Source organism: Myotis daubentonii, chromosome 7 (assembly GCF_963259705.1).
Source record: "Myotis daubentonii chromosome 7, mMyoDau2.1, whole genome shotgun sequence".
Lineage (NCBI taxonomy): Eukaryota > Metazoa > Chordata > Mammalia > Chiroptera > Vespertilionidae > Myotis > Myotis daubentonii.
In genome coordinates this window covers 77100990-77154980 of record NC_081846.1, presented here as the reverse complement: position 1 = coordinate 77154980, position 53991 = coordinate 77100990, and the positions used below count along the sequence as shown (strand labels likewise).

Sequence of the window (53991 nt, the reverse complement as noted above, 5' to 3'; positions counted from 1 at the left end):
TCTTATATGTACCTGGCACTTTTTGAGCTGCTGCCCCTCTGCTGCAGCCCCATATTGAGTAAGTTTCTGTGCGGGTAAGTCTGTGCGTGCCCCCCACCCCTTTAAGAGGTGCGCCTAAGTCTCCAGCCACCCTCTGTCTCAGTCGGACGAAATCCTCACTGGTTTTTACAGCCAGATGTTATAGGGATTCCCCTTTTGGTACTGGTGCCTGGGGCTGGGGATACCTTTGTGGGGCTGGGACCCTCCTCAGGGGTATCTACACAGCCAAGCTATCCCTAACAATTATTTTTTGTTTGTTTGGTTTTTGTTGTTAATCCTCACTCGATATTTTTTCCATTGATTTTTAGACAGAGTGGAAGGGAGAAAGGGAGAGGATTGGGATCAAACCTGCAATCCAGTTACATGCCCTTGACCGGGAATTGAACCCCTGACCTTCTGGTGCAAGGGCTGGCACTCTGACCACTGAGCAGCACTCGCCAGGGCTCCCTCCCGATTCTTAATCACCACAGAATGGGTGTGGGACTTCCCCTTACCACCCCTCCTACTAGTCTCAACATGGCTTCTGTACATCCTTAGTTACAGGACTTTTGTTCAACTAGTCTTCAGATGGTTCTCAGTGCTGGTGGTCTGTAATTAGTTATAATTGTTATGTGGTCATGGGAAGAGGCGAGCACAGGGGAATTAATAAGAGCACATCTTCCTGTGCTCCCACCACTACTCTGGATCTATTCTGTGAATAACACCAAAGGAGCAGGTGTGCTTTCTATGCCCTGTCTCTTGCTAGAGACAGTGAGACATGGTCCTTCAGCCTCAAGAAGTAGCTAGCAGGGAAATTTGCAATTCCAGTAAAATGTGGTCATGGGGTATTTACAGCACAGTAGAAGGAGTGTCTGCCTGGGGAATTGAGGGCAGCTATAAAGAGGAAAAAGTACATATTTGAGCTGAGGCTTGAAGGCATTTTCGGAAGAAAGGGCATCCTAGGGAGAAGGAATAGTATTTGCAAGGACACAAAAGAATATGGGATAGTCAAGGGCATGCAGTTTAGAACTACCACAGATCAAGAGAGGAAAAGGGAAACAGGCTAAGTGAACCCAGGTGAGATCGTTATGCCTTGAAGGCCACGCTTGGGTCCTTACACGCCTGCCTCTACACAGGGAAGGAGGGCATAGGTGGTGACAGTGATGGGAGTAAAGGATCATTCACAGGGTATCTCTTTTTGTATGTTAGGGTTTTTATGCCAGGTTGATATAATGTAAGCAGAAGGCCTTGGTCTGGTGGGAAAGCGTAGATATCCCAAACGGCCTGTGTGACCATAAGTTCTCTGGAACCTACTTTCTCAAGGAAAATCTCTCATAGGGGATAGGACACAGGTCATGGTACCATTTTTATTTTCTGAGAAACACAAGATATGAGGCTGGAAGGGAGCTTTGAGAGAGGGCAGGAAATGACACTAGTCCATCTATGCAATGGAGTTGATTTCTTAGAAAAAGGATTGGTTTTCACTCCTGTTTCTATCTTCAAAATTTCTTCAACTTGGAACTGCCCAGTTAAGTGGCTCACAGAACCACTGGACAAGTTCAGTATCTGCACATTTGCATAAGAGCCAGTTGCAGGGTCTTCTAATGCCCAAATGAATTTCTGATACTGGGGCAAGATGCAGACATTCCCATTTTAATCAGGGACTGCAGTCCTTGAAGGTGTGTCTCTGACAGCGCAGGAGGCCTTTGTGAGGAACTCTGGTATGGGCGGGATGGAAGATCTCAGGAGTGTTGTGGGTGGTAAAGGTGTACAAAGAAACTAGGCTTGTTTCACAGAACTGGAGGAGGTGGCACGTGTGGTCAGAATGAAGAAACAGGGCTCAGTTCCTGTTGGCCTGGTTGTGTGTTCCGCTGCTTGGAGCGCTTGCAGTACTTGTAGGACAGAAATGCCACAGCGCAGGCTCCAAGAAGCATGAGAGAAAAGAGCGTGTACAACGCCGTCTGGGCTTCTGTCGCACCCAGGGCTAGGCCCAGGAACTGGACCTCCTCTTCTCTCTTGGGACTGATGGTGGGTCCAGCATCTAGGAGAGGACAACAGAGGGCAGTTCACACTAGCACCGATGTGATTACTGGACTGTGCTAACCTGTTTTAAGCCCAAGCTAGATCCCTGGCACAGGTGCCCCGAATGAGCGCCTAGCTGAGGGCACATTCCTGTCACTGACAGATGAGCCTCTGAATGAAGTAGACTTATTTTTAATCATTTCTATCAGCAATTTAGAGTATAATCCAAATTAGGTAATTGTCTCATATTTGTACTAGTGGCCTGGTACATGAAATTCGTGCACGGGGGGTGGGGGGTGTCCCTCACCTCAGCCTGCACCCTCTCCAGCCTGGGACCCCTTGGGAGATGTCTGACTGCCGGTTTAGGCCCAATCCCACAGAGATCGGGCCTAAACTGGCAGTCAGACATCCCTCTCGCAATCCGGGACTGTTGGCTCCTAACTGCTCGCCTGCCTGCCTGCCTGCCTGATTGCCCCTAACCACTCTGCCTGCTGGCCTCCAACTGCTCCCCGCCGTCAGCCTGATCACCCCCAACTGCCCCCGCCCCCTGCCAGCCTGATTGCCCCTAACTGACCCCCACTGATGGTCTGCTTGCCCCCAACTGGCCCCCCTTGCCAGCCTGCTCACCTCCTCCCCCTGCTGGCCTGATCACCACCAATGGTCCCCCCACCGGCCTGATCACCCACAACTGCCGTCCCATCCTGACCTGATCACCCACAACTGCCCTCCCCTCTTGGCCCCTAACTGCCTCTACCTCGGCCCCACCACCATGGCTTTGTCCAGAAGAACGTCCGGAAGGTCTCCTGGAAGGTCTCCCAGTCTAATTAGCATATTACCCTTTTATTAGTATAGATAGAGGCCTGGTGCACGGGTGGGGGCCGGCTAGTTTGCCCTGAAGGGTGTCCCAGATCAGGGTGGAGGTTCTCTTGGGGGGCAGGGCAGCCTGGGCAAGTGGCTTGTGGTGGTTTGCAGGCTGGCCACGCCCCCATTGGGGTGGGGTTCCCCGCTGGGGTGCCTGGCCAACCTGGGTGAGGGGCTGAGGGCCATTTGCAGGCCCCTCCCTCAGCAGCCGGCCCAGGTGACCCAAGTCTCCTGTGCGCTCAGGCCGGCTCCGTGGCCACCGCCCACAGGCCTCTCCTTCCGGGGCCAGCCTATGCAGGTGGGAAGCTTGGCTTCCTCCATCGCCGGGGGTGACCCAAGCCTCCCGCCCGCTCCGGCTGGCTCCGTGGCTGCTGCCATCTTTGTCCTGCTTAAGTTGCATATTCCCTCTTGATTGGCTGTGGGGCATCATGGAGGTATGGTCAATTTACATATTTGTCTATTATTAGTGTAGGTAGTAATCCATATTTTTTCAGTCATTCACAAATCCTGTCATCTTACACTATGTCAGGCACTGTGTTTGATCCTGTATCAGCCCAGACATTCGCCTCATTTCCTGCCTAAGGTCACACAACAGGTTAATAGCAGGGCTAGGATGAGACTCTAAACCTGCTATTTATTCCCAGAGCAAGGCCTAGTTTCTAGATGTAACAGTGCCTTGTTCCATCCTAAGAACATTCAAAGAAAATAAATACTGGCATATGATGAAGGGAATGGAAAGGCCGAGAGGAGGGTAATAAACTAGAAGAAAATAGACTGGAAAAGGCCCCTCATCCTTCTCCCTCTGGCTTTAGTTGCTCTCAGAGCTGCATCTCACCTTCTGGCTGGAGACAAGGGTGTGGGCCTGCGGCTGGGTCAGGGAAGCCATTGCACCGGGTTATAGAGGCGTAGAACTTGGCTGACGCTTTGGGAATCCTTGGCAGAGAAGGGTCAGTGTAGTTCACAAAATGCAGACCAAACCTCTCTGCGAAGCCCGTGGCCCACTCAAAGTTGTCCATCACACTCCAAACAGTGTATCCTCGAAGGTCCACCTTATCCCGCACAGCTGTCCAAAGAGAGGCCGGCATGAGCTTCCTGCACAAGACACCCTTCCCCCAGGCCTGCAGAGGCCCTGCTGCCCAGAGCTCTGCCACAGTCCCCATGTGCGTCCAGGCCAGCTTTTCTTTAGCTCTTTGGGACGCTCCGTTCTCTGTGACAGAGATCTGCCCAGCCACTGCATGCAGTGTTTGTTATCTGCAGAGCCATCAGCATTTTTCTAGAAAGGCTCAACCCTGAAGGGCGTCGGGAACGTGGGTAGACCAGTGCTCCTCTCTATAGAAAATACTAGTGAGTGGCCCTTGGGAAGGATTTTAGCTGGAATCGGATTTCCTGATCTTTTGTTTTCACAGCTGCATTACTTATTCTCTTTCACCAGTGTTACTGTTTCCTTGTCATAGTCTCCTCCCAAGTTCTGCTGAGCTGGGGATCTCAAACTTTTGCTTCAGGAACAAAAGACCCTTCAGACAGTCCCCTAAGCCCGAATGGTTCCTCCTAGCCCTGCCCAAACCGTCCTCCGGAGGGCACTGCTGTTCAGGGGCCTCAGGCATCAATGAGGATACGGAGAGCTCAGGTCTGGCTGATTCAGGCAACTGGTCTGCCTGCTGAGCTTAAGTCTAGGAAGGAAAAAAAGCAGTGCAGCTAACCCAACAGGAGTAAGAAGCCTCATCTTTCTCATTATGGGGTTCATGGGTACAAAGCCCCCCTGAATGCAGATGTTCCCGCAGTGCGGGGTGCACGTGAGGAAGGGGGGGCCTGCCATACCTTTGAGTGCCTCGTTGATGTAACTGCGGAGGTAGTAGATCCGTGCAGTGTCATTGAGGCTTGTCTCTCCCCGTTGGGACACTCCGTTCTCTGTGACGTAGATCGGAGGGTTGTTGTACTCCTCCTTTAACCAGTTCAGGATCCTCCTGAAGCCAAAGGGTGTCATCTTCAGCCAGAAGGAGCCCGAGTCTGGCCAAGAGCGATCTGTGATGGAGGCAACTCCCCTGCCCGTTCAAACACAAGGTTAGGTCTGTCTTATAATTCCCAGAGGCCCTTTGCACAAAAGACAAAGCAGGATTTATACTAGGAAAAACCTTGGGTTTTGTCTAGTCGTGAGAGTCATAAATGAACCCAGAATAGTTAAATGACCCCAATTCTCTCTCCGTAAGTTCTAGGTTCACTGCTTAGTGCTGGTGTAACCAGACAAGCCACGCTAGCGCTCTGCTCCAGCTCTCCACGTGTGCAGGGGGAGGGTCTCACTCCCGGACCGAACCCTCCACAGGCTCAACACCGCACACTGGCTGTGAAAGGGCTCTGGGTTTCCCACGTCTCCAGTGGGTGCAGCTGTCACGGGCTTCCCTGAGTCACCTGCGTCGGGTCAGTGCCACAGGCACCAACCCCTTTGTGTGAGGACGGGGTTTTGGGCTGGGACCTGCTTCAAGTGCCCAAGACCCTGCCCCTCTATCCAGTGACAGATAAGAGAGGGCAACAGGTTGTGCCAAAGGAGCGCCTGCTGTGAGAGGCACAGAAACTCAACTGTCTTGAGAGTCAAGCATTTCAAATACAGTTATTTAACTTAATCCAAATTTTTGAAAAAAAATAACCCAACCGTTTAGTTTTACCAACAACTGGATTTATCTTGCTCAGCTGAAAGTGGATGGGGGGCATTTCTTAGCTGAGCACCGGTCCCTGTGGAGGCGTCCAGAGACCAGTGAGGCAGCGAGAGTCCAGTGGGTGCCTGACTGGGGACCAGCAGGGGTCCTCTCAGTCCCCCTTGCCAAGCCTGAATGGTGGGTTCAGGACACAGTGGGGTGTACGCATTTGTTTTCAAAATAAGAACCTTGACAAGATTTCACACTACTGGGATGGAAGGATGCTTGATAGAAAAGGAATGAAACAGCCCTGCGTGATTAGTCGGTTAGAGTGTCGTCTGAATACACCAAGGTTGCCGCTTTGATCCCCTGTCAGCACATACAAGCAGCAACCAGTGAATGTATAAATAAGTGGAGCCCAGCCAGTGTGGCTCAGTGGTTGAGTGTTGACCTATGAACCAGGAGGTCACAGTTCGGTTCCTGGTCAGGGCACATGCCCAGGTTGCAGCTTGATCCCCAGTGTGGGGCGTGCAGGAGGCAGCCAACCGATGATTGTGTCTCATCATTGATATTTCTTTCTATCTCTCCCTCTCCCTTCCTCTCTGAAATCAATAAAAATATTTTTTTAAAAATAAGTGGAACAAATCGTTCTCTCTCTCCCTTCCCTCCCCCTTCCTCTAAGTTTAATTCCTATATAATAAAGAGCTAATATGCGAATTAGACTGAGCAGCCAAACAACCATCCAGATGACATTCTGGACAACCGTCCGGACAACCTGCTGGATGAAGCCGGGGCTGCGAGGGCTGGCCAGGGCTGTGAGGGCCCAAGCCCCTTGCACAACTTTTGTGCATCAGGCCTCTAGTAATAGTAATAATAATAGTAGTAGTAATAGTAATAAAAGAACTTAAAAAACAAAAGGAACAGCCCTGCCGGTGTGGCTCATTGTCCCATACTCCGAGAGGTCGCTGGTTCAATTCCTGATCAGGACACATGCCCAGGTTTGCAGGAGGGGGCATGCAGGAGGCAGTTGATCCATGTTTCTCTCCCTGTTCCTTCCTCTCTCTAAAATCAATAAAAACATTTTTTAGAAAGTTGAAATGAAACAAAATAGTATGTATACATACACTGAGTGGCCAGATTATTATGACCACCCCATCAGTACTTCATTGACACTTCCAAAAATACTGAATATTGAAAACTTCCTAAGCAAATACTCCCAAGGTTTTATTATTATTTGCATAACTAATTCACTTCATTGTATTGATGGGGTGGTCATAATAATTTGGCTGGTCATAATAATCTGGCCACTCAGTGTATAATCTGGTTTTTAAATATATACATATATATATATTTTTATTTTAGAGAGGAAGGGAAAGGGAGAGAGAAATAGAAACATCAGTGATGAGAGAGAATCATCGATTAGCTGCCTCCTGTACGCCCCCCTTGCGGACTGGGGATTGAGCCCGCAAGCCAGGCATGTGCCTTGATCAGGAATTGAACTGTGACCTCCTGGTTCATAGGTCAATGCTCAACCACTGAGCACACTGGCTGGGCTAATCCTGTTGTTTTTTTTGTAACAAAGACATGTACAAATATACTGTATAAACTGTGTGTAATGTGAATATACATATACACACACACGCTTCTGAAATGACACATAAGAATTTCCTATCCGCCTTAGCAGGTTTGGCTCAATGGATAGGTTCGGTTCCCATCAAGGGCACATATTTCAGTTGCAGGCTTGATCCCCGGCCCTGGGTAGGCGAGTGCGGAGGCACCTAATCAATGTTTCTCTCTCTGTCTCTCCCTCTCCCTTTTACTCTCTCTAAAAATCAATGGAAATATATCCTTGGGTGAGGATTAAAACTAAAGAATTTCCTATTCTTGCTTTCTAACCACTGTGAACACATATTATTGGTATAATACAAAAATAATACTTTGACCTTTACTCCGAAAAGGGAAAAAAAAGTCCTTATTGTTATTTTAGCTGAAATACATCATCTAATAAGTAAAACAAATATGACCAAAAAAAAGGAGGCGTCTTGGAAATCCCGTGTATTACTGTCAGGCTGGTGGGGTTTGCTTAGGAGTCTCAGGAGACAGGACTCATCTCAGAAACCCCAGGACCTACGGCATCAGGAGGCGGTTCTCCAGGCCACGCGGGCCTTCAAGCAAGAGGTGGGCAGAGGGGCCACTGTCTTTTCCAAAGACTGTTCTTGGAGGCCCTGCTGGATGCCTTACCTGTCTGCATCAAAGGAAGAGATCCAAGAGGCATAGTCAAGATTGTAGGCCAGGACAGTGGTGTAGTGATTGAACCCAAAATAGTCGTAGGTGCCATTGATCCTCCTCTTCTCACTCTCCGTGAACTCCGGGAGCCTGGGGGACGGAGCCGTGAAGGGCGGGGTTTCAGGAGCAGCCATGCTCTGGGAGGAGAATGTTCTGGGGCCGAGACAGGGCGCTGTAAACTACTGGTGACAGGGTGGCGATGGTGCAGGGGCGAGGAGAGGCCCTGCCACTGCTGCGGGAGGTACGGAGGCTCTGCCTACCACCCTGCAACCTCACTGCCCCCTGTTACAAATGAAACTGAAAGCTACTCTTTTATAAACCTCCCAGTTGGACAGATACACATTTTTTTATTTTCTTCAAAAATTAACATGCAACTTCTGATATTACCATCTGTGGTAGATTTTGAAATCAAGGACATGTCTGAGGCATATACCTTAAGGCTAACCCTTAAGGTTTTACCTTTTATAATTTGTATTTCCATCATCTGCCCTTTCTAAGGCACCGTTTTTGTTGTGGTTTCTTTAGGTTTGCCTCTTTTCTCCAAAGTCTATTCTTATTAGTAGGGGAAATGTTTTTACAGATTAAATTTTTTGAACTTTGGAGATTGGAACCTTTCTGCTCACATGACCTCGCTACACTTTTGTAAAATAAGCATTTGCTGGAGCATTTTTCATGTTCTCTGAGACTTTCCTATAAAATCGGATTAGCATGTGCTTGCGTACAACACATACAGGTTCCTCTCAGCCCCATCTGCCTGCAGGTGCCTCTGGCAGGCAGACTCGGTGCTGCTGGTTTAGGGTTGCCTGGGGATTGCCTTTAGGCGTCTGACACCTTCATCTTGACCTTCCTGCTGTCATTAACCTGGGGGAGCAAAACGCTCCCTCCCTGAGGTTCTGAGACTGCTGGGAGAACACTGGAGCCCTGCCCAGGAGCCAGCAGTGGCGCCTCAGGGCCCATGGCATCAAAGCTGAGCCCCTCTACCAGGCCTCCAGGCCCTTCTCCGTGTGGCCTTGGCCCCTCCCCCGGTCGCCAGGCCAGTACCCCTCCCCCCATTAACTGCACATGCCCCACTCATTCCTACTGCTGGGTTGGTGCTCACACCGTTCCTCTTGGATGGAATGCCCTGTCCTCCCAAATGCTATTCACTGCCAAGGCCCAGCTCAGCTGGTGCCCTGCCTTGTCAGGATCTCATCTTCTGAGCTTTTGCTGGATGAACAAATTGGGGAATAGAATTCCCTGGAGTGATGAGGGTGACTGACTTCCCAGCTGGTGTGTCGGCCACGTGAGGAGCCTGACAGAGGCTCCTCTTTACACAGACTCTGACCTGGCACTCAGCAAAGCTATGCTGATGGACAGGAGTGCTCACTTGCTTCTCTGAGACCAGATTGGCTGACCAGACCAGGAGGCACAGCCTGCTTAGCAGGACTTGCCCTAACCAGTCCAGGATGTGTTGTAAGGGTGGGGACTGGATTACTTAATCCTTCCAGCTGGGCTCTATGGGGTAGTTTGTGGGAAAGACTCAAAGGCCTTTTGAGCTACGGTAACAACATGCACTACCTTGGAGCTTGTGGGTATGTTTCCATAAGGCCAGGCCATTCCGTCCTCATCCACATCCCGTATCGCTAATCCCAGCTGGGTGACTCAAACCCAGTGTGGGCCCTGGAATCAGACAGCCCGATTTCATATCCCAGCTCCATCATTTAATAGCTGGATGATCTTGCTTCAATATTTGTGCCTCATCTTTAAATAGGAATAGAAGTACCAATAGAAGATGAATACATGTTAGCTGTTGGTGTTGCTATTACTTTTTTGACAGGAAGTAGGACTGCTTTGTGCTCACCATCGCCACCTACTGGCCAAACAACAGACACGCTGACCATCACCCATTGCTACCCATTCACTTATAGGTGATGGAATGGGGTAGGATGAGCTGGGGAATTTGTCTTTAGAGGGAGGTGGTGGGTTGATAAGAAGTGGGTGCCCTTGAAGAGAGATTTCCAGGCTGTTCTGAAGGATAACAACAATAATAGCAACTGCCTTTCGTCAAACACATAGCAGGGCCAGGACCTCGGCTGAGAGCTTCACATACACAATCATGTTTAATCTTCCCAGCAAGCAGGAAGCCCAGACACACCTCTCTGACCCAACAGCCATGCTCTCGCCACTGTGCTGTCCACCCAGGAGCTTCATTTCAGTCCCACAGACCAGACTCCCTCCTGACCCTCTCTCGGCTGAGTGTGTGGGCACCAGGACCTACCGAGACTTGTTGAGGCCTGCGGCCAGGCTCCTGTCACGGATCCGAGTCTTCATCACTTCATTGTAATCTCCATTCTTGAAAATTGGATGTGCAAACCAGCCTCCCATGAACTGCAGGTGGGGGTGGGGGACATTAGCCTCCGCATTAGCAGGTACGCCCCTGGACACTTCCCCCCACTCCCCACATTCTTTCCATATCCCATTCTTTTAAAAATATATATTTTTTTATTGAATTCAGAGATGAAGGGAGAGAGAGAAAGAAACATCAATGATGAGAGAGAATCATTGTCCTGACACCCCGCACTTGGGATCAGTCCACAATCCAGGCTTGTTCTCTGACTGGGTATTGAACCGTGACCTAGTTCATGGGTTGACACTGAACCACTGAGCAACACGGACTGGGCCATCCTTTTTCTTTTCTTTTTAGGTATTTAGTAGTTGCTATTTTTTTATTTAAAAAACACACACAACATTTTAGCTTGGCTGGTGTGGTTCAGTGGTTGAGTGTCAACTAGGACAGTGGTCGGCAAACTGTGGGCCCTTAAGTGTGGCTCTTCCACAAAATACCACGTGTGGGCATGCATGTACAGTGCAATTGAAACTTCGTGGCCACACTCAAGGGGCCAAAGAGCCGCATGTGGCTCGCAAGCCGCAGTTTGCCGACCACTGAACTAGGAGGTCACATGTCAGGGCACATGCCTGTATTGTGGGCTCAGTCCCCAATAGGGGTCATGCAGGAGGTAGCCCATCAATGATTCTCTCTCATTGATGTTTTTACCCACCCTCTCCCTTACTCTCTGAAATCAATTTCAAAAGAAAAAAAATTAAAATTTTTTTTCAGTTACAGTTGATGTACAGTGTTTCAGGTGTACAACTCTGTGATTAGACATTTATTTAACTTATGAAGTGATCACTTCGATAAATCTAATACCCATCTGACACCATTCTTCGTTATTAGAATATTATTGGCTATATTCCCTAAGCTGTACTTTACATCCCATGACTATTCTGTAATTACCAATTTGTACTTCTAAATCCCTTCACATTTTCCACCCATTCCCCAAGCCCCCTCCCATCTGGCAGCCACCAAAATATTCTCTATGAGTCTGCTTCTGTTCTGCTTGTTTGTTCCAAATCCGATGCTTAAACCCTCATCTCTGCGGCTGTTTGCATGTTGCAGTTCAAGTGCCCAAAGCCCTCTTCTCCTCTGGTTTGTCAGCTGCCATCCCGCGTAGGGCAGCTAGAGGGGAGATGCACTGAGCTGGGATGCCCTCGAAAGGTCCGCGGGAGAGGGGGAGACTACGCCTCCAGGCTGCGGTCCCCACCACCACAGAGCGGCTCTTTCCCCATCATTGCACCTCAGGCTCACACACAACTTCCTGGGGAGGGCTGAGCTGCAAGGCTGTCCCGGTGCCCAGGCAGAGGATGGCGTCTCATGGGCACTGGATCCACAGTCCTTGAGTGGGAGCCTTCCTGTCTGTTTTCCTGAATGAGGCCTCGAGGCTGGGGTCCCGAGAGCCTTCTGGTCTCCCACATCCTCCCCTCACCTGCAGCTGAGGTGACCTGGGGCCCTTAGAAGCTGATTTTACCAGAGGGCGTGTCCCAGTTCTGGGCTGCAGTTCCACAGTCCGCCAGCAGGCGTCTCAATCTAACGAGACTAACATTTCCCGAGGTTTGGGCTTTTGGATTTCAGAAGACGACGACTGCTCTAATTCAATATATCTGGAATGAGGGATGCACTAATTCCGTTCTAATACTTTCCCCCAGGCTGGCTAGCAAACAGGAAAATTAAACTGCTATTTTCATTTACTAATTTGACCGCATTTGTCAAATTTTCTTGTGAAGAGTTTGACAGACAAGGCCCGTGGTGTCCCTGCCCAGAGCTGCCGTCGGAGGCTCCTCCTCAGAGCCAAAATGCTTCCTGAGGCGAAGCCTGGGAGAGGGTGCCCTCCCACCCCTTCGGAGACATTACCAGGAGCCAGAGAAAAACTTGGCGATGCGGCCACCCTTTTCTATCTCCTCTTGTCAGGGCTCAGGCTGAAACACGGGTGGGTCATGTTGTTGGCACCTGCCCGCTAGTCCCTCTACTTCCTAGGAGCAAAATTCCACGACCAAGAGATGCGTGTCCTTATGTTAAACTCCTGGAATTGGGGGCACTCGTGAGTTTCACAGAGTCTGAAGTTCCCAATTGACGGAAGCCTGAGGCTGAGGAAGTAAGGTTATATGGTGACACCTGGAGGTTGTATGTGGCATTGCGGCCTGGTTCTATTAACTGTAGTGAAACCAGACTCTGGAGAGAATTTCTTTCCATTTGTTAGCTTCAAGCCAACGTTACACCCAGCAAGGACTACATGTACAGATCACTTGTAAGGCTTAAAAGATAACCCCAAAGAGCTTTCATCACAGCCAACCTCTGAGGTAGGTCGGTCCTCTCCACTGCACAGATGAGAAAACGAAGGTCCAACAAGGTTAGGGGATATTACCAAGTTCACAAAGTCAGATAAGAGCAGAACAAGGCCTGCACCCTAACGCGTTGTTCTGCGATCTAATTCTACTCCCATGAGATCATGACAGGAGAGGAGACAGGGAAGGGTAAACACAACGCCCGAGGGAAAACAGACCTGCACGTATCTCCTGGCGGCCTCCACGTCCTCCTGGTTGGAGGGGTCTCTGGGCTCAGCCCAGTCGCTGCTGATGGTGATGGAGATGAGGCCGCCTTGCCGGGCGCGGTACACGTCGTTGTACAGGTGCCAGGCCTCAGCATGGGCCTTGATTAGGTTGTGGCCGGCAATGTAGGGGGCAGTGCCGGGCCTGAAGGAGATGCCTGGAAGCACACATGGGTGTCAGCCAAGGGGGAATGTGGCCAAGAGTGGCACTCTCTGCCTAGAGACATCGCTATGTGTTTGGGGGGAGAATGGAACTTAAATCCTGGCTCCACTTCCTACCAGCGGCCGTGTAACTCTGGGCGAGGATTTCGGCCTTCCAGCCTCTTCCTCTGGGAGTCGCTGGGAGAAGGAAGTGGAATAGTGCGTGTGGAGCCCGGCAGCCGGTCTGCACGGACAAGGCGCTGGATGGATGTTGGGTTCTGCCCCTCCCCCACAGGGTGCTCACATGCCTCAGGCAAAGCGCCCAGAGGAGCCCCGCGGGCGGGCGCTGACACCCGGGCACTCTGGGGAGCCCACGGTGGGAGCAGAGGTTGGAGAGGACAGCCGACGGAAGCAGCTGACAGAGTCCTTGGGAGCCGATGGTCTGGGGCCACCTCTCCGGCCGAAGGAATGGAAAACCAAAGCGCCAACCAAGGACCCATGGAGCTGCATCTGGTAATGACTCCAGGGTCTCCCTGTGACTTCCCAGCTTTCACACGTGACGACGAAGAGCACAGAGATGAGCACAGATTTACTCCTCAGCTCAGAACTAGAGGAAGGGAAGGCGGGATGGCTCTGAAGGGGCAGGACAGGCCCACAATCCCCATCAGAGCTTTTGGGGTCAAATGTGTTTTGGAACAAAAAGGTTTTTTGTCTTAGAAAAGTAACGAATCGCCTACATGGGATTTACATATGGCCCTGCAGGGCCCGGAGCAGCTCTCCGCAGGGGACCGGCCTGCCTGCAGCAGAACTCGGGCAGGAAGGCCTCCAGCAGACTCATGTTGGGTCAGGGCAGGCTGAGCAGAGCAGCCAAATCAGTTACCCCAAACTGGGGGATCTGGGAGTCGCAGGAAACAGACTGTGGGCCTGTACAGCCTCAGGGGTCGCCCCCTCCCACACCAATTAGTCCACGTCCCGACTCGGTAGCTTCCCGTCTGAGGAAAGGCAGAGCCTCAGAGCCAAGAAGCCCTGGGCGGCGCCGACGTGAAATTCAGGTTGAGCCCAAGTGGTGCAGACGGGAAACTGCGGCAGGAGCAGGAGGCTGAGCGGTGGGCATTCTGAGGCCCTGCCCCCGGCTCTCCTGGCCCCTCCTCCAAAGCTCCCCGATTTCAGGCTCCCGGGGGCTAAAAATGCCACACGCAGCTGACAGCTGGGCCGGGCCTACCTGGAGCGGCTGTCCCGTAGCCGTAGCCCTGCAGGGCAATGACGAAGGGCTCGTTCAGCGTGATCCAAAACTTCACCCTGTCGCCCAGCCTCTGGAAGAGCACGTCCGCGTAGTCTCTGAAGCGCTGCACGATGGTCTCGTTCTCCCAGCCTCCGACATCCTGGAGGGCCTGGGGCAGGTCCCAGTGGTAAAGGGTCACCTGGGAGAGAGCGAGATCAGCCAGACCATCCCCCTGCTTTGCACGGGCAGCCGCTGGTGCCGGCCATGCCCCAGCACACGTGTGCTGCGGACACAGAACCAATCATCAGGCCAAAGAGGCGCCATGGTTCTTCGGCGGCAGGGGGCGGGCACAGTGCTGAAGAGGAGCGGAGAAGCCTGGGTGTGAGTCGCAGCAGTGCACCCACTGTTCTGGGCTCAGGCGCTAAGACCTCCACTTCATGACGCTATTGTGAGGCCCAGGGCATGAGGCCCACATGTCTTCAGTGTGAGCCGTGGTTGTTCTCAGATCAGAACCTGCCTGGACCGACTGCTGAGGGTCCCAGGGGGACGGAGCATTTTACTGTAAAGGGACATCACCCATGTGTCCGGAGCGTCTGCCCGTGGAGCGGGGAACCCTTGGCTGGGGAAGGAGCAGCCTGGCCGTGCTTACGGGGTGGCCTTTCTCTCGGCCTTCCCCTCGATGCCCCTGACACGCCCCATCTTGGCCAAGCTGTGGTCTCCACTGCCCTCAGCCTGCACTGGGCCACGACCCATCGTCAGTCCAGACCCTTCCCTCTGCCTGAAATGCCTTTCCCTGCATGCCCACCTGGCCACCCACTCCTCTTTATCTGACACCCGCACCTCCCTGGAGTTCCCGGCCATGCTGCTCCCTCCCCCACCCACAGGGTCTCAGTGCCCTCGAGTGGGACAGAATCGCGTGGCTCTAAGGTGTGTGCTCTCTGATCTTGTTCCGAATTGTTGTAGGTGATGAATCTTGTTGTCCACCCAGATCAGGGGGTCCTGCAGGAGAGCCACTCGGCCACCGTCTCCCCCACCCGCCCTGCACGCACCATAACAAGCGCTGCACGGCTGGCTTGTCCCTGCAGTGTGATCAGGGAGGGGAGAGTCCAGATGACAGTGGGTGGGGAGAGGGGCTGTCCTGTGGGACTGTGCTCCGGCCGCGGCGCATAATCCCCAACCATGCAACAGAGGAGCCCCTGGGCTTTCCAGGATGGGCGCTCTCCCGCGCGTTACCATAAATGGCCAGGAAAGGAAAGTGCTCTGAGGCCTCAAGTTTGAAAATTTTGGTGATGGCAGAGTCAGCCCACACATGAGCTCCTGCGTTATTCATAATAACTCATGGCTTATGAATACACACACTTTTGTCCCAGTTCTGCCCCTGGGACCAGATCCTACAGATAAACTACCCATATGGGGGCTGTATGTCTAAGGTTACTCATCATAGCAGTGGTTATAGTGGCAAAAGAGTGGAAATGCCATATAGGAGAGTGCCCATTAGCAGGGAAGTTATTAGAGAGATAAGATGCAAACAATTCCACATAACAAAAATAAAATAGGAAACTATCTGTGGATATGAAAATATCTGTAAGAAATATATATATATATGTATATATATATATATACATGGCTAATATACAAAGTGTCCCCTCAGGAGTTCGACCAGAAGATTGGTCGCTATCACATGCGTTGACCACCAGGGGGCAGCGCGGAATGAAGGAAGGCCCCAGCAGGCAGCCCGAAGGCAGGCCCTGGCTGGCAGCTGGAAAGCCCCAATTGGCCCTGGTTGCCAGCCAGGCCTAGGGACCCTACCCATGCAAGAATTTTGTGCACTGGGCCTCCAGTTGTTAAATAAAAGCAAGTATCTTGCCTGGCTGGTGTGGCTCAGTGGTGGAACATCGTCCCATGCATCAGGTTCAATTCCCAGTCAGGGCACATGCCCTGGTTGTGGGCTCAATCCCCAGTAGGGGACATGCAGGAGGCAGCCAATTGATGTTTCTCTCTCATTGATGTTTTCATGTTTTTGTCTCTCTCCCTCTCCCTTCCTCTCTCTGAAATCAATACAAACATTTTTTTTCCTAAGAAGCAAGTATCTTACCATTATGAGAAAAGAGGGGAAAAGGAATATACACACACAGACATATCTACTGGCTTCTACCCACAAAAGGACATGAGAACCTAGCAAACTTGGGCCCACAGAAAGAGGAATTGAAGGAAGGAAAATCTACACTGCAGACCCCTTTATGCTTTTTGACCTCTTCTCACGTGACTTTGTTAACAATTCAAAAATTAAATTTGAAAACAGCTTTTGTTTACACGATGAGCAAGCTTCCTGGCCCAGCTGGCTCCCCCACCTGGGCAGGCCTCCCGGGCCCTACCTCACCTGGGGCTTGATGTTGGCAGCCAGCAGCGCGTCGATGAGCTGCACGTAGTAGCTCAGGCCCGCTTCATTGATGTACTTGGTGGTTCCATCCGGGAGGACACGAGGCCAAGAGATGGAGAAGCGGTAGTGGGACACCCCCAGGTTCCGCAGGGCGGCCACGTCCTCGGCGATCTTGTGGTAACTGTCACAGGCCACGTCGCCCGTGTCGTCGTTGCTAACCTTCAGTGGTATGTGGGAAAACGTGTCCCAAATACTGAGTCCTTTGCCATCTGCTCTCCACGCACCTTCGATCTCAAGATGACAAGACACAACCTAATTAAGTCCTGCAGTCACGCCCTCACAGGTTCCTTTGTGTCAGCAGGAACGTCCCGAGAGAGGAGGTAAGTCCTCTGGAGCCTTCGATGGCCTCCCTCTGATTTCTAAACTCCTGCAGCTTCCCGTACATACTTTCTGTCACTGTCACCCGCATCCCCACAGACTGTATGGCCTGGGCACTGATTCTGTCATCCTTGTGTCCCAGTAGCTACCATAACAGCATCTGTTCACTAACAGTCCGAATGAACAATTCCACGTGCCCCAGCCCCAATGATGGCCAAACAAATCCCAGCGACGCCGGGCGTGGGGGCAGGGTTTCTGGTCAGGACGTGTGTCTGCTTCGGTGCTTCCTTTTGGTCCTCCTGCCCATCTTAACGGGAAACTGACCGCAAGCCCCTGGGCAAACACCTACCTGCAGGCTCAGGCAGTCTGACAGGTAGGATTTCCGTCATTTACTTAGAACACTTCCGCATATACGGTGTGATATTATGTGACTGGGAAGGTAGTGTGGTGTTTAACCAAGGGTACGACCGGCACAGCCCCTGTCAGAGTGGCAGGAGCGCACCCTGCATGGGCTATGGGTGGAGGAGGTGGCCTTGGTGGCTGGGAGATCAGTGAATGCGGGGGGACTGAGCAAACAAGTGACTACATTGAGGATATCAGAACTAGATTCCTCACCACTGGAGAAAGGAGCACTCATACAGAAAATGGGAAAGCTAGCAGGGACCTGTGGAGGTATCAGTGTGAACTCATGGCCCTGAATATACATGGAGATGTAGGTGGATGCAGAAGCATATACAACTGTGTGTCTGTGTGCATGTGTGTGCGTGCATGTGTGTGTGCGTGCATGTGTGTGTGTGCGTGTGTGTGCGCACGTGCACACGGACTTCCTAGCTCTGTCCACTGAGGACCTAAAGGTGATGACACCCGGCAGCAGTGAGCACCCCGAGCACCCACATCTTGGTTTCTAAGTGCCCTTGTCCAATACAAGGAACTAGGGCCCATGAGAGAAATAGCTGATGACAGGGCTGGGCAGGAGAGGTACAAGAGGAACCTGGAACACCTTGTGCCGGAAAGAATTGGGGAAGAGCTCAGAGAAGGATGGGCCATGTTCCGAAGGCACCATTCCAGGCAAAATGTGGGGCGATCGGAGCATCTAAATACACAATGACAGCAAAAGTGCCGCTCACTAAATACAACAGGACTCCGTAAGACCAAACTGATGCCATATATCAAAACACATTTAGGTATAAATAAAATATAAGTAAGTAGGAGAAAAGGCAAAGCTCAACACATTATGTGTTGAATGCCACATAATAAATAATGTAAAGGAATGATGAAATTAGAAAATCACCATTTGTCCACTATCATAGCAGTAACTGATTCAGGCAAAAATTACCAACAGTTGCTAAAGCTAGTGGGTGAAACTTAATGAGAAACAGGCTATTTGTATAGTCTCCAGTAGCTCCCCCTAAATCACTTATAACTACAAAATACGTCTTAATTTTATGGTAGAGAAACCTGGTAAACACCTGCTCATTCAGGTGTAAAGTCTGTTTCACATACATATAAAATGTGCATACACACACACACACACACACATACACACACACAATTGTGCACATAGAGAGAGAAAATGAAGCAAATGGTAAAATGGTAACAGTTGAGGAGCATGGGAAAGGGTACATGGGAGTCCTCTACTGTTTTTGCAACTTTTCTCTGTTTAAACAGATTTCCAAAGGGAAGGTTTGAAAAAAGAATCCAGTCAGATGGCATCTAATCTACATTGTAGGCACGTCTCATCCATTCTCGATTCACACCCCACATTTTGCTCATTAAATATTCAATGTCACAAATGGGGAGAACGTGCCTGCTGGCTGCTCCCTGACACCAACTTAATCATTCAAGACGTGGTTACCAAAATGTTTCCAAGACTGTCCCGCCCGTGCACGGACAGGGTTAAGAACCCAGCAGGCCTGCCTGTGTCCCTTCCTGTGTCAGCTGCAAACCGGGAGCGCGGGTCTCACCCAGCCACTGGGTTGTCCCCGCAGGGACATTGATCAATGTCTGGAGACAGCGCTGGTTGTTACAACTGGGGGAGAAATCTACTGGCATCTGTGGGCAGGCCCAGGGAAGCTGCTGAACACCCCACAGCGCACAGGACAGCACACAACAGAACTGTGCATCCAAACCGTCCGCCAGGCCACGCTGGGGTCCTCCCAGAGGAGTCTGTGCCTGAAAGAAGAGCCACAGAAGCCTGTCTCGGAAACCTCGGCACTTCCTCATGTGAAGTGTTGGCCAGAGCACCTGGCGGGACCAAGAACGGGGCTTCCTCCGGCCACACAAGAGGCTACATGAGCGGTTCTGTGTGTTTGGCTAACACAGGTCTGGGTGTGGCAGAACTTGCCCGGAGACGTCATTCATAACCCGGTGGTGCGGTCATCTGGGGCTGCTAACACTCGTCTACCTCGAACGTATTTTCAGCAGCTATAGTCGTCCAGAAAAACCCGAGGGCGGGGCACTCCCAGCCAGGCCAGCTCATACCCCTGACCCTGCCAGGCCTCACCCTGAGCACACAGAGCCCCTCCTGTCGCAGAGAAAATAAAAAAGATGTAAAGCAGGGGCCCGCAACTAAAGGCCTGAGCAAGTCACTCTTGGCTTGTTATCTTTTATTTCTCTGGGAAAAAGGCAAACCCTCATATTTTCTGTATGAGGAAGCTCCCCTGGCACGTATAAGGTGATGGTAGGATGTTAGGTCATCAGGAAAGAAACCCGTCTCTAATAACCTCGGGCCGATCGCACGCCCCCTCCCACCGCCCCTCCGTGGCACATACAACAAGTGACTAGAAAAAGAAACCGTGACAGCCATGTTTCCCACTTGGAGGAAAGCAGGCGAGAAAAGCACCCAGCAGAGAGTCTTCATGTTCACGGCTCTGCCTAAGTGTGTCTGCCCAGGCTCCACCTGCTCCTCCTCGCCTGCGAACACCCATCTCAGCACTGCCCTTGTAACTGTGCTGGTCTGCCTGTACTGGGGGGTGGGGGGGTGAAGAACCAGGGCTATCGGGGAAGAGGTCCTCCAAGATTCCCTGATGGCGTCTCTCACTTCCCTCCCACAGTCTATGAAAAGCCCCTGCTCACCCTGCCCTTCCCAGCCCTGAGCCCAGAGCCCGGCGCATAGTAGGTGTGCAGCAGATGTTGCTGAACTGCCCTGCACTCCTCACCTGATACGCAGCGGAAGCCGCGCTCCAGATGAAGCCCTCGGGAAACTGGCCGTAGAGAAACTCGTCTTCCCGGGGCAGCGGCATGCCGTTGCTGGTGATGACCTCTGTGTAGTACCTGGCGGAGGCTCTTGCTGTGCGAGGCCTGTTCGCATTGTTGAAATCAACATGGTACAGTCCAAACTTGACTGTGTAACCATTCAGCCACTCAAAGTTGTCCATCAGAGACCACGCGGAATACCCTCGGAGGTCTACGCCATCGAGCCTGTAGGCTGGGAACATTGCAAGGGAAAGAGAAGAGCTTTAACCCAGTCGGGCAGGGACCCCAAGAAGCCCAGCCAAGTACTGGTCTCTCAACTCAAGGCAGGAGTCCTGAACCACCAACTTGTACACACAGGTAATGTGTCCCCGATAGATAGATCATCTTGTGTGTCTTTGTTCTTTTGCCCACACTCATGCCCCCAAACAAGTATTAATGACTGATCTTTGCAAAATCAAATTCTTTTGTTGGGGTAAAGGGATGTGCTTCAAATTCAAGAGTCTCGGCCCCCTTTAGATATGAAACACAAATGTGAATGTGAGAACAATTTCTTGCTCTGGGGTTGCATGGAACCCATCTATACTAATAAAAGGGTAATATGCTAATTAGACCAGATGTCTTCCGGACGTCCTTCCAGACGAAGCCACAGTGGTGGGGGCTGAGGCAGAGGCAGTTAGGGGTGGTAAGGCTGGCAGGGGAGCAGTTAGGGGGTGATCAGGCTGGCAGGGGAGGGCAGTTAGGGGGCAATCAAGCAGGCATGCAGAGTGGTTAGAGGCAATCAGGCAGGCAGGCAAAAGGGTTAGGGGTGATAAGGCAGGTAGGCAGAGTGGTTAGGGGTGATCAGGCAGGCAGGCAGGTGAGCGGTTAGGAGCCAGTGGTCCTGGATTGCGAGAGGGATGTCTGACTGCTGGTTTAGATCCAATTCCTACAGGGAGTTGGACATCCCCCGAGTAGTCCCGGATTGGAGAGGGTGCATGCCGGGCTGATGTACACCCCCCCCCCACACACAAATTTTGTGCACCGGGCCTCTAGTCTATATATATAAAAGGCTAAGAGATCATCTGACCATTAGCTATGATGCACACTGACCACCAGGGGAAGACGCTTCAATGCAGGAGCTGCCAAGCTGCGGTAACTTGGCAGTAGCAGTTCTCAGGTGACACACCCCAGAACCAGAGAGGAGGGAGCCTGATTCCAGGGTACATCGCCCAAGAACCTCCCACTTGCAATCCGGGACCCCTCAGGGGATGTCGGAGAGCCAGATTTGGCCCAATCCCCGCAGGCCAGGCCGAGGGACCCCACCTGCTGGAGGCACCCTGCAGATGCCCTTCGAGCCACAGTGCTGCCCCAGGTGTGGCCCATCTCTCCCAGTCCCGTCCTGCTGGCCACCTTCTAATTAATTTCCTTTCAATGTGCATGAATCCATGCATCGGACCACTAGTCAGAATATAAACTCCATGTCAGCAGAAAGTTATCTGTTTTGTTCACTACTGTTTCCCTATGATTTAGAGTAAAACTTATCCAACAGTAGTTGCTCAATAATAGATGAATGGACCCATAAAAATGTTCTTATGGGGATTGTGTGTGTGTGTGTACATCTGGGGAGATGACCATAGCTTTTTTTCAGAGGGAAATGTAACTCCAGACAGGGAAAGAATAATGGAGTTAGCACATAAGACAGAGACTTGCTGATGGTTTGTAATCTACTCTGCCAATCATTTCAGGCACATGACATGTGGATGTTGGGAGATTTTGTAAGGGGGGCATGAACCCTCACATACCTTTCAAAGCTTCATTGATGTAGGTTTTGTGGTAGAATATCCGATCGGTATCTTCCACCTTCGGATTTTCCAGCCCCACCCCATTTTCGGTGACGTAAATGGGGATGTCACCATACTCTTCTTTGATCCAGTTGAGCAGTCTCCGCATCCCCCAGGGTGCAGCTCTGTTCAGTGCCGTGGACGGCCATGAAGGGCCCTCCTCCTCAATCGTCTCCTGGTCATCTTGGTAGGAGGGTGGGTTTAACCTCGGTGTTGTGTACCGCACAATTCTGGAGGAGTAGGTGTTGAGGCAGAACACATCGGCCGTAGCCCGGACGTACCTCTTCTCTTCCTCAGTGAAACTGGGCAGGCGGGACGTGGCCAAGTGTTGCAGTTCACTCCTGTTCCCCACTTTCCACTTCATGGCCTCGGGATAGTCCCCATTTCGGAAAATGGGGTGGGCGAACCAGCCCAGTGAGAACTGCAGCATTCGGTCAGCTGCCTCCACATCCCGTGGGACCTCGGGCGACTTGGGCTCTGCCCAGTGTGCACTGAGGCTCAAGGAGATGACCCCCTTCTGCTTTTGCCGGTATTTCTCATCGTAAGTGTGGTAGACTCTGGCATGAGCTTTGATGAGTGCATGGCCAATCCTGTAAGGTGCCCAGCCTGGGTCCTTCACATTTGGGGGAAACTCCCCTGAGCCATAGCCCAACCATGCCTGGTACATGGGCTCATTAAAGGTCATCCAGAACTTGACCCTGTCACCAAAGGTCTGGAAACAAAAGTCTGCATAGCTGTTAAACAACTCAATCAAGGAAGCATCCTCCCAGCCTCCGATATCTTGCAGGGCCTGGGGCAGGTCCCAGTGGAACAGTGTCACCATCGGAAAGATGTTGCTTTCCACCAAGCCATCAATCAGCCTGTTGTAATAATCAACACCACGGCTATTGATAGAACTGTTTCTCCCAGTTGGGAAAATCCGAGACCAGGAGATAGAGAAGCGATAGGCCTTCACCTTCAAAGCTCGAAGCATGTTCAGATCGGCATCCAGTTGGTTGTAGCTGTCACAGGCTATGTCTCCAGTGGCATTGCCTTTCACGTTGCTGCCTGGTGTGTGGGTAAAGTTATCCCAGATGCTGGGGCCTTTGCCGTCAGCATTCCAAGCTCCTTCGATCTGATAGGCTGATGAGGACACGCCCCACAGAAAGTCATCCCGGAACGTGCCGTGGTAAAACAGATCGCGTTCAAACTTGGGCTGGTTGGAGAACTTTTCCCAAACGACCTTGGCCTTGGAGGGCACCTCAGATGGAAAAGGGAAGGCTCTGACTTTAGGGGGGAACGTTGCTGTGCTGGGTGGTGGCAGTCTTTTCACTTCTTTGGTGAGGAAACCATTCTTTTCAATGATGCTGGTGAAAAAATAGGCAGATTTCCTGGGAGTCCTTGGCCGGCTGCTGTCGTTGAAGTTGACGTGGTGCAGCCCAAACCTCTGGCTGTAACCAGAGGGCCCTTCGAAGCCATCGATGAGGGAACGGGCAATGTAAGATCGAACATCCACTGAGTCCTCCTTGACAGCTGTGGGGAAAAACAAAAATACAGCAGTGTTATTTTAAAGTCTCTGTTAGTTTGCTTTTTAAAAAAATATATTTTATTGATTTTTTACAGAGAGGAAGGGAGAGGGATAGAGAGGTAGAAACATCGATGAGAGAGAAACATCGATCAGCTGCCTCCTGCGCACCTCCCACTGGGGATGTGCTCGCAACCAAGGCACATGCCCTTGACCGGAATCGAACCTGGGACCCTTGAGTCCTCAGGCCGACGCTCTATCCACTGAGCAAAACCGGCCAGGGCTGTTAGTTTGCTTTTAAAGGTTTTCCTTTTGACATGAAAGTTTTGGAGGTGATTTGGGTTACTCCAAAAACATGAACCTCTTTTCTCCCTCATAATGGATAAGGAAAACTCACAAGACCCCATGAAGCATCCGGCCACATCCATGGCCATCACTCAGTCCAAAGGAGCAGCCTTGTCTTAAAATGAATAATGGCGAGCATGTGCCCCATCTGCTAGCGTAGAGACCTAGAGGAGCCGTGTGAAGATGGAGGCAGAGATTGGGGCGACACAGCCACATGCCAAGGAATGTCTGGAGCCACCGGAAGATGGAAGAGCAAGGAGGGGTGCTCCCCTGGAACCTCTGGAGGCAGAGCATTTCTACTGGCATCTTGATTTCAGACTTCTGGACTCCAGGACTGTGAGAAAATAACGATGGTCTAGCAGGTCAACCAACAACCAGAGCCAAAGTAAGGCAATGGCTGTGGGCTCCAACGGGGAGTCAGCAAAGTATTAAGCCTCGTTTCTATCAAATCGCACCTATTGCATATGTGGCAGGAAAAGTTGCTCACTCACTCAGTAATTCAGTAAGCACCTGCTTTGTCTCCAGGCTGGGCCAGGCTCTGGGAACATAAAGATGAATAAAAGCCTCATAGGTCAGTGGGAAGAGTGAAGAGCTGAGCCAGAAATAGGCCTCTGGTTCCACTCACAGCATGTTTGGGCACACCATTCAACATCTCAGAGCATCCGCTCCACAGTTGTCACAGGAGGAAAGTATCTGTCGATTGACTGCATACAGCTGTGTCAACGATCACTTGAGGCAATGTCTTAAATGGGTTCCAAGATTATGCACATTATAGAATGTAACCTTGATGCTGAGAGGAGTACACGTGAAGAACAGAGAGGGGGGTCTGACCTCCCTCTGTGGATGTGGGTCTCCATTCCTCACTGCAATGCCCAGGGCAAGTATCACTTATCAATTCTTTCTCTTTGAACCTAGACAAAGCCTTGAAATCTTCTCATCACAGCCCTCTAGGCAGACAGCTAGCCACTCTCAACTGAGTAGGACTGGCCTGTGAGGTGAAACCTATTTGCCATTCCTTTTTACTTGGAATAAAAAGACATGTGGAACAGTATGTTATGTAAGAGTGAAACTGTAGATGTGATGAATTGAATCAAAGTAAATAATGAGCTATATATTTTTACAGCCAGTTAAAGGAGATGAGGATCAATGTGGCTGGAGCACTGAAGGAAGAGTTAATGGGTTGGAGTCCCATCTTAAGTGTCCTCATGCCATCCTGTAATGCCATTATCACCCTATGTTGCAATTTTCTGTCTGTGTCTCTGTAGACCGTGAATATCCTATGTGAAAAGATAATTTTTGTTTAATATTTTACCTCTACTGTATTGCACAATGTCTGGAACATAATAGTCAGCTAATAAATATTTGTTAAATAAGTGCATTAAAAATGATGAGGCTTGATTAATGGACAGGGTTCAGATGGGCAGAATTTAGAAAGGACTAAGAATATGAGAGCAAAAAGTTGAGGCCTTGAGGGGGAGAGTTAGGAGGCTGATGTGAAGGACTCATGCTCTTACTACCAATACTACTTTTTGGCTTCATTTACTTGAGAGACGGTCTTGGTCCCATAACACAAAACTGTGACGACTTGAAGAAGGACCACCCACCTTCCGATCACCAGCATATCCACTGCTCTTACCCTTGAGCACCTCGTTGATATATTGATTGAAGTAGTCTACTCTCAAGGAATCATCAAGGAGATTTTCCCTTTCCCCGATGGGCATGCCGTTCCCAGCCAGGTAGATGGGAACCTTTCCTCTTGTGTACTCCAAGGATATAAACCGCAACAGCCTCCTTATGCCCCAGGGCACCACACGAATCCAAGGGGATGAGGTCTGGGGCCAGGCAGGGTCCACGTGCTGTGAGAAGCCTCCAATGGTATCATAGCTGGGGATGCAGGTGTCTTGCTGGGCCTTGCTAATGAGGCGGGAAGTGTAGTGGGACAGACCCAGGAAATCAGCTGAGCCTTTCAGGAGCTGCTTCTCTGCTTCAGTGAATTCGGGGAGCTGGGCCACGGGACTGGGGCACCGCTTGTTTATCTGTTGAATCTGGGCCCTCAGGGCAGCTGGGTAGTCTCCATCCACAAAGATAGGGTGTGCAAACCAGCCCAGCATGAAGTGCAAGAAGCGCTCAGAGGCTCTCAGGTCCTCGGGACTCTCTGGGGAGAGGGGTTCTGCCCAGTCTGAGTTCAGCACGATGCCCACACGGCCCTGCTGCTGCGGGCGATGGTGGCTGTTGTAGAGGTGCCAAGCTCTGGCATGAGCCTTGAGGACCAAGTGAGCCACCTTGTGAAGAGGAAAGAAGGTACAGTGTCAACAACAGCACCAACAAGCCAACAGCAAGTCAACAACGTCAACAACTTAACACCAGTGTCAATAATACCAGCAAGTTAATAACAACAGCAACACTGAAAATGTCAACATAAATAACATCAACACTAATGCCAACACTGTCATTAAAATATCAACAATGTCAACAAGAAGTTAAGACCAATGCTAACAATGTCAACAAGTCAAGACAGTGCTGATGGCAACAATATCAATGCCAATGCCCCCAATATCAACAATGTGGATGACAATGTCAACAAGTCAGCACCACCCCTGAGAGGTTAATAGCAACAGCATTGACAACCATATTAATAATTACAACTGCTAACGAATTTGTTCATGTAATCCCCACAATAACCTATGTGGCAAGTTATTATTACTGCTATACAGGTGAGGAAAACAAGATCCAGAGAGGGTAAAATGCAGGCATTCTGACTCCAGGCCTGTATTGTCACCCACAATGTTAGTTTGCCTCCATTCTCAATAAGTAGTTATTGACTTATTAGTCAACAACTAATGGGGAGTGGAGATCATTTTAGTTACCACACAAAGGAGGGGACAATTCTTTCTAGATTACTTGTTCTCCTTTCCACTTAATAAAATCTAGGGAGAAACATCACCACAAAGAATCTCTCTGTAGACTTAACTGATAGTCTTACAAAGATCAACAGCTCTCCTTGGTGGAGCGCTATGAAAAGACGGGCAAAAGCAGGCTATCTGGAGTATAACACACCTAGATTTAAGTCCTGACTCTGTCACTAACTTGCTCCTTAAGCTCGACCAATCTTCTAACTTCAGGTCCCTAGTCTGTTAAGAAGCAGGTACTTACGGATCCACAGAGGAGAATTAAGTGAGACTGTACATATAAAGCACAAGCAGAAACTCGGGAGTGCAGAGGAGAGCTTGCTACCGATCAGCTCCCCTTCCTTTTTATCATCTGAAGATGATGACACTTACTTTTGAAGAATTTCACATCAAAACTAGAGGCCCGGTGCACGGATTCGTGCACCAGTAGGGTCCCTTGGCCTGGCATGCCAATTTGATTCTCAGTCAGGACACATGCCTGGGGTGCGGGTTCAGTCCTTGATCAGGGTGTGTGCAGGAGGCAACTGATCAATGTTTCTCTCTCACATCAATGTTTCTCTCTCTCCTTTCCCTTCCTCTTTCTAAAATCAATAAAAACATATACACTTTTTAAAGTATGCTTAGGGAAAAAAAAGAAGAAGAAGCCTAAGGAGGAAAGGTATGGGTGACACGCAGGAGACATGCAGAAAGGTCCAAACCTTCCATCTTCAGAAGCGTAGTTTCTCTTCCTGGTGTACTTGCTGAACAAGAGCAGGATGGAAACCTTGACAAAGTGCTGTGGTTTTGGCATTTTATTGAGGCATTCATTCATTTCCAGCTCATGCTAATCGCAGACATTTTGAATTGTTTTCCAGTTTTCTTATGTGTGTTAACATCATTTCCCGCAAAGGTTTTAAGACCTCACGGACATGGGCTGTGTGTCCTCCTTAAGACCTCGCATGGGACACAGTAAATGCCCCCTTTAGAACAAACCCCGAAGGGTGGCAGGGGTCACCCAGGCTAACATGTCCCTCCTGGAGAATGCTGCCAGGGAAAGCTGGTGGGTTTTCTGGGAGATTTTGAAGAAAAAGGAAAAGATGGAAGGAAGCCATTTTATATTTTGTCTCTATTATATACATCTCCTTCTTGTTGAACTAATACCCTGTCTGCTCTCTGGAAAGCCAATCCATGCCACTCCCCAGCTCCCCACCTCTCAACCACTGTGCTGGGGGGTAGAGCTGGGACCTGGACCCAACCTGTCAGCGCCCCATGTGACTCACACAGAGACCAGAAACACAGGGAGACTTGCTGCGAATGACAGACAAGGGCACGCTTGCTTCCCACTGGTCCTGACAGATGAGAGAGGGCTGCTGCCACCTGGCCACCCGGCAGCCCAGGAATAAAACCAACAAGGGGGCAAGAGCAGAAGCAAAACTGGGTCCTGGTAGCATTGTCTGTGGTCTGATCACCTAAACCAAGACTTTCCAGTTTCCTGAGCTTATATATCTCCCACCTGCTGGATTGAAGTTGGGTTTTCTGTCAATTGAGAGTCCTGGGTGACTCAGAAAACTTGCTTTGGAGTCAGGCAGACTTGGGCTCAAATTTTGGCTTCTAACGAACCCACTAGTGATGTCATCATGACCAAATGGTTTCTCCTCCTGAGCCCCAGCTTTCTCACCCATCAGGTGTCCTGAGGATATAGTCACACCCATCAGTGCTGCCCTGAGGATGTAGTCACACCCATCAAGTGTCCTGAAGATGTAGTCACACCCATCAGTGCTGCCCTGAGGATGTAGTCACACCCATCAGTGCTGCCCTGAGGATGTAGTCACACCCATCAGTGCTGCCCTGAGGATGTAGTCACACCCATCAGTGATGCCCTGAGGATGTAGTCACACCCATCAGTGCTGCCCTGAAGATGTAGTCACACCCATCAGTGCTGCCCTGAGGATGTAGTCACACCCATCAGTGCTGCCCTGAGGATGTAGTCACACCCATCAGTGATGCCCTGAGGATGTAGTCACACCCATCAGTGATGCCCTGAGGATGTAGTCACACCCATCAGTGATGCCCTGAGGATGTCATGACTATTTGTAAAGAGCCAGCACTGTGCTTGGACAAAATAAGGTGATTAACACTTTATGGTTCCTTCCCTCCCTCTGATTTCCTTTAAAAAACAAAAAGTAAACACTTGCTGGTAGGAAGATAAAATGACTTTTTCCCACCAAACGTCCTATCTCTTCTAATGAGTAGGAGCTGCAAAGAAGAGAAGTACCTTAAAGGAGGCCACTCCTGGGTCGGAGATGCCGGGCGGGTGTTGGCCAGTGCCATAGCCCGCATAGCTCATGACCCACGGCTCATGGAAGGTCACCCACAGCTTCACACGGTCCCCAAAGGTGGAGAAGCAGAAGGCTGCATAGTCCAGGAAAGCGTCCACCACACTCTCGTTCTGCCACCCGCCTCGGTCCTGCAGGGCCTGTGGCAGGTCCCAGTGGAACAGCGTGGCCATGGGCTGGATGTGCGAGTCCAGCAGGCTGTCGATCAGCTTGTTGTAGTAGGCGACACCCCGGAGGTTGGGGCTGCGCCCGTGCCCCGTGGGGAAGATGCGGGACCAGGAGATGGAGAACTTGTAGACCTGAGCGCGGAGGCCACGAAGCAGGGAGACGTCGGAGTCCACCTTGTGGTAACTGTCGCTGGCCACGCCGGGGGTGGCCTGGCCCGTGGCGGCCTTCTGGGGTCCGAGTCGGTCCCACACGCTTGCCCCTCTTCCGTCCTCAGCCCAGCCTCCTTCCACGTTGAAGGCTCCCGTGGAGACGCCCCAGAGGAAGCCTTCAGGGAAAACATCCTGCAGGAAAGCATCCCTTTCCGCCCTGGGCTGGTGAGCAAACGCTTCCCAGACGCTCCGATAGGCAGAGCTGGGCGGCGAGGAGCCCACGGCCGTCTCCAAGCCCCACTGCCGGGCACCCTGCAGGGTCAGGTTGCCAGCCTGGGGACAAGACCTGCTACGACAAAGTGACATGGAAGGACATGGTAAGTAATGACTCTGAGGACACATGCCCCCCGACGGACGAACAGTGACAAAGTCTGTAATCGGTAAAGATACAGAGACCCTGAGTGGAAAGCCATGTCCACAAAGTCACGGGCAGGAAGTGGCTGGTCGGGGGGAAGTTATCATTATTACCCCTTCTTAGTGGAGTTGTCATTGCTCCTGTGTGCACACAAACACTGTACCAATGCGACTGCTCTCTATATTAGCTCACCCTGAGGACTGTCTTCAGTTTTCATGCCACACCTTTTTTTTCTTACAATTTATTGTTTATAAAACATAGGTAATACTAATGCTGACTTCAATGTACTGAGCTTTGATTCTGTGCTGGCCACTGTGATAAAACGTATGCATGTTATGTCATTTGACTTTCATAATGCATTTATGAGCTAGGGACTATATTTATTTATCTCCACCCTAAGAGGAGGAAGCTGAGACTTAAAGAAATGAGTAACTGGCACCAGCTATTTGGCAACTGGCACAGAAGTTTCAATGATCGCACTGCTGTGCACCTCTGTTGATATGCAGCCGGCAGAGACCAGCCTGGCTGCAGCCTCCTCGCCCCTTCCTGCTGCCTGGACCTGAGGTATCCATGCTGCACCAGGAGGAAGGAGCCTTGTGAAGGCTGACAAAGCAACAAGAGAGGAGCCTGGATTCCTGGCGATTATAACCACTCTAGACTGCCCCTCTCCAGACTTTATGTAAATGAACTCATATCCTGTTGTGGTTTTTTTTAATGGAAACTTCTCCTTGATCACCTAGCTTGCGAATGGTAGAATCTGTATTTTTTTTTAATATGTACTTTATTGACTTTTTACAGAGAGGAAGGAAGAGAGATAGAGAGTTAGAAACATTGCTGAGAGAGAAACATCGATCAGCTGCTTCCTGCATACCCCCTACTGGGGATGTGCCCGCAACCAAGGTACATGCCCTTGACCAGAATCGAACCTGGGACCCCTCAGTCCGCAGGCCAACACTCTATCCACTAAGCCAAACTGATTAGGGCAAAATCTGTATTTTTAAACACATATCACTATGTATGTGTGTAAATGTATAGACATTTATGTCCACATATATTTTGTGTTTTATTTCAGAAATAAATATATTTGGCCCTAGCCAGTTTGGCTCAGTGGATAGAGCGTAGGCCTGTGGACCAAAGGGTCCTGGGTTTGATTCTGGTCAAGGGCATGTACCTCGGCTGCAGGCTCCTTCCCAGACCTGGGCCCTGGTTGCGGCTCTTGCAGGAGGCAACCAGTCAATGTGTTTTCCTCACAGCGATGTTTCTGTTTTTCCCTCTCTCTTCCACTCTCCCTAAGATTCAACAGGAAAATATCCTCTGGTGAGGATTAAAAGATAATAATAAATATATCTGAAATAAAACATAAAAATGCTCTCATTATAAGCACTGAATTCTGATTCTTTCCTCCCTTCCATTTTTTTTTTGGGGGGGGGGGGCGTTTGTTTTTTAATGCTTCAAATCAAACCTCTAAATTGATTTCCCCATCTATGGGTCATGTCTGGCAGGCTAGAAAGCTGCATGCCAGAGCCTGCATAGTTCCACCAGCAGAGGGCGACCCTGAGGAAGGATGGGTATAGATTTTGGTCTGGAGAAGGGAACACACTTGGGGAAATGGGGTGGAGTACAGAGCACCTCCCGGTCCGGTCCGAGGGCCATCATGTGGAGAGGGCTGGCCCTTCTACTGGGTTGGCCCAGAATGAAGAACTGGTGGAAGCGACAGGGGTGCTGTAGAGGGGCCTCCCTCCATTCAGGGAAGCCTGGGCCTTGCCACCCTAACTAAGCACCTCTTGTGTTATGAAGCATCAACTCACCCACATTTGCTGTGAGAGTGGTGAGGGGAAATGGTGAGCGATAGCTGTGAATTATCCAGAACCTATGCACGACTCTGGAACACAGCAGGGACACAGACGACACTCACTCAGTGCACAGCCTCGCTGCTCTGGCCCTGACTGTCTAGCTTGGGCGGGAAGAGGTCTTGAAGAAATAAAAGAACCGCCCCTGGGTACAACAGAACTTGCCGCCTAAACCTTGGAGCTGGGAGTCCTGGGTTTGCCTAACGTGGTTAGATATTTAGTACACGAAGCCCCTCTCTCTGCCCAGCCCCTCCAGCTGTCCCTCCTCCAGCCGGCCCTCCCCCTGCTCCAAGCCACCACAGAGCACCCCAGATAAGACTCTCCCCGCTCTGGGGAGCAGTGCTGTGTTCCATGCCTCACTCTTGTGTTAGAGTCATTGATGGGCCTCTTTGTCTCACCCCCAAGTTCTAAAACTCTCAAATGACAAAACAATGTTAGTCCTCTTACGACCCCCTTCACCCCTGCACCCAGAGGTTCTCCATCAATATCTCCTGGGTGAGGACCCCACTGTCAGTTTAACATCAGCCAGTGTAACCTTCACTTCAGGCAAAGATCAAGGGATCCCTGGAACTGGTGTCATGTATCATCTCATGGTTTTATAATCATTAAGCTCTCAAGGTACCCCTTTTATTATGACCTCTTGAGTTTTGCTTTGTTTTTTAAAATGTAATATATTTTTATTGATTTCAGAAAGGAAGGGAGAGGGAGAGAGAGAGAAACATCAGTGATGAGAGAATCATTGATTCGTCGCCGCCTGCACGCCCCACACTGGGAATTGAGGCTGCAACCCAGGCATGTGGCTCCTGGTTCCTAGGTCGATGCTCAACCGCTGAGCCATACCAGCGGGCTTGAGTTTTGCTTTCTGAGCTGACTCCAAGTGTGGTCAGGGAGCAGGTCCAGCCTATGTGCCCACTGCACCGCGCAGACTCCAGCACAGAGCCTGACATGTGGCAGCTGCTCGGGGTGTTGATGTGAATTGCTGATTGGAAGTGAGTTGACAGGATTAAACAATAGAAGGAGAATCAGCACAGGACAGCCAAGAGCTGGGAGAGGAAAAGTGCAAAGAGGTGGTGGTGACTGAAGCCTACGAGCTTGGACTGAGCCATGCTAGAAAGATCTGCGGTGAACACAGGAAGCTCTCGCTGATGGTCTGGCAGCCAAGTGACGGCCTCTGTCCTTCCCTAAGGTGCACGGAGCTGCCCTGGTGACACACCCCGTGGAGTTGAGGGTCTGGGGAACTCCCAATGCGGGTTTCCACACCGTCCTTTTCTCGCTCCCTCGAGAAGCACATTGGGATGTGAGTGGGCAAAGTCCTATAATCATGGGGAGACCCTCAAATCTGCTCTATTTTTTAAGATGTCTTTTACAAATGTTGGTCATTTGTTAAGAAATTATTTGCAACCCCAGGATAAATTCAAGTCTCTGTCCTGAGAACACCCCCGAGTGAGGCTTCTGCTGCACGGTCTCCTCGCGGGGACGCTGTCTCACATTTTCCAGGAGGAAATGGACGCAGAGGACTCACCTCTTACTCAGACCACGCAGCGTCGGTGGGGTGCTCAGGTCTATCTCCCCCGCCTGCTCTGCCACGAACTCACAGGATCATAAACTAGAAGGCAGGGGTGCAAATCCCAGCTGTGTGCCCTTGTGTGTGCGTGGCAAGGTGGCCCAATGACAGAGAATTCCAGAACCATGTGGGGCCCAGAGTAAGACTCGGTGAGAGATGGCTTCTCCCTGCTTTCCCCTCTGAGCCTTCGTCTTCCTCCTCTAAAATGTCCACCATTAACCTACTGGCCCGAGAGGCAGACAACAACAGTCCCATGAGATGACACATGTGACAGAATAGCAGAGTATTCTGCAAACACCAGTTATGGGTGGTTTGACAGGAAATCTACATTACCTTTTCTCGAGATCCGATGAGCAGCTCAGGAATGCGTTGATGTCAGACCCAATGATGAGGCCTTGGTCTTTACTGAGGGCTGTAAGAGAGAAGTTTAACTAACTCTACCTGAACCCCAACAATGCACATGGCGCGATCAGTGGTTTCCCTCACGTGTACCACACACCGCCTCTAGGCCAGCGGGTCTCCACCTTCCGAATGCCGCGACCTTTAATACAGTTCCTCGTGTTGTGGTGACCCCCGACCATAAAGTTATTTTCGCTGCTACTTCATCACTGTAATGTTGCTACTGTTCTGAACTGTAATGTAAATATCTGAAATGCAGGATGTATTCTCATTGTTCGCAACCCACAGGTTGAGAACCGCTGCTCTAAGCAATGGTTCCAGGCCCCTGTGGAGAATTTCATGGGCCAAGGACTGAAGGAGGTCAGAAGTGGTCTCTACCTACTTAGGACGTAGGACAGTGGCTCTCAAACTCTGCGTGCACCAGCGTCACCTGCAGAGCTTATTAAACACACATGGCCGGGCCCCTCCAAAGTTTCTGGTCAGTTCTGGTCTGAGGTGGGCTGGAGCCTGGGAATGTCCAACAGGTTCCCAGGTGAGGCTGATGCTGCCGGTCTGGCGACCACACATGGAGAACAATTGGTTTAGAAATCAAGTATCAGAAAGGGGTGGTTTAAAAAAATATATAGTAAACTATATGTTAAACATAAAACTGACCATTGAAGCCATTTAGAAAGGGGTGGCATTTAAGAACGTGTTGTGCCGTGAGAGGTGAGGGTCAGTACGTGGTGTCTACGGACAAGTTTCCAAGGCCTGTGAAGCCAGCTCAGCACTGGTTACAAGTGGTGGGAAGGACACTACTGACGTGTCCCACATGCTGACCTTATAGGGTGACTGGACTGACTCTCGGGGCACCAGGAACATGCCCCTTGGCCCCTCCTACAGTGTCTAGTGCAGTGGTTCTCAACCTTCTGGCCCTTTAAATACAGTTCCTCATGTTGTGACCCAACCATAAAATTATTTTCGTTGTTACTTCATTGTTGCTACTGTTATGAATTGTAATGTAAATATCTGATATGCAGGATGGTCTTAGGCGACCCCTGTGAAAGGGTCATTCGACCGCCAAAGGGGTCGTGACCCACTGGTTGAGAACCGCTGGTCTAGTGGCTCTCAGCCCCCAATGCCTTAATAGACCCCACCTTTCCCTTGACCTGATTGCAGCAGGAGCAACCTCCTGGACGATGCCAACCAATCAGATTCACTGTTTAGAATCAGAGCTATTGAGGAGGTGGTCCTAGACCTACAGCTCAGGTACCTACCAGGACCAAGTGCAAGTTGAGGTAATGGGGAAATGAACAAGGGTAAGCAGAGGGGCTGGGGGCAGAGAGGCAGCCCTGCCAAGGGGTGCAGAGGTGAGAAACCTTAAAGGAAGAGATAATGGAAGTGGACAGACAGACACAGAGCATTCCCATGCTCACACCAGACACCTGGTGCCTGATGGTCTTTATTTGCATAAGACCAAGGTATCCTTGGCATCTTTCTCAGGTCAATGGGAGGTAAGGACCAACAACAGGAAGGCAAGGGGGCACTAAACCCATCGGGGATGGGCTCTCACACCAACTCTCCTTGGGTCTTCCTCCTTGGAACCCCAGACTTTCAAGACTGCTACTCCGCACTCCCCCCCACCCCCCACCCCCCACCCCCACCCCTGCTGAATCAGTGCACCAAATGTCACCCAAAGCCTTTCCAGTGATGGTCCACTCACCTTCGAAGAGGCTGAAGAGCAGCTCAACCCAGTTCTTGCTGGTGGAGGGGCAGTCCTGGAGTTTTAGATTGAAGATGAAAACTTTCACTTTTGGCTCAATAGTCTGCAAAGATAAAGGCCAGCAAGTAAACCGAAACTGTACGTCTTTTGATAGCAGGGACCGATATTTCAAGATGAGAAGCTACGAATACTCAATCTGGTTTTGGAAATTACCTCTAGCCTTCCCAGTTAATACAGGGAGCTGACTCCAGGCTCTGCAGGAGAAAGAGCTAACTTTTCAATACCATAGGCCACCCTCCCCACTGACCCCCACCAAGCAGACAGGCCCATCTGTCTTCATCGCAGGCTTCCGAGGCACCCCCTGGAGCCAGGCTCTGTGTCAGGACCAGGAACGAGGCAGTGTGCCCTGGCCAGGGGACTGTGTTCCCACAAGAAGCTGAGTCAGGTGCGTACATCACGGTATTTATGGATGTCTGGGCTTTACCTCAAGACAATCTGGTTTGGGGGAATGTAAGGTCCAGAAGAAACCAGATCAACCACAAGTTGCTAGTTTTGAAACGGGGGTGGCTTCATTATACTTTGGCTATGTCTGACATCTCCCATAATAAAAAGATAAAAGGAGCCCGGGAGGTGTGGCTCAGTAGTTGAGCACTGACCCCATGAACTAAGAGAACACCAGTTCCATTCCCAGTCGGGGCGCAGGCCGGGCTGTGGGCCCGATCCCCAGTGCGTCACGGGCAGGAGGCAGCTGATTCCTGTGGACACAAGTCAGCCCCTCTCGTGGGGAGAACCCGACTGCCTTCCTGTCCTGGTGTGGTGACTGGGAAAGTAACGAACGGCACCAGAGGGGACACCTCTCCAGCTGGGTTCTCTCCCCACCACTGCGTGGCCAGAGTGGTCATCCTGCCCCGTGAGGGCAGCTTCTGAGCTGCTGGCCACATCCGGATGTCATTCCCGCCCGAGGAGACAAGAGCAATAAGATCCGCTGCAGGTGCAGCGAGCGGCTGCTGTGTGTCCAGGGAGGTTTACCATTTGGCTGGTGGGCTACGAACTGAGGGGTCACAGCTCTGTCCAGCCACTGCGGGAGCAGGGCCCCGTGAGAATGTTTTCATGTAAAAAGGGAGACTGTACCCCACACCCCCAGCAGCAGTGGAGCCAGGGCTGTGCTGCGTGTCCAAGTGCTGCACCCGCATAACCCGGGGTTTCCAAACGTCCCCCGCGCCTCAGCCTCGGAGCTGAGCAACAAGCCCTGGTTGAATTCCTTGAGGAAGATGAGAGAGGGATTCAGTCACCACAGGCGTCTGCAGGCCTCGGAGACCCCACAGAGCTGCCTGCGGCCCGGAAAGCAGGCCCACAGCGCAGGCTCTGGGCGCCTATGAGGTGCTCACAAAACAACTAAGATCACATGTGATTTTCAAAAGGGCCACCCCATGAGCATGTTCCCAACACCGTGGGCTTATTTTGGATTTTGAGAGGCAGTGCGGTGTCCTGGGAAAGCCCAGGTCCAACCTCAGCCGGGCTCCCGACCCAGTGTCTGACGTTTCGGCGGCTTGGTCCTGGGGGTGCTGAGAGGGGAGGTCTTGTGAGGAGAAGTGCCCGCCCGGTGCCCGCCCGGTGCCCGAGGTAGAGCAGGCCCTGAAACCCGAGCAGCTGGCACTCAAACGTCCGGTGAAGGCACCTGCTATTCCGAGGAGACCCTCTTGTCTGTAGACAACAAAAGCAGCAGCATCTACACGGGCCAGCTGGAAACACAGCGATGGGGATGGGATCGATGCTGGTTTGTCCATCTCAGGCCTCCTGCCTCGGGAAGAATGGAGGCCTGCCTAGCTGCAGCGCTGAGCCTTAACGTTAACGAGTGTGGCCCTTAAATGAACAACTCCTCTGACAGTCCATCTCCGTGGTGGTGGAGGTGCTGGGCTCAAAACCAGGAGGCACAGGGCAAGGCGTGGCTTTGTGCCCAAACCTGCAGAGGCTGGAATAAGGCCTGCAAGAGGGCAGCTGGCTCTTCAGGGGTAAGGGTAGGAACACTGCCAGGACTTAGGTCCAGAGGGACACTGCTGGGCATGTAGTCAGTTATACTCTGCCAGGAGGGGGCACAGTCGGATTCCAGGAATTAAGCAAGGAAGCACAGCAGTGACCAAGCACAGGAGAGGAGCTAATAGTTGGGTAAGAGACACCTGACATATTCTCTCTAAGGCAAGCCTCTATCTATATAATAGAGGAATATGCAAATTAGCCAGGACGCTGTAACCGAACAGCAGGGACCTGAGGCTGCATGGTGCCTGGCCGGGGCGAGGGATCTCAGGCCACGCCCCCTACTCCACGGGGCTTGACAGGGGACCGCAGGCTGCGCCCCCCACCCAGAGGGGCTTGACGGGGATGGGGCCAGCCAGGTCTGGGTCTCCTGCATTTTCGAAGTGCACGCGGGTGGGTGGGGACTTGACTCTAGGTCCCACGGCGTGCTCCAGACTCTGACAGGCGGGAGATTTTCATATACAGTTTACTAATTTTCTTTCATCTCTGACACATCTATTATAGAGAAAAGGCAAATAGCGATATTAAAATATTTCCTCTAAATAATGCCCTTTTAATGTGCATGAATTTCATGCACCGGGCCACTAGTGTTTAAATAAACAAGGCATGTGGCTCACCCGCCAGGAGTTTGACATACTCTCTCTAAGGAGTCGGAATCGTTAGACTTGAGAAAAACAACATCTGGGACAGGAAGAAGGGGGTCAGAAGTTATAAGAAAGTCCCAAAAGCTGGTATCTGATTTTGCAAACCTGGGTGTCTAATGTCATTTTTAAAAATTGTGGCAAATTACACATAACATAAACTTTACCGTCTTAACCATATGTAAGAGTACAGTTCAGAGGCAGGAAGCACATTCACACTGTTGTGCAACCAGGAGCCAAACCCAGGAAATGTCTTTGTTAATCTGGAATTTGGATTCTCCGTGGATTTCTACACAGGAAAGCAGGACTTGCAGGTAAATATTTACCTTAACAGCCAACCCTCAGCATCCTTCCCGGGGAAGACCTCGCCTCCCCACCTCCTCCAGCGATGCTCTGGGGGAAGCTCCCCGATACAGCGCAGCAGGTCTGCCGAGTGTGAGCGGCAGTTCAGTGTGCACATCAGCCCACGCGGTACACGCCGATGTGCTCCCAGGAGCCGCTGCCACTCATCATCGGACGGGAAACGTCCGACTCACCTGCAGCTCCCTCAGCTCCTGCAGCAGACTCGGCCCTCCTTGGCAATCGTGAGACCAATCAAGAGACAGGAAATCGACTGCGTCCTAGAAAGAAGGAAACAGGATCATCAGAGAGAAGCGATTTCAGATGAGGAACTGCTCAGAAATGTTCTTTTGTTTCTCCCCCATCAGTGAACTGAAGACTCCAAAGTGGGATTTTCCAAGGGAAAAGCAGGCGGAGGAGCAGCTGGGGAAGGAGTGAGAATGTGTGTGTGTTTCTGGTGGGAGGAGCTGTGTGCTGCTGGGGATACATCATCTATGTACTCAGCAAAGTGCTTGGCACCCAGTAAGCGCTCAATAATTGCATAAGAGTAAACGAATGAGTGAATGGAGTGCTGTATGCCAGACACGGCGGGCTCCCACCAAGCAGGTGAGCCCTAGGAGGGCGTTGGCGGCCAGCCCTGCTCTGGGCAGCGCTTCCACGCGGCCCCACTTTGCCACCCACAGCCCCCTCCTCATCCCCCCCCCCATCTCAGCAGAGCCCCCTGCAGTACTGAGCTTTATTTTCACCGGAGGCTACAGCCACTGGCTACTTCCAGCCACGGTTTAAAGTCCGCCCCAGGTGGCCCTCGCCTGGCCCAAGCTATTACCCGCGAACACCGCTCTCACGGCCTGGTCTTCCCCATCCCACCCTCGCCCAGGGACGGACATGCCCTCCGCCCTGCCTCTGGCCTGCATGAACTCTAGGAACTTCAGATTCACAGTCTAAACACATACACAGACATTGTGATTCCCTCCCCCCCACCCCGTCCTTCTCAGCACACCATTTCCTGTCCCTCCCCCGCCCCAGTGGATCATCTGTCCCTAAGAACAAAGACTGGGTACTGGCCCCTGGTGACAACCGACAACCGTGTGTGCGGCGGGCTCAGACAGCTGCCTCCACGGGAGCCCTACGGCTTCCCCATCACGTTCTCATCGGTGTTTACTAAGCGTCCCACACGCCCGGTGGGGCACCCACCCTCCAGCTCCCCGCCCGGTCCGCTCAGCTCCTGCTTTTGTCCAGTCCTCACAACTCGTCGTCATGGAGTTTCTACTCTTGAAAGTTACTGCGCTGGGTACAGTGGGTGGGGAGTCACGTTCAAAGAAGCAGACAACTTAACGCAGAGTGTTAGTCAAGGCAGGATCACACAAGCAAAGGCAGACGCGTAGCAGGGTTATAAGGAAAGTCCACACCAGGTCCTCAGACCTTGGGGCGGTTAGGTTCACCTGGGGCCTGGGGAGGCCTCTGAAGGCCCAGGACTGGCCTCAGCCGCTGTGACTAGCCCTCCAGGTCAGCGGCCGCCAGCCTTTCGGACCTCACGGAGGCGATGGGGATAAGCACCAGGAGCTGGGAGCTGCTGGCTCAACAGGCGGCTAAGGGCTTCAGGTGGGAGAGGCCACAGCCGGCCGAGCGGCCTCCTGATGAAGAGCACCTCCCACGGACGGACGGACGGACGGACGGACGGAGATTTTGTTGGGAGGGATTGTGGAGGAAGTCTGGAGGATTAGAAGGGGCGCAGGCTGGGAAAACGAGGTGAGGTCAGAGGGCAGCCGAGAGCCGAGGGAGCAGGCACTGGCAGGCCCTGCGGGGTCTGCTCTGGTGCAGGGGAGTTTGTTCCCAGCAGGGGCCCCGCAACGCCGGCTTTTGGAAGGTAATTCAGAAGCACCGCCTGGCACGGAGGAGGGCAGGGCGCCCGGTGCAAAGGCTGCTGCTCCACCAGCACTTTCCCGAGGAGCACTTTGGTCTCCGAGTTCAGGGCCGATGCCTTATTGCCCCTCGTAAACCAATTCAGACGGTTCCAGCCTCACACTCGGCCTTGGAGCACCTATTTCTAGCTTATCCGTCTGGATTGTAAATTTCCGAGCTCATTAACCCGAAGGCCAGACGCTGAGTGCGGCCTCCCTGTGTCGCACACGCCAGCCAGTGTCTGTCACAGGCGGCGCCCTGTGGGCCAAAGAACTGCCGAATCGGCTCTTTCCTGACGGCTCTCCAGGCTGCCTGCAGCCAGCCCTCCGAGGGCCGTGGCGGCTTCAGTCTCAGGTGTTTAACTGTCCTTGTTAAAGCCACCGTTTAAAGTGTATTTAGCCTGGCCGGGCTCCGGTGGTTAGAGCGTCATCCCCATACACCAAGGTTCCAGGTTCCATCCCAGTCAGGGCACAGACAGGAGACAACCACAAACTGATGTTTCTCTTCCTCCCTCCCTCCCTCCCTCCCTCCCTTAAAAAAAAGAGAAAGCAATAAATAAGATTTTAAAAATAGAAGTTATATTAGAGGAGGCAGAAACCTGGATGGGGGCTTGAGGGAGCACATACTTACAAGAACGAGCCCGCTGCCCTGGGACCTGTTTTGCTAGGAACTGACTTCCCTCCTAACACGCTATTTTGACCCTTTTAATAAGAAATCAGAGCGAGCAGCGCAGAAGCTGACACCTGACCAGCAGGAGCGGAGGCTCCAACATGGGGACTTCACCTAAAGTCACTGCGCATCCCGAGAGCAGACCCCACAGGGCACGTATCAAAAGTCAAGCCAACAGGCAGCACCAGCTCGCCGTCTGGAATGAAAATGCACTTTCCTGGGATGTCGCAGAGGCAGGTCTGTCCTCACCTTGGCCAGGGAGGCGGTGGCGGGTTCTCGCAGGAGCTCCGAGGCGGCTTCCGCTGGCAGGACCACCGAGAGCTGCCCACCTGCAACCAACGGGGAGGAGAGCAGGTGAGCGGGCGGAGCCCGTGGCCACGGAGGCCGCGGTGCGGACTCCCTGCCTATCAACTTTCTACTCCACGGCCACCCATTTACAAAGAGTTTCACTCGCACAGGGCTTAACCGTAGCTGGAAGATGTCAGAAAACAAACACCCTTTTAGAGAAAGCTTCGTGCGCCCTGGGCCAGGACCCTCAGTGCATCCAGCAAGCTGGGGGCCGGGACCCTCAGTGCATCCAGCAAGCTGGGGGCCGGGACCCTCGGTGCATCCAGCAAGCTGGGGGCCGGGACCCTCAGTGCATCCAGCAAGCTGGGGGCCGGGACCCTCAGTGCATCCAGCAAGCTGGGGGCCGGGACCCTCAGTGCATCCAGCAAGCTGGGGGCCGGGACCCTCAGTGCATCCAGCAAGCTGGGGGCCGGGACCCTCGGTGCATCCAGCAAGCTGGGGGCCGGGGCCCTCGGTGCATCCAGCAAGCTGGGGGCCGGGGCCCTCGGTGCATCCAGCTGGGGGCTGGGACCCTCAGAGCATTCAGCTGGGGGCTGGGACCCTCAGTGCATCCAGCAAGCTGGGGGCTGGGACCCTCGGTGCATCCAGCAAGCTGGGGACCGGGACCCTCAGTGCATCCAGCAAGCTGGGGGCCGGGACCCTCAGTGCATCCAGCAAGCTGGGGGCCGGGACCCTCAGTGCATCCAGCAAGCTGGGGGCTGGGACCCTCGGTGCATCCAGCAAGCTGGGGACCGGGACCCTCAGTGCATCCAGCAAGCTGGGGGCCGGGACCCTCAGTGCATCCAGCAAGCTGGGGGCTGGGACCCTCAGAGCATTCAGCAAGCTGGGGGCCGGGGTCCTTGCTGTCTGTATTGCTCTCTATCGCTCAGATGCGCACACATCTTTATCTCCCACTGGAGTGTAGGCTCCTTGACCAGCAAAACTGAAACACGTCTTCAGGCCCTGCAGATATCAAGCTGAGGACTGGAGCGTGACAGGTGCTCAGGCCCATGACGCGAAAAAGCCAAACAAGCAAGGAACAGAACCACAGTTGGAGGCGACATGCCTTGCCTTCTCTCTCTCATCCGAGTGCTGCCCAGGAGGAAGTTCTTCCAGCCACGGCTCCACCACTGGCAGCCGCTGCCCGATGCTTTTCTCGATAGCACAATGGGACTTTGAAACCCTCCGCGCAGGGACTGTCACCCAGACAGTCAGTCCTGTTCTGATAAGATAACGCTGTCAGGAATTTACTGCCTGTGCCCACGGCTCCGCCTTTCATGCTGCAGTCTGTCTGTCGTCACGTCAGCACACACAGAACATACGTTCTCCGCTTGTGCCCCACACTTTAAAACGAACAGTTTAGTTAGTACCATCTCTTGACCAATGAAACGAAACAAGGGTACAGCTAATCCCTAAGCACAATGAACCCACAAATCATTTCTGTTTGACTTTGCAAACTGTTTTTAGAATTTAGACTGAACAAATGTGCCTGAAGTTCCAGAAATCCTCATACACAAAATGACCAAACTTCCCCCGCGTAGCTTATGCTTGCTCCTGTCTCCAGTGCAAGCACAAACCAGGCTTCTTAAAACAACGTCAAATGCGGATTCCTCAAGACTGGATTCTCACTCTAAGCTTGCAGCTCCTGGTCTCTATGGGACTGAAAGGGGAGGAATTACTGGTGTAAGAGGGTGCATCCTGTAGTCTGTGCTGAATGTGGTTACAGATAGGTTTTTACGCCCACGGGATTCGGAATCAGTATTTGCCGTGGGTTGAGAATTAATTGCGTTGAGCCAGGGTAGAATGTCGCTGCATAACCCTGTGTAATACATGTTCCCCCCTATATCCCCCGCGCAACCCCCTGAGGCATCACCAGACCTCGCTGAAGGGTCAGCTCATTTCTGTCTCCGCCGTAAAGAGATGTTGTTCTTCCAAAACCCACTGCAGTTCTCCACATAAAATAGGCCCTTTCCCGTTGGGCCAAATGCTTCAATAACAGAAACCTGGGCAGCACTGAGCTGCCAGTGCTGCCACGACTGCCAGGAGTGGGTGGGGAGCTGGTGTCACCCTGGATTGTGCCCCAGATGGTGCAGGTGGTGGACGCTGTGTGCACTTCTACGCTTCCCGCCTGAGGGGTGGCCTCTCTCCTCCCTCCCTCCAGCTCTGCCGAATCCTCTCTTTGGTACGCTCCTCTGGGGGCACACTGGACACATCAATGCCGGGTTTATAAGACATTGTCCCAATGTTTTCTTTTAAGAGTTTTATAGTTTTAGTTCTTATGTTTGGGTCTTTGATCTATTTTGAGTTAATTTTTGTATACGGGGTAAGGTAAGGGTCCAACTTCATTCTTTTGCATATGGATATTCAGTTTTCCCAGTATTTGTTGAAAAGACTGTCTCCCCTCATTCCCTCCCTCCACTGACTGGTCTTGACACCCTTGTCAAAAATCATTTGACCATATAGGTGAGGGGTTTTTATTTGTTTGTTTGTTTGTTTCTGGGCTCTCTATTATATTCTATTCTATTCCATTTTTTATATGTCCATCCAAACTTAAGTCAGTACTGTGCTATTTTGAATACTTTAACTTTGTAGCAAGTTTTGGAATCAGGAAGTGTGAGTCCTACAACTTTGTTCTTCTTTTTCAAGATTGTTTTGGCTATTTGAGGTCTCTTGAGATTCCTATGTGTTTAAGGATGAATTTTTCAATCGTTGGGATTTTGACAGGGATTTCATTGCATCTGTAGATCACTTTGAGTAGTATTGCCATTTTAACAATATTATGTCTTCCAGTCTAGGAACAAAGAATGTGTTTCCATTTATTTTTTTCCCCTTTAATTTCTTTCAGCAATGTATTATATTTTCCAGTGTACAAGTCTTTTACCTCCTTGGTTAGGTAGAACTTTTAAAAGGTATTTATGCCCTAGCTGGTTTGGCTCAGTGGGTAGAGCATCAGCCTGTGGACTGAAGGGGCCTGGGTTCAATTCTGGTCAAGGGCACATGTCCAGGTTGTGGGCTCGGTCCCAAGTAGGGGGCATACAGGGGGCAGTCACTTGATGATTCTCATCATTTATGTTTCTATCTCTCTCCCTCTCTCTTCCTCTCTGAAATAAATTAAAAAATATTACAAAAAGAGAAAATATGAAAATGCCAATGTTGGTGAGGACATTGGTGGGGCCATTGAAACTCTCACGTAAGCTGCTGCTGGGAGTGTAAGATGGAACAATTGCTTCAGAAAACTCGCAGTTTCTTAAGAAATCAAATACACTCCTGGGTATTCACCTAAGATAAAATAAAAATATATGTCCACATAAAAACTTACACAAGAATAAATGCTTATAGCAACTTGATTCATAACAGATGAAAACTGGACATAGCTCAAAAGCACCTCAACTACGATACATTCATAATACAGAACGACTGAGAAGAAAAACAGGAGCAAATAACGAATGCAGCAACAGAAATTAATAAATCTCACAAACATTATGCTGAATGCAGGAAGAGAGACAGAGGACAGACACAAACACTGTGTGGTTCCATTGCTATCGAAGCTGATAGAAACCAGGTCAGTGGTTGCTCCTGGGGAAGGATTGACTAGAAAGGTTACAATTAATCATGAGGGGAATTTTCTATCTAGAGGGAATTTTCTAAAGTGTTACTTAAGTCTTATCTTTTTTTAAAAAAAATATATATATTTTTTATTGATTTCAAAGAGGAAGGGAAAGAGAGAGAGATAAAAATATCAATGATGAGAGAGAATCATTGATTGGCTGCCTCCTGCACATGAGCATGTGTCCTGACCATGACCTCCTGGTTCATAGGTTGACACTCAACCACTGAGCCACGTCGGCCGGGCAGTTAAGCCTTATCTTGGTAAGGGTATGGGTTACATGAATGTGTTTGCCAAAACTAATCAAACTGTAAAATTAAGATCATGCATTTCACTATATGTAAATCATACTCTGATAAAAAGAATTCTTAGAAAAGTATCAGAACTGCATTTAATATTGTATTTTTCTAATCAGTAGTAAATGGAAATTTCCTTCTTTAACATATTTTTTAAAAACACTGGGAATGTGCTTTATTTGCTAAACTGCTACCTGCTCTGTAACTAAAATTTTTTTTTATTTAAAATGTTTGGCCTTGTACTATCAAGTCATTGTGGACACCAAATGGCGGGGGCCGGGGGGGGGGCCGGGGGGGCAGCTATCAAATAATAAAAGGTAAACAGAACAGTTGCGTAGTGGTGACCTGGGTGAGGAGGGGATGAATAAAAGATGGGATAGTGTCCTGGTGAGGTGGCTCAGCCGCTTGGAGCTCTGTGCACCAGAAGTTTGCGGGTTTGATTCCCCAGTCAGAGCACATATCTAGCTTTCAGATTCAATCCCTGGTCAGACCATGTACGGGAGGCAGCCAGTTGATGTTTCTCTCTCTCAAAAATCCATAAAGACATATCCTCGGGTGAAGATTAAAAAAATAAAATAAAAGATGGGATGGGGGGCATATTCAAGTAGATGTAAGTGTGGTTTGTTTTGCCTTGCTTTATAAACCCTCAACCCTCCCATTTATTTATTTTTTACATTTTTAAAGTTAAAATATGTATTCATATAGCAAAAAATTCACCCTTCCTGAAAAGAATATAAAATAATATTTAATGTCAACTTTAATTGAAAAAATTCACCCCTTTAAAGTATACAATTCAGTGGTTTTTAATATAGTCACAAAACTGTGCAGCCATCTGCACTATTCCAAAATATTTTAGTCACCTAAAGGGAAATGCCGTGTAGCCAGTGGCAGTCACCATTTCCTTTGAGCCCTAGACATTGCTAAGGTACTTCAGTGTCTCTGTAGAGCTGCCTGTTCTGGACATACAGTATATAGGAAATCCTATAATATGCGGTGCTTTGTGACTGAAGATACATCATGTGTAGCATGTATCTGTACTTCACCTCTTTTAAGGATGAATAATATTCCAGTGTATGTTTATGTCTCATTTTGTTTATCCATCAGTGATGGACATTAGGGTTATTACAAATAGTGCTGCTATAAATAATGCTGCTATAACCTCGTTGGGTTATTATAAATGATGCTGCTATAAAGGTTGGTAACGAGTTTTTGCCTGCACGTTTGTTTTCATTACTCTCCGATATATACCCGGGAGAGGCAGTGTCGGGTCACGGTAACTCTAAAGTTAACTTGAGGAACTGCCAGGCTGTTTTTCAGAATGGCTGCACCGTCGGTCATTCCACCAGCAGTGCATAGGGTTCTAATTTCTCCACACCATCGGCAGCCCTTGTTATTGCCTATTTTATTAGAGCCATCCTAGCTGATCGTGTTCTATTTTAATTGTTGGATCGAGTGATCACTCCATGTGTATTTGTTGTTGTATTTTGCTTTTAACCAACATAAGTTATATAACTTTTTGTGTGTATTAAATAATATATTTTAAAAAGAACAACAGGCTATGGTTTGGACTTAAGAGGAAGTGGAGAATGAGAAGGAGGGAGGGAGGGAAAAAAGGAAAAGGAGAGAGAGAGGGAGAGAGAGAGAGAGAGAGAGAGAGAGAGAGAGAGAGAGAGAGAGAGAAACCACCTTTTAAAATAGTAAAGAAATTGAAAAGAATTAATTTTGTTTCCCATATTATATTGGGGGCAGACAATCTAGTGATAGTGATGAGACAGAAAGTAAAGAGTGGGGACAATGAGCACACGAGGAAAAGAAGGAAAATGTAAGTTTAAAAGGAAACCATCTTTGAAACCAAGAAACAGTCTTTCGGAACCTGATGGGAATTAACAACGAAATCTGCAAACCATTTAAAGAAACATGCGTATATAATTGCATAGTGTAAGGAATCCTACAGAATCTGACCTCAGAGTAGGACGGATGTCCCCCATGGAGAGGAAGCCAGTTCAGCGCTGCCTTCTTCCACAGTTCATTTTACTCAGCGTTTCTTCAGCAGAAAGGGTGAAGCCAACACTCGCTCACCCTCCCCAAGGGTGCGCTTCCCGAGGCTCAGCTTCACATCCAGCCCCGCCTCGCGCCCCACCCGGGTTCCCGTTCACTACACGGACCACCGGCCCTCGCTGCGCTGTGCCCAGGGCCGGCCTCGCACTCCTCCGCCGGGCGTCCTGTTCCCCAGGTCCCCCGCCTCCTCCCCTGCAGGCTGCACCGAGGTGGCCTGAGGTCGGCCTTCCTATAGAAAACAGCCGCTTCCACACTCACTCCTTTCATTTTTCACATAGAACCCCCCCCCGCCCCCACCACAATTTTAGCCTCTTATAATCAAACACATAAAACGGAGACTGTAAGGAGAAAACAGTTTTTAGCTGTCAAGTTATCAATGATAAAAATAATCGCATCATCGAAAACCGGCTGAGCAGGGTCAGAAAAGCATTTTATAACTGTTGTATAAACTGTTACATCTTTCCTGGAAGATAGTTTAGCCACATGCTTTAAGGTCTTAAAGAATGCACACCTCTTGATCTAGTCATTTCAGTTCTAAGAACCGATCAGAAAGAATTCGTCAGAAGGTAGGCAAGCATTTATATAGAGGCATGTTTATAATTTGCAATAGTAGAAATTAAACATATTTTAAAATGAGCACAATCTTTTAAACTTTATGATCCATTCACATTGTGGGAACCTATAAGACCACTGGAAATCATGCTTTTTATAAAAATGAGAAGATACTCAGAAAGTAGAATATACAGGCATGCACACATTGAGTGGCCAGATTATTATGATCACCCCATCAGTACTTCATTGGCACTTCCAAAAATACTGAATATTGAAAACTTCCTGAGCAAATACTCTCTCAAGATTTTATTATTATTATTATTTGCATAACTACTTCACTTCATTGTATTGATGGGGTGGTCAAAATAATCTGGCCGGTCATAATCATCTGGCCACTCAGTGTATATTATATGCTACACGTATATAACAAAAACAAGAAAGCACACATGACCCAGAATTGGTTCTCACAACTGGTGTCCTCAGATGCGCCCAGAGAGCTTATCCCAGTCACGGATGCCCTGGTCCCGCCCAGACCCGCTGAATCAGAACCTCAAGGGAGTTACGCGGCAAGAACATGGACACTGGAACCGTGCCCTCCTCGCCACCTGCCAGAACATCACGATTTATCTTTGTACTTGTCTGTCTCCCCCGGAATGCAAGCTTCAACCAGACCGTGTGAGCGGCTTTCCGTAAGAAATGGGGGGCGGGGGGAGCCTAGGAGGGCGGGGGGAGCCTGGGGGGGCGGGGGGGGCCCTCGAGGCCTCGGACGGCCAAGAGGGCAGGGCAGGAGGACGGGGGACGGCAGAGAGACTTCGGCGGCGGCACCGACTCCCGGCTGGGCAAGGGGTGCTTCCGGGGGGATGCGGGGCGCCGCGCAGGGAACCCTCCCTGCCCGTCTCCACGGGGAGCCTTCATCACGGTATCGATGTCTCGCTATGAATGGAATGACGGGCCTACTGAGTGGGGGGGAGCGCCGAGCCCCGCGAGGAGGCGGAGGGGCGGGGGTGGCGCGGGCTGCGGGTGCCAGCCGCCGGGTGGCGTGGACTCACCGGGAGGGGCGTATTTTTCGTGGAAAACCTCATAGGCTTTTCTGTGGGCGTCGGCGAGGGTCTGCAGGCGGGCGGGTCCTGACTGCTGGGCGGGCAGCCCCGCGATCACCTCCTCCAGGTCGCTGAAAGTGAACCAGGTGTCCACCAAGTCCCCGAAGGAGCGGAAGGCGAACGCGGCGTAGTCGGCGAAGCGGTCGGCGGGGCTTTCGCCGCGGGGCCCGGGGTCCGGGAGGCGCCCGCCGTGCAGCACCCCCAGCGGCCGCAGCCCCGCCGCGCGCACGGCCTCCAGGAGCCGCCGGTAGCAGCGCAGCGCCCCCGGGTCCGGCGCCTCGGAGCCGCCCGCGGGCAGCAGCCGGGCCCAGGACAGGAGCACCTTGTAGTGGGTGACGCCGCGGGCGCGGAGGCCGCCCAGGTGCCGCGGCAGGAGGGCGGGCAGCGGCCGGGGGCACGCGTCCCCCGCCGCAGGCAGAGGACCGGCCGCTGCCATGAAGCTGCCGGCAGGCTCCCAGCCGAACCCGCCGCGCGGAAAACTTAGGAAAACGCAAAGGGCTAAATTCCAGGTCAGCTCCATCTCCGAGGACCTGGTGGGAGGCGGTGGAAGCCTTACTTTATAGCCACAGCAGAGGCTGTAAAAGGCTACGTGAGTATTAACATTTAATAGGTAACTGGTCATCGGTGATAATGCAATCAGAGCATCGTTCATCGATGTAATGTCGGAAAATGTAAAGGCCATCAGCGATAGCAACACATAATGTCAAATGTCTCACACGATTTAAGCCGAGGAACCTGGGAAATGTCTGAAGAAAGACACGTTCTCCACATTTTTTTTGTCTTACAAAGCATTTTAAACTTTGTTTCCATAACGCAACAAAAGCGAGTCCCTTGCCAAACCTTTCCCCCCTTTAAAATATGTAAGTGATGAAACATTTTGTAAAAGATTCAAATAATATAGAAACATATGAAATATCCCTGTAAGTTCTTTCCCTCCCGCCTGCCTCTTCCTGGTGTAAGCAGTTCGACCTCGCCTCCCTCCCGTTTTCCTTCTCCGTGTGGCCGAATGGTAATGCGGGAGTTTGAAAGCTGGTTTAAGTCGCACCCGGAGAAAGGCACTTAATGTCTCTGTGCCTGCCTCTTCACCTGTAGAATGAAGTAGCTGGTAGTGAGAATGAAATGAGGTCATTCTTTAGCATGCTTAGAACAATGCAACTCAGTGGTAGCTGTTCCTGCATATATTCGATGCAAACATATGTAGGTGTGTAACATTTAAAATGTATAATATAATTTAACATATACAGGATTATGGTTGTTCCTCAGCTTTCTTTCTTCTTTTCACTTAGTAGCTGCGGGAGCTCTGGCTACATCAGAATGTATAGACCCACTTCTTTTTAGCATTCATTCCACAGAAAGGAGGTAACATAAGTTAACCTCTTGAATATTAAACACTGGTTCTATCTTAATTTTAATTGGTTGCAAATGTATACAGATATACACTTATATCTATACATACATATCTTTGTCCACATGTGTGACTATTTCTTTAACATAGATTCTTGGGAATTAAGTCGACCCAATGGCATACCTGTTTAGAATTCTGATTGAAATATAAATAGTCTTCCAAAACAGGCTTCTTCAAATTTAAATTCTACAGACAGAAAATAAACTTGACATTTTTGACACTTGGAAGAATGAAAATATTATCTTTATTGGTTTCTCATTTTTCTGTTTAAAATTGAGCTCTTCATGTTTTTGGGCTGCTTGTTTTTCTTCTGAGATTTATGTTTATATCCTTTGTACATTTTTATTATTTTAACTTATTACTGAAATAAAAACTCTTTAATAGAGTTTGGATGTCATATGTTAAAGCATGATAGAGCCCTGGCCAGGTGGCTCAGTGGGTGGAGCATCCCCCTGTACACCCACAGGTGGGCTGAGTTCCCGGTCAGGGCATGTGCCAATCCTGCAGCCCGTCACGCTTCTCTCTCATGTATCCTCAGGTGAGGATTAAAAACAAACACACAAACAAACAAAAAAACATGATAGGAAAAAATTTTCCCCGGTCCTTTAATATGGTTTATGGTGTCTTTTAAAGTACATTCCTGGTACCATAGTTTAAGTCTCACGTCAAACCTGTATTCCTTTATCCTGTTTTAAATCTTTACATCTTTACTTTAGCTCATCTTGAATTTTAACTGTATGTATATTGTGTGGCATGGCTTATCAATTTCTAACATGTTATTGAATAGGCCATCTTCTTCCACTATTTGAAATGCTACCTTACCAGAAACAAAATTTCTATAAAGACATAGATATGTCGGAACTTTCTACTGATTGATTATCCATTCCTGTGACAATATCACACAATTTAAATTTCTATAGTTGTGTAGCACTTTTTACTTTATGATAGGACAAAGCCTCTCCTTTCATTCTTTTTCCTGGACTTTTCTTGGTGTGCACACACACATTTACTCTTTTCCTATTTTTTTTTTAATAGAAACAATTTTATTTCATTTACTGGAATTTTAAAGATGGCCTTGACGTCAAGCTTCAAATCTGGTAACCATCATTTTGTTGTCTCTATCAATGAGTTTGTTTTTTGTTTGTTTATTGCTTTTTGTGTATTATCCCACATATGAGTGAAATCATGTGGTTCTTAACCTTTTCCATCTGACTTTTTTCACTTGGCATAATACTCTCAAGATCCATTCATGTGGTCACAAATGGCAATATTTCAATTTTTTAATGGCTGAGTAATATTCCATTGACTATATGTAGCATATCTGTATCCAATTGTCCATCAAAGGACACTGTTTCCATGTCTCGGCCACTGTGAATAAAGCTGAAATGAACATAGGGGCACATATACTAGTATCTTTACAGATGAGTGTTTTCACATCAAGATCCTGGCCATTACCAACTCCTTTAAAGAACAATCAGAATCTAGGTTTTGCTGAAATGAAGCTGATTTTTTAAAATATATATTTTTTATTGATTTCAGAGAGGAAGGGAGAGGGAGAGATGGAAATATCAATGATGAGAATCACTGAACGGCTGCCTCCTGCATGCCCCCCACTGGAGATAAAGGTTGCAATCTGGGCATGTGTCCTTGACCGGAATCAAACCCAGGACGCTTTAGTCCACAGGCTGACGCTCTATCCACTGAGCCAAACCAGCTACCATCAGTTTGACCTCTGTATCTATAAGTCAGTTTCCATTTTATTTGTTCATTAATTTTGCTCTTTAGATTCCACATATAAATGAAATCATATGGTATTTTTCTTTCTCTGTGTGACTTATTTCACTTAGCATAATACCCTCTAGGTTCATCCATATTGTCACAAGTGGTAAAATTTCACTTTTTTTATGGCTAACATTCCATTGCATATATGTACCACAGCTTTCTTCCCCATTTGTCTATTCATGGGCACTTGAATTGCTTCCAAATCTTGGCTATTGTAAATAACACTGCAATGAATGTATTCTGTCTAATTAGTGTTTTGGGTTTCCTCGGATATATACCCAGAAGTGAAATCTCTGAGTCACAGGAGAGCCTTCATTTTGTTAATGTGGAGTATCAATCACATTGGTTGATTTGTGGGCATTGCACATCCTTGAATCCCTGGAATAATTCAGTTTGCTAATAATTGTTGAGGCTTTTTGCATCTAATATCAGGGATATTGGCCTGTAATTTTCTTTTCTTTTGGCGACCTCCTTCAGTTTTGTTATCAGGCTAATAATGGCCTACTAAACTGAGTTTGGAAATGTTCCATCCTTTTCTAATTTTGAGTTTGAGAAAGATTGGTATCAATTCTTCAAATGTTTGGTAGAATTCACCATTTAAGCCATCGGGTCCTGGACTTTTTTTGAGAGATTTTGTTTTGTTTGTTTTTTTAAAATATGTTTTTATTGATTTTAGAGAGAAGAGATAAGGATAGAAACATCAATGAGAGAATCATCATTGATTGGCTGCCTCCTGCATGCCCCCTACTGGAGATGGAGCCAGCAACCCAGGCATGTGCCCTAACTGGGAATCAAACTGGTGACCTCTTGGTCAACAACACTCAACTACTGAGCCACACCAGCAGGGCTGCTGAGAGGTTTTTGATTATTGAGTCAATCTCCGTACTAGTCTGCTCAGATTTTCTGTTCCTTCATGATTAAGTCTCAGTAAGTTGTATGTTTCTAGAAATTTATGAACTCCCCTCTTGTTGATGGATACCTGTTGGGATTTGGTTGAAAATACATTAAATTTATAGTTGACAATGTCAACATTCAAGTAGTCCCACTCAGTAACATGCTGTATCTACCCACTTACTAAAGATCTTGTATGCTGTTATCCACTTTACCTTCCTGACAAGTAACATGCGGAGGAAGGGGTTATGTGGAAATGTAAGCACTCATTCAGACAGACAAAAAGTGACTGGAGCCCCAGCTGGTTTTGCTCAGTGGATAGAGCATCAGCCTGTAGACTGAAGGGTTCCAGGTTCGATTCTGGTCAAGGGCACATGCCCAGGTTGCGGGCTCAATCCCTAGTAGGAGGCAGCCGCTCAATGATTCTCTCATCATTGATGTTTCTCTCTCCTTTTCTCTCTGAAAACAATAAAAATATATTTTAAAAAAACCCCTCTGACTGCATTTGTAGTAATTACCTTGTTTGCTCTGGAGCCTGCACTCCCATTAATGGTAGAATTGGGAAGGGGATGAGATTCATCAAAACAGAACTCAGGTTTCCTATGCTTCAAATTTTCCTTTGGGCAAATATTTGATCAAATTAAAGTTCAAACTCCTGTCAGGCTGTTTCTCTTCTTTCAGGACCTCTTAACACCATTTTCATTGAGTGGGAGTCAGCACAGAGAAGGGCTCTTTCTTCCCGTCTCCTAGCTTTTCTCTAGAATGTTCTTCCTCCTAACACCTGTTACTGAATGTCCTGCCTGACATTTGTCCGTTTTTTACACCAGGATCTCAGAGCTGCCTTGCTAGCAAGTCTGAGATCCCAAGGTATCTTCATCCCAACAGCCTCTAATACCCTCATTAATTAGGAACATACCTTTGAAGGAGCTTATAACCTGCATTTGCTAACTGTGCAGCTTCTCTATTCCCAGCGTCCCTACCCTATCTTTTTCAAGCCAATGGAGAGTGAAATTACTATTACTGAACTCACATACCACATATGAACACGCCTTAACTGGCCCTACAAGCCAAGAATGACATCTGGTAAAAGCTGCAATAGAAACTGCATCATCAGTATACTGATAACTAAGTTTCATGAAGTTAGTATCATAAACAGCAATAACTTTTACCTGGAAAAAGACATAAAATTTGGA

The 53991-nt window shown here is 49.9% G+C and overlaps 1 protein-coding gene across 2 annotated transcripts; it reads right to left on the bottom strand.

The window, feature by feature from the left end:
• Nucleotides 1–1371: 1371 nt before the first annotated feature.
• Nucleotides 1372–49271, bottom strand: LCT (lactase). 2 transcript variants are annotated; one of them, XM_059704572.1, is made up of 17 exons: nt 48670–49271; nt 41030–41109; nt 38407–38490; nt 35196–35298; nt 33428–33506; nt 28888–29614; nt 25361–26006; nt 21837–23387; nt 20019–20287; nt 16483–16773; nt 14103–14301; nt 12695–12897; nt 10075–10184; nt 7773–7907; nt 4720–4943; nt 3737–3964; nt 1372–2059 (listed from the first exon to the last, which is right to left on the bottom strand). In XM_059704572.1, the coding sequence occupies exons 1-17, from the start codon at nt 49238–49240 to the stop codon at nt 1839–1841; spliced, it is 5721 nt and encodes a 1906-aa protein (XP_059560555.1). In that variant the 5' UTR covers nt 49241–49271; the 3' UTR covers nt 1372–1838. The 2 variants fall into 2 exon arrangements, with proteins under 2 accessions (XP_059560555.1, XP_059560556.1); XM_059704573.1 differs by having other exon boundaries at nt 28888–29611.
• Between the last annotated feature and the right edge of the window lie 4720 nt (nt 49272–53991).

What these genes read in the sequence shown, in the direction of transcription:
- LCT (XM_059704572.1), bottom strand. Translation starts at nt 49,240, where the DNA reads ATGGAGCTGACCTGGAATTTAGCCCTTTGCGTTTTCCTAAGTTTTCCG. An exon ending in CCACCGCCTCCCTGGCCAAG is followed by an intron (nt 38,491 to 41,029) that starts GTGAGGACAGAC and finishes CCTTCTTTCTAG; the next exon opens with GACGCAGTCGATTTCCTGTC. An exon ending in CATCAACGAGGCACTCAAAG is followed by an intron (nt 3,965 to 4,719) that starts GTATGGCAGGCC and finishes CTCTTTGGACAG; the next exon opens with CTGTGCGGGATAAGGTGGAC.